Source organism: Silene latifolia, chromosome 1, assembly GCF_048544455.1.
Source record: "Silene latifolia isolate original U9 population chromosome 1, ASM4854445v1, whole genome shotgun sequence".
Taxonomy (NCBI): domain Eukaryota; kingdom Viridiplantae; phylum Streptophyta; class Magnoliopsida; order Caryophyllales; family Caryophyllaceae; genus Silene; species Silene latifolia.
In genome coordinates, this window is record NC_133526.1 from 103,646,372 (window position 1) to 103,718,460 (window position 72,089).

General features: G+C 36.5%; 1 protein-coding gene and 3 long non-coding RNA genes across 6 annotated transcripts; 2 read left to right on the forward strand and 2 right to left on the reverse strand.

Annotated features, from left to right (window-relative positions):
- Positions 1 to 18,602: 18,602 nt before the first annotated feature.
- On the forward strand, positions 18,603 to 27,651 carry LOC141651940 (transcription factor MYB92-like). Its single transcript, XM_074459631.1, has 3 exons — positions 18,603 to 18,868; positions 18,978 to 19,706; positions 27,570 to 27,651. Exons 1-3 carry the CDS (start codon positions 18,603 to 18,605, stop codon positions 27,649 to 27,651), a joined length of 1,077 nt encoding a protein of 358 aa, XP_074315732.1.
- A 624-nt stretch (positions 27,652 to 28,275) lies between these two features.
- On the reverse strand, positions 28,276 to 31,721 carry LOC141608303 (uncharacterized). 3 transcript variants are annotated; one of them, XR_012526982.1, is made up of 5 exons: positions 31,411 to 31,721; positions 31,056 to 31,196; positions 30,054 to 30,140; positions 28,703 to 28,746; positions 28,276 to 28,606 (listed from the first exon to the last, which is right to left on the reverse strand). It is a non-coding gene; the product is annotated as an uncharacterized LOC141608303 (long non-coding RNA). The 3 variants fall into 3 exon arrangements; XR_012526981.1 differs by lacking the exon at positions 28,703 to 28,746 and adding an exon at positions 28,801 to 28,857; XR_012526980.1 differs by lacking the exon at positions 28,703 to 28,746 and having other exon boundaries at positions 31,411 to 31,720.
- A 324-nt stretch (positions 31,722 to 32,045) lies between these two features.
- On the forward strand, positions 32,046 to 33,429 carry LOC141599723 (uncharacterized). Its single transcript, XR_012523919.1, has 2 exons — positions 32,046 to 32,264; positions 33,099 to 33,429. It is a non-coding gene; the product is annotated as an uncharacterized LOC141599723 (long non-coding RNA).
- Positions 33,430 to 38,724: 5,295 nt separating this feature from the next.
- Positions 38,725 to 44,052, reverse strand: LOC141599781 (uncharacterized). The gene is made up of 7 exons (XR_012523960.1): positions 43,868 to 44,052; positions 43,145 to 43,267; positions 41,843 to 42,009; positions 41,536 to 41,654; positions 39,821 to 40,033; positions 39,521 to 39,643; positions 38,725 to 39,047 (listed from the first exon to the last, which is right to left on the reverse strand). It is a non-coding gene; the product is annotated as an uncharacterized LOC141599781 (long non-coding RNA).
- Between the last annotated feature and the right edge of the window lie 28,037 nt (positions 44,053 to 72,089).

Genomic DNA, 72,089 nt, shown 5'->3' on the forward strand with positions numbered 1-72,089 from the left:
TCCTCTTGTAGGTATGTCGTCATCATCACCCGTATCTTTGTCTTTATAGTTAGGGTTTGCTCGGTAGTGATAGATGGTTGTGTTGTGTGTATAGATGTTGCTTGATTGCTGGAAATTTTGTGTGTTGGCATGGAATGGTTGCAGTTTCTTAAAGGTAGGTTCGCCTACTCAGTTTCTGTGGATGGTCTAGTGTGTCGATTGTTGTGTCGTGGTTGTTGCGTTGTAGTTATGTTTGTGTGGCAGCGTATATGTGGTAATCGGTTGGTGTATACAGTTTGTTGGTTGTTGTTGTATTGCAGCTGTCTGTGATTGTTTGTCTCTAATTCTCGAGGTGCGTCCTCGGCTGAGTGGAGTCACTTGCGGAAGTGGCTTCACGCCCTAGTTTCGCCTTCCGTGGAACCCGCCACGGGAGGGGATGTGCACATTAATGGGACAGGGTTATCGATCGGTATGATGAGCGGGGATTTGGTGGGTACGGCTGCGATCCCCCACTGGCAGGGCTGGTCCAGTGGACAGTCGGTGACGGAGATTGATTGGAGTGGGTGTGATTGTGTGTGTGACTGGTTATGCTGTGTTGTGTTGATAGATGTTGTTGGTTTCGTCATGTCTTATCTCAGTACTGACCTTGTGTGGTTGTCTTGTTGTTTTATGTGTCTGTCGTGATCCCTTATGGTGAGCAGTCAGTCCTAGCAGGTGTTGATGTCGTTGATAGGTGGAGTCCTGGCGGGATGAGTCCTCACGAGTTTTGGTAGAGATAGTGTGTAGCTGACGAGTTGTATCTTTATTTTGTTAAGTTGGTTGTAACACTTGTAATATAACTATAATTGTTCTTTTATCTACTTTTGATGATTACTTACCTCGGGAAACCGAGATGGTAATGCCCTTATGTGCCAAGGAAGGCCTAGTTAAGGCTCCTCGGAATATGGGGGTGTTATAATAATTCTCTTCATCCCTTTTTAATTATTGTTAATCATCTTCATTTATTCATCATGTTTCACTTTGTTTGTATGATTGACAACCTTGCTAGCATGTTCAACATGATAATGAGTGAGTAGTTTCCTTAGCTAGGGTTAATGGGTAATTAGGGGAAACCAACATGGGGAATGATTCATGCTTAATTTAATATGTTTTCATAGTTTATTTGCTTGCTTGTTGTGATCTCAACTTATGCACATGTTATGTTTGATGAAATGTGAGCCTATGAATCCTTGCATTTTTTACCCATCACCTATCTTTTCAATGAGACTTGTAAGACATAAACCAACTCGAGTCTCATTAGACCATGCATATTGTTGAGTAGGGAAGATTAAGTCGACTTGTAGGTGTTGTACAATCTAATTGATTCGGCTCCAAGACCCAAACCTTCCTAGGATTGTAAGATATAAACCAACTCGATCCTATCACAATAATAATTGCTTGCTTATAATTTGAGAATATGTTTGTATGATCAATTCCCATGAATCCCCTATGAACTCATGACACCCTAGTGCTTTTAATCAATTATTTACATCTCATTTTAGTCATCTTGCTTGTTTACTTTTATTGTTATTTAGTTTAGTGATCTTCTTATCTCAACCCAAATTGTGACACCCCTAGACACCACTACTTGCAATCGAAAATCCTACATCAATACCCGTCCCTTGGATCCGACCTTTATTTGCCTCTTTACTAATAGTAGAGTTGTTTGTAAAGTTATAAATATTGTTTTGGTCTAGGTGCTCCTAACGACAAGTAACCGAAATCTAAGCTCAAAGCGGACCGACCAGTAATTCGAACCAAAATATTTCTCGAAGTATTCGATATACTATGGTTAAGACATCAAAGCACGAAAGGTACACAATCCTCAACTTCATGATCTTACGTTCCTCAAGTAAACACAATCAACCCACAATGCGATTGTGCAATAACATTCCTTATTGACAAGGTTACCACTAATCGACCCAAATAAAGTTAAGTTATAGCAGCTAAAGTTCAAAGGTTACAACCTTACATCAGAACTCAGCGATCTAAATGCATAAGAATTAAAACTGAGATCAATCTAGGTTAACCAATAAGTATACATGGTTACTATTAACGCCTTAATCACATCTAGTCCAAAATATGCAAGATACCTATAATCCAAAGCCAACATTTAAGCCAAAACTCTAACTTCATTAACTACTAGTCGTTGATGTGACCATAATTTAAGCACATTTAGTCCCCGAATTAGCCTTGTTCCCATGCTTTTTAGTGCATATTTGGGTCATTTATTGTCTTTAGTCCTTTGTTTTGCATATTCTTTGAGGTTTTATGTCCTTGGTAGGAAAGGAGTGCAAACCTTGCATTTTCATGGCAAAATGAAGCTAAATTGATTGAATTCAATGACCAAGCATCAAGAAGAGACAAGATTATAAGGCCTTTGTACATACTATAGTAGATGGGCAATGATGAGAAAAGATCCTTACATCCCCGAGGAAATCCTCAAGGATTCTATGGAGAAAAATGAAGAAAAGAAGAAGGAAAGAAGCTGTAAGACAATCCGGGCGGATTGTCCACAAGACGCCCGTCCAGCACCCACAATCCGAGCGTCTTCCCTCTGTGGACGCCCGTCCAAAACACCCAGAATCCGCCCGTCTTCCCCAGCTGGACGCCCGTCCAGAATCACCCAAATCCGCCCGTCCCGTGCCCTGGACGCCTGGATTCCCTAACAGCCTTTTCGTCTTCTACGAGCTTAATGGAAGGATGCGCATATTTTTCTAAGACCGGCGAAAAGGAGACCGGAGTCTCCCTAGAGACCGGTGATTCCTCAAGGACTTAATCGTCATTTAAGCCCTTAGTTAACCCTAATTTATGTACCTAATCCCCACTATAAATACCCCATTAGTCTAATTAGAAGAGCATGTTCTTCTTAGCAATCTTCCAACATTTAATCAAGTTTTAATACAAGTTTCATTTCCTTAAATCTCTCTTTTGTTCATCCTTTATTTTGGGTAATTGAAGATTATTTGGGTTATTATTGGGAGATTGACAACCTTCCAATCAAGCATCAAGTACTTCTATTATTCTTTGCTTTATTATTGGAATCATTAGTAGGTATAATTCTCTTAATCCCTTTTTAATTATTGTTAATTATCTTCATTTATTCATCATGTTTCACTTTGTTGGTATGATTGACAACCTTGCTAGCATGTTCAACATGATAATGAGTGAGTAGTTTCCTTAGCTAGGGTTAATGGGTAATTAGGGGAAACCAACATGGGGAATGATTCATGCTTAGTTTAATATGTTTTCATAGTTTATTTGCTTGCTTGTTGTGATCTCAACTTATGCACATGTTATGTTTGATGAAATGTGAGCCTATGAATCCTTGCATTTTTTACCCATCACCTATCTTTTCAATGATACTTGTAAGACATAAACCAACTCGAGCCTCATTAGACCATGCATATTGTTGAGTAGGGAAGATTAAGTCGACTTATAGGTGTTGTACAATCTAATCGATTCGGCTCCGGGACCCAAACTTTCCTAGGATTGTAAGATATAAACCAACTCGATCCATCACAACAATAATTGCTTGCTTATAATTTGAGAATATGTTTGTATGATCAATTCCCATGAATCCCCTATGACCCCATGACACCCTAGTACCTTTTATCAATTGTTTACATCCCTTTTTAATCATCTTGCTTGTTTACTTTCATTGCTATTTAGTTTAGTGATCTTCTACTTCAAACCCCAAATTGTGACACCCTTAGACACCACTAGTTGCAATAGAAAATCTCATCTCAATTCTCGTCCCTTGGGATCCGACCTTTACTTGCCTCTTTACTAATTGTAGAGTTGTTTGTGAAGTTATAAATTGTTTTTTGGTCTAGGTGCTCCTAACGACAGGTACTGAAAACTAAACCCTCAAATGGGAACACGACCACTCGCCATTCAAGCTAATCCATAAGTAAAAACTTTTACAAGATTAGGCATTCACGGTAAAACTCATTACCCTCAAACCAAAAGTAACAAAGCTCCACTAAACCTCAAACGCACTTGACTTCCATCACAATTCACAAAGAAATAGTCAGTTTGACCAATGAATCTCAAGAGAATAAATAACAAAAGAGGAAGGATCGCGAATAAGGATTCTTTCACCAGAATAAGAGATGACTATTTGTAAGAGTGAAATAAGAGAAACCTTAATCGCAGAATAACAAGATCTGAGATCAAAGAAGGAATTTTCAGGCTTCTAAAGTTGCAACAGGGCTCATTAGATCACTCCATCTTCTTACTCAGAAATAAACACATTAATCTTGGGCACTCCATCTAACGGATCAACAATGTAATGATCTCTTGGTCTACTGCACGATTAGGAAACTTGAGTCTACTCTTGGTCATCTGGTCTGCAGTTTGAGCAAAACTGAATCTAGGCTGGAAAACATTGTTGTACTTTCCTTTCAGCATCAAGTCCTCGTCCTTCATCTTCTTCGTCGGGGAAACAAGACATATATTCAATGCTAGCCATTGAGTTACACAAACACATAAGCTAGCAAACAAGTCCTTATTGATTTCTACCCATCACTCACTAAATCATTTATTTATCAAATCATTTATTAGGCATTTTCCTAAAGATCAATGTGTGAGTGTTGGGAGCAGTGATGCTCTGATACCAACTGTAATCCCCTATAAAATCTAGTGCAAAACAGTGGCGAAAACATTGTCAAATGTGAGTAAATACACAGAGATAAAAGTTCTAACTGGTATAAATTGAGAATATATAAAATTCTCAAGGATAAATTAAATGGTTAAGTCTAAACAAATGCCAGTATTATAAAAAGGGCGAAAATAAAGAAAACCTCCAAAAATGTTCAAGACTAAAACCATAAAAGAAACCAGAAAAACAAAGTAGGATCTGCAAACTACTCGCTAGCTCACACACACATCCCCAGCAAAGCTAACACCTATCATGTTATAAACATAACAGCCATAATCAGTGGGGAGCAACTCGAAGTTCTCCCAGCCATATTGTAACACCCGCGAATTTTCCATTTTGACATTTAAAAATTTATTAAACCGTTTGATTACTTTATTTTATATTTTTGAAATATTCAATTTAATTAATTTTATTTCAAATACTATTTTTATAAAAGTAATATTTTAAAGCTCAATTTATATAAAAATACGTATTTTAGTCGGACGGTAATAATAGTGACAGTAATAAGAATAATTCCCGTCTTAATTTCCGTCTAGCTATAGACTGTCACATTTCCACTTGTGAGACTAATCTTTTCTCGGCCTATCCTATATCGACAACACACTCACCTACCCTCTTACACTCTACCTTTAAATAATACTTTTATATTATTATATATTATTATTATTATTACTATATTATTATTATTACTATATTATTGTTGTTGTTGATGTCGTGTCCCACCCTTCCTCATTCCTACTCCCTCCTTCGTCCTTTTCTTCTTCCCTGCACAAAAACAAAACAGCAACAACAACGAAACCAACAGAGCCCGTACACCCTTTCCGTCACCTTCAAGCTCAGATCCCTCCCCCATTTCTCAACCTCTTCCTCTAATTTTTACACCATCCTCTTCCTCTTTCCTTCCTCATTCTTTAAAGGTAAGAAAGTTTCGGTTTTGGTTAAATTTCGAACATGGCATCTTTTGACAACTCGACTCCTTGACTCATACAACTCGCTTTTTCTCTTTTTAGTCGAAGACCCGAGAGCAGCTCGTACTTAGGGACGTTTTTGCTCTGAAATTCGTGAGGTTAAAGGTAACGGTGATAGGTTACTCGACAAAGGTCGAAATTTCCGTCTTATGGGTCGTTTTGTATGTTCCTTTTTTTTTATTAAAGATCGGTTCTTTACTTGTCTCATGTGTATGGTAATTTTCGTCTTAATTTTTGGTGTTTGAAACGGGTTGTCTTGGGTTCGAATTCCGTTATGAACTCTGTTTTTCTTGATCTCGGGTTATGGCTCACTTGGACCGTGTTTGTGGCTGGTTGGGTTCTGTCTTGAGACGGGTAGGGCAGTCATTCAGGTCGGTTGTTGAGTTGTTTTGTACTTAAAAACTTTCGTCTTAAACCCGTCGCAAATGGGGTCCTGGTTTAGCTCGACTCTAGTCTGTCTTTTTGCGGGAAAATGGAGTCGTATGGGACGTTTGGTGCTCTGTTTTGGGAAGGGACATGAGAGGCCGTGTTGGGTTGTTCCATGTAGTTTAGTCGCCCGTCTTTGGCTCGGTTTTATATGGGTTGTGGTTGGCTCGATTTTGGACAGAATTATCGAGTTTGCTTAACATGGATTTTTGGTGGTTGTTTAGGTTGTTTGTCACGGTTTTGGGTGGCTCTTTAGACAGGTTTTGGTAGCGGGTTGCGGGTTGAATGGTGGCTGTTTTGGGATGTCAAGGGTGGTTAAGGTAGTTGCGTAAGTGGTGTTTTTGAGGTCGTGTTAGAGGGTCGTAGGAGTTGGCCCGGCCGTGGCCTACTGTTGGCCTGGCCGTGGCCTGCTATTGGCCTGATGTGGCTTGGCAGTGGCCTGCTGTGGCCTAGCAGTGGCCTGCTATGGCCTGGTAACAGCTTGGCAGTGGCCTGGCCATGGCCTAGGCAGTGGCCTAGCTAGCTACGGGTTGAGGCCGCGTGTGGTTTTTTGTGAGGTCGAGTTTGAGGTTGCAATAATAGCTTTTGAGCCATGTCTATGAATTGTTGGGCTTCACATGATTATATGTTTTAATTTTACATGAGCATTAAGCTGGGTCTAACATATCTTATTTGTTGGGCTTAATGTGATTTAATTGTTGGGCTCCTTATAATTTGTTTATTGGGCTCATAAATGAGTCACTTGGACTTGGTCACATTTTATCCCGTATATTTCATATAAAGTAAATTATTCATTATTACTTGTTATATTTTATTTAACCGGCATGTTAAATTATGAAGTGGAATATTTATTAATTTGATACAAGTACGAGATATTTATTATAAGTACTGGTAAGAGTCATATTCTTAATAATGCCTTGTATTGTTCTGTCGTGAGAGTCTTGGTCCTATCGGATACTAGAGGTGAGCTATAAGCCCTGTATTTGCGATATGATCGTCGGGATTGATGTTCCCATCCGTACTTATGGTGAGATGCAAGCCATAAGTATGAATGTGACATTAGTGATTCTGTGATATGTGACATTCTATCGTGTTTATATTTGCATGATTATTCTTACTCTTATTGTGACTCAAGTGTGACGTTTTACATTGTGTGATGACTTGACATTCCTTATTTACCCTTTCGGACCTTTGGTTACGGATATGTGTGCCATGTTTCCAGATTGGGTTATCCTTCCGCCTCTTCGGACCTTTGGTTACGGACTGTGTGCCATGTTTCCGATTTGGGGTTACTCAACCTTTGGTTACGGTTTGTCTGCCATGTTTCGAGTCTTGGATGCGGATAGGTCACCGCATGTCGAATCGGGTGATGTCCATCCCGAGAGTCTGGATCCACGTTTAGACTATGACCGTATTATGATCGTCGTCCTACCAGGAGGTTGGAGTCTAGGATGTTGTCTTGTGTGTGGGATCTCGGACATGCTTTAAAGGTAGCCTCTGAGTCGGATACTCCGTCTACACTTTGTGTTGGTCTTACACTTGTGAGTCGTGTCAATATGAGTGGGTTGACTTGATTATTCTATTTCCTTGATTGCATGTTTATTCTAATGTAGCATGCCTATTCCATTAAGAAAGTATTATGCCTATCTCATCATGATTATCAGTTATATCCCCTTGTTCTTCATTGTTCATATATGATGCATGATGAATATGTTTAATTAAGTGGTTATTTACTTGCATTTCGACATATTGTGGCTGGGAGGACCTTGAGTTACTCCCCACTGAATGTGGCGTTCATGTTTACATGAATGACAGGTGGTGAAGATGCTTACGTGGGGGAGACATGTGGGCTAGCGAGAACTAAACCCTTGGACCTTAGTTTGCTAGTTTAGAAACCCCTTATTTGTTTATTCGTGGGATATCTTTTCCCCGCTTTCTAGACTTCGGTTGTAATAACCTAAGTTGGCCTATTGTTGTATTTGTTTCATTTCAATTTTGGCACCCGCGTGTTAATCTTTAACTAGTAATAAAAAAGTTTTTAAAATCTCATTAATTTCCGCTTTAATTTATTAGTTATATTTTTCGCGTTATCGTGGGGTGTCACACATATCACATGATATAAATATTGTAGAAGCAGATAATATATCAAAAATAGATTGAAATATCAAAACATATGTAACGAAATTAAGTTACCAAACTCACGCTTAAAATAAACGCGCTGCATGCTTAAAAGCAAAATTCCTCAAATGACAGAACGGAAATAATATAGTTCAGGCTAGATTTTCACTTTAGCTATACTCCTTGATATCGCAGCATCTATACTAGTTTCGGAAACCCAGTGTCACGCAAAGATGACCAATTCCAAGTTCGCTCACTAGACACCAAACTATAATAGGAGACGACTTACCATGCAGTGCGAAGTCCTAGTCTAAATACATGTACATGACTCTATGACAATCTGTACTTCCCACAAGGGTACCCAATCATATAACTGTATCAGAACCCATATGCCTTAGTTCATTATTCTTTGCCATTCCTTTAATTATTCCAAACTGAAAAATATCCCAAAGATAGTCTCTTATTCAAAGTATATAATTTCAAAGGTTCGTCAGTGAACTACAATTTTATTTCTTCAAAACAAGAAACTTAGACTTCACTTTCAAAAGTATAAAATAAATTCAGGGTTACGAATAAGTAAAGTTACTGTACTAAAACTTGAAATAAGCCAAAGATTTAATGTACTTTAGTAAGATATATATTATTGGGCTATAACAAGACAAACTCTTAAAATCAGATTTTAAAAAAAGGATAGCAGTACTATAAAATTTATAATTAAATACAGAAAAACTAAAATGACCCAAGGCCAATTTTTTTGGTTTCCAGTAGCTCTTAGCTACAACTTTCATTTTATAATCAACTTCAGAAAATAAAAGCAACAGAGGTCTAAAAATTCATTTCTAAAAGCTGTCAGAAATCGACACCAATAATGTTTCAGTTCATAAAATGACTTTAAGAAAATATTTTAAGGAAAATTAAAATTCTAAACATAACTAGACATTCTAAAGTTTATGTAGGAATACAATTAGCCACTAGATCATAAGGGAAAGTTAGTTTACGAATTATTTTTTTTGACTGATGACAGATTCGCAGTTTACAGACGAACTGTTCATAAATAATTTATTCTGAACAAACCGTAAATCATACGGTTATAAACTATTATATAGATATTCTTGACTTAAAATAAATAGGAGTCTTGTTTTTAAGTTTTCGGGTTTGAGCATTTTAAACACACGAAATGTATTTTACAAACAGACTGACAGATATGACAGATTTTACAACGGTTTTCACCAAAACTTATAAAATACTTATAAAATCGAAATTAAGGTTTCAAGACCGAAAATTTTATACGCACCTCAATATATAGTGTCTCAGCCACATACTAAAATTTCGTGAATTAATATTATGATTTATTGTTTTAAATCTAATTAAAATAGTTCAGCATCGCTATAATCGCAAAAACCGTATTAACACTATAAAATCCGAAATAAATACTACAACTCCAAAACAATTGCCACAAAAATTAATGGTATCTTAAAATCAACTACTCCCTCCATTCAACTCCACTTTACAAGTTCCTTTTATTACGTTTGCCAACGCAGCTTTTACACGATAAATATCATTAGCTGTGTATTTGCAAAAATTATAAAAGTTAGATATTTTTAATGTACTTTTAAAGACGAATCAAATAAGATCCCACATGAATATATTTTCACTTATGTATCGAGAAAAAATTGAAGTTGAATGTCCGCTTGTGAATAGTGCGTAAAATAGAAAGTTGCAAAGTGGAGTTGAATGGAGGGAGTATTAATTCCAAAAAAATAATTTACACCAGATTAAAGTATAAAAACGAAAATATTAAAACCCTAATATCCAAAACAATAGATTAAAGCATAAAAATTAATATATCAACCAAATAAATTCCCAATTGACAAAATAAAATTTAGCATAGTCAAAAATCATATGTAAACTTCATAGAACCAGGTTATCATAATTTCGAAAAATATATATTAACATAAATTCTCATAAAAATTCCTAGTACATGCAACTACAACAATTTAAATCGTGTAATATCGAGTAACGTCGAAGTTACCTTAATTGTCAAGATCCGAATCCACAAAATGCTACTTTTCAAAAGTGTCTTCTAAAAGCCTACAAAATAATATAAATATATGGTGAAAACCCTTATAAAATGTTAATAAAAAGGCCAATAGAAAGAGTAATTAACTTACCCTTAAGATAAGATGATTAATGGATGAATTAGATTAATAAATGATGAATATTTATGGTGGTTTGGTTGATTAGAATCATGGAAAACACAAAGGAATGGACTAGGTTATTTTTCTTATTTTGTGAGTGATAAATGACTTAATGATTGTGGACATAAAGGAGAGTGTTTAAGAGGGAATGAATAAATAAAATAATCAATAAATTTCCTTGAAAAGCTCTAGAAAAACCAGTCACATGAGAGGATGAGTTAAAAAAAATATCTTCTCATCTATAAAATATTGTTAAAAGGCTAGCCTAAAAATGCCACGTAGACAATGCCACATGGGATGAAAAAAAAGCCGCGTACACAATAATAATGTGACTTGTTAAACGAATATGACATGGATTATCAATATTTAAAATATTATTAAAAGAATAGCCTAAAAATGCCACATAGACAATGCTACATGGGATGAAAAAAAGTCGCGTACACAACAGTAATATGACTTGACAAACGAATATGACATGGATTATCATTTTATTATTGTATTACATTAATTTAATTCATTTATTTCCTTTAAAAATTCATCCATATTCCATTAGCTTTAAACTTAATTAACTAAAAAAAACTAAAATAAAAAAATACGCATTAAATACTTCCTCCATTCAACTCCACTCTACCTATTTCACCTTTGTACACTATTCACAATTGTGTGTTCAATTTCGATTTTCTTTCGATACATAAGTGAAAATATATTCATGTGGGATCTTGTTTGATTCGTCTTTACATGTATATTAAAAATATCTAACTTTTATATTTTTTGCAAATACGTAGCTAACGATATTTAACGCGTAAAACACGCGTTGGCAAACGTGGAAAAAGAAAGTGGTAGAGTGGAGTTGAATGGAGGAAGTATAAGTTAATAATTTCAAGATATCTTTATAATAACATAAAAAGCCTAGATTGAGTAGTTAGTAGAATGACACGTGGCGCGCAACTTTTACATGTTAGATCAATTTTTTATTTTTAATTTAAAAAAAAATATAAAAAATGAAAATGAAAAGGCAAGTAGTAATCAATAGACTAATTATTCCTCTTATTTAAACACTTTCATTTACCATGCATTATTCCACTTAATAATCATTATTTAGTGCTAATCTTTTTATATTCTACCGTTATGGAAAAAAATCACTTGTAAAAGAAAATAAATTGATAATATTCTAGCATATTCCTTGCAAAAACAAATTAATGAAAAATTAATGAAAGGTAACATAAAAAGCCTAGATTGAGTAGTTACTAGAATAATACGTAACAAGCTAGATTTACATGTTTGATCAATTTTTTATTTTTTATTTTAAAAAAAAGTAAAAATAGAAAATGAAAAGGCAAAGTAGTAATCAATAAACTAATTACTCATCTTATTTAAACACTTTCATTTATCATGCATGATTCCACTTAATAATCATAATTTAGTGCTAATCTTTTATATTCTACCATTTTGAAAACATTTCACCTATAAAAGAAAATAAATTGATAAAAATTCTAGCACATTCCTAGCAAAAAAAATAATGAAAAAGTTTTTTTATTTTTACCTAATAATTTTATTTGATTTATTTTTCAACAATTCTCATATCTTTACTTCGTAGTGTGTAGGAATCAAATGGACAAGAAATAAAGAGATAAGAGAGAAGTAGAAGAAAAGTGGAGAATTCGAAAAGCATTTGTATTATATAGTTTGTTTTAGGCATTGTCGAATATAAAGATACTTGAGATCGTCGACGATTGAATATAATCATCAGCGAATGGTGGTGAAACTTTGGTGAAGGAAATCATCAGCGAATTATTGACAGAAGAAGGCTGTTACTGACGGATTTTGCCCGTCAGTTTCTCGCGTTTTCGTAGTATTATAACTTGACTAAATTGTAACTATAGTTTTTTTAATCTCTTTTCAATAGTGATAGATTGTTTTGTGGATATTTTTAATATATTCATCATTGTTAATGTGTAATAAATTTATTAAGATTGATATTAACAACAAATTACAAATATGACTAGGCAAGTTAGTGTAAATATAGTATTCTCTATATATATTTAATTAAGTTGGTTAGATAGGTAAATCTATATTTTTCTTATGATTTGAATACTAATGAGATGAGATATGATACATCTGATTTTGTTGTCTTATTGTTGCTTTGATGATAAGATGGCAAAAGTACATTGTATATATCGATTTGCGATAATTTGTTTATATTTATTCTCTTAGTACAATTACTTACATTTTATCCCAAAACAACATAATACTAATGAGTAGAATATCTTTTTTTACTTTTACTTTTCAATGTGAGAATGGATGTTTTATCTATTTACCCACCTTATTTAAATTATTTTTATTTGATTAAACGTTACAATAGTTAAGAGAAAATGAGTGAAGAATATTTTGAATCTTAAATATCATCATTATTTCCAAACTAAAAAAAAGAGGTATTTAAACTATGTTTAATACTACTTATTATTTTTTATAAATAATACGGAGTTTCATCATTTTAATAGTGTTGACTAACAAAAATATCAAATTTGACGTTGAACAAAAATGATACCATTTGGTTACAAAAGTAATGAGAATGAGAATAACAAAATAATAGGTTACAATAAAAAAAACAATACTAAAGATAGACGTAAAATCGTAAATAACTGAATATAAAGCTACTACAAAAACTAGTGTAAAAAATGTACGCCAAGAAATTAATGAAATGTTAGAGCTTAACTCTTACACTTTCACAATAGGTTATCTCCTATTGAATGAACCACACCCCATCCTTTCAAATTCCCTATCATAATATTGCAATAGTTAGAACCCTACACAAATGCTTTGTGTGTCTTTCCATCTTTTCTAACTTTTAATTCTTTCATTAATTTGTCATAAATTCAAATTCATCATCCTCTTTAAAAGCTCAATCTTTTACTTTTATAAAATAAGAGTATATTAGTATGAGATATCGTGGAAACTCTCATGTGTCAACTTTATTTTTGTTAGCGATTCATAGAAACGATTCATTTTTTAGCTCAATAAAACATATCTAAAATATGAACGGCTAAAATAATTATAGAGATAGACCACGAATTAAAAATGGAAAAATCATCAAAAAAACTAAAGGGAAAAATGCATGAATGATCCTTAAACCGAACCCGTGAATTTCACGGGTCACAAAACTAGTTTTGTTATAAAATAATTAGAAGTGGAATAAGAATAATTATCTTAAAGACATAAATTAAAGGAAATAAAACAAGTTTATAAATAACTTGTCTAAAACTAAAATACACCGTCCAAATGACCATATGAGCCAAAATTGATTTTCAAATTTGTTTATAAAATTTCAATTAAATAAAAAGTCTGTCCAAAGAAATTGGACTAAAATCGACTAAAAACGAAATTTATCAAAGGTTTAAACCAAAATCGATAAATTAAAGAATTAAAACTAAATTTCTAAATAAAAATAAAATATATGAGATTAGAAATTAATAAGAATAAAGGAGTTCAAAAGAAGTAAATTCATAAATCCAACGAATTAACTCGGAATAGATTTATAATACGAATTAAATGAACAGATAAAACGAAGCTGAAATAATTAGAATTAACAATAAATCTTGAGAACAAAAGAATATTCGTGTTACAAAATAATTCAAGAATTCAAAGGGAGAAAAATGAATTACTTGGGAATAAATTCCGAGTCATACAAATGAAATCGTAATCGGAAATAAAATACGGTTACGAAATTAAATTAGAAAAATGACAGGTGTTACATTCATAATACAATATCACAATTACATACTCTCTCTCTCTAACATCTCTCTATAACAAACTATTCAGTTATAACAAAATCCCTCTTACAAGCTTCTGTATTCATCAATGGAAGGATCCTAGTTTCACAAGTTCCAAGTCGGTTTTGGGTTTAAAAATTTGTGTCATTTTCCAAAAACGTTTCAACTACATTATTTTAATATAAACCCGTATTTTTCCATCTAGAAACTTTTATAATAGGTACATAGTACTATTTTGTAAAAAGTGTTATTATTATTGTTAATTTTTTTTTTAAAATATATGATTATCCTCAAATCTATGTGCAAGAGCCTGGGTAACACGAGATGACGCCGTCTCATTTTATACTTGGACAGTTTATTTCATTTTCTACTAAGGCAACACTGTACATTTTATACCTTAATACCCTTTGGACTTAAGAGTGGATAATACACATGCTCTCTCATATTTTTTTACTGAAATCTCATTTGTGAGGATTGGAGGCTATCATAAATTGAACTTGGCATCTCGAATAATGAGACTCTAATACCATTCAAGACGACTATCTCAACCAAATGGTTTAGTTAATGGTTGAAACCTAATTTACTAATTAACGTTATATCTTAATACCTTTTGAGTGTACTTGGGTGCCATTCAATAATTTGGTCCACTTAATTATCCTAGTACATACTGGCTGCTGAATGATTAGCCCTAATAATAAGAATTTAACAATGATAATTAATACTAGTGTATGCATGTTTCCAATAATATCGTCTTAATGCTTGAATTATTGCCCTAAATCAAACTAGTATTTGAATCGGGGTTGGACATATGCGTGGACTTATCTAAGGGTCTCTGAAATTAAATGATGCATGTTGCAATAATAAAAACACCCCCCTAAAAGCAGGATCGTTTTGGTAAAAGAAGATGAACCATGCAAACCAAACTAGTTGGTGTCTCATCTTTTATTTATTTAAAAAAAAAAAGGTTTTGTCCAATACCAAACAAATTAACGGATCATTCATGACTACTAAGATATTCAACCTAGTGTTTAGGTAAAAGACAAACATGATGACTTCTTGGGTGATGAATTAGAATTAGGGAGATTGTAGGAAGCAACATGGATGATTAGTAATTACAAAATGACAATTATAAGGTCAAATTTTTATAATTCTATTAGTGAATCATTAATAAACTAAGAAGATATCGAATTTTATTACTAGATGTTATTAGAAATCTCTCTTTTTAACCTGCAATATATTCCCTAGTTGTTTTTTTTATTCTGATACCACGTTAAACCTTTCTTATTCATATTTTTCATATATAGGTATACTCCCTCCTATCGTTAATTCCAAAATAAGAGGCTAACAAGGTTATAGAGCTCCCTACTTGACAAGTCTAAGTAAAATAAAGTTGTAGGCTGAAATCTAGTAGTGTATGTGCCTAATCCATGATTTCCGTTATGTGCAACGATTTATATAGTTACGCTAAAAGCCTCTCAGTTTCTGGATATGGTGGTCCAACGATGTACGTACTATTATTTATACGTGCTACTCCCAAAGCGTCTTGCTTATGATGGGCTAATCCCGTCATAAGTTGAAGACCTCTCACAAAAAGGGAGAGGGGACAAGGCGGGGCACCCCTTATGTGTTTCCCTACTCATCTCTCATGGGTATTTTGTGAGAGAAAATGGTATCCGTCACAAGTTTGTGACGAATATCGCCGTCTTCAATGAGATTTTGTACCTTTTCTATATGCGTATATTCAGTGAGGAATCTACTAGCCTGAAGCATCACATCTGTAATGATTTTTCATAGTTTTGTATGTGATTTAAATAGTCAAGTCACAAGTGTGGTAGAAACATTATTATCATCATCTAGTGTTGTTCTTGATGGTTTAATTATACTATACAACATTATTACACAATAAGTCTCACTTTTTATCCCAAAAATAATGATAACATTTTATCAAAAAATAATAATATTTTTTCGTAAAATAGCTACATTTGATCCGTCTTATTTCAGATGTGAAATAGCTTGTCTGAAATAAGAATTTGCGTTACAATATACCTTGATCTCATGCAAAAGATCGAATGCTATTCTTGTCTACTTCTTAGAAATAATAATACTCCATCCTATTCACTATTTTTTTCCCTATTTCCTTAAACGGATTATTCGGGTTTTCTTCCTCTTTCTTATTTTGGAAACTTTTACTCTTATTTTATCCATCCTTCTCTCCTATCATCAAACTCCACCTAACTTTTACTCTTATTTTATTCATCATTCTCTCCTATCACAAAACCCCACCTTACTCACAATTCCTTATTTAATTCCTAATTATTCATTCCTCTCTCCAATTCACAAACCTCACCATCTTCCTTTATTCATTCTTTAATCATCTCCTAAAATCTTGTGCCCACATCAAAGGGGAAGAAAACTCCGACTAGCTATATGCCTATGCCTTTTATATACTTATATAAATTTGGGAGAAATGAAAAATAAACAATATTGTTTTACTTAACATTAGACGTGGCAGTTATTGACATGATTAGAAAACACGACACGTACCCGACAAAAAGTTAGTTGGCTAGGTTTAAGACGTTGTGACTCATTTAAATACGGACACGACACGAAAATTAAATGGGTCAGGTTAGGGTTGAGTACTTTTTACACGAACCCGGTCCGAATAACCCATTCATTTAAAAGTGGCATATATATTTGGGTTGAATCAATAATATAATCAAACATCTTAAAAATAAGCAATTTTATTCGTCATTTTTGAGATAATAGGGTTATAAAACTCAGTTTATTTTATTAGTTTATTGGGTTAACTGGGTTAAAAATGACTTAATAAAAACTAAATGGGTTAAACAGGTCGGATTGGGTTATAGAGAAATTAAATGGGTTAGGTTAGGGTTGAGACAAATAACCTCTTTATGTAATTAGGTTGGGTTAGGATTGGGGTAGTGGTGATCCATTTATAGTTTGACGCAAAAACCACTACGACACGACCTTCTGTTTGCCATGTCTACTTAGCATAGGCATCCATTTTATAAAGTGCCTTCATTTAAGTTGAATTGTCAAGAAAAATTACTTGGCCACTTTTAGTAATATGGTTTTTCTAATGTGTACTAGAAGGGCAAATTTTAAGAAGCCATATTAATAAAACATATATTTTATGAAGTATTTGTCTACTTAAGAGATTTTTGTATGGCGAAACTGGGATGATAAATAAATAGGAAGCTTCAACGAGTACATTAAGGGGGCGAGGTACGTAGGGGATAAAACTACAATAGCACAATCTATTTTACAAAGAGATTTAATAAAGCTTGGCCATCTATGCCAACGATAATTTACGTCACTTGAAGATCGATTATGGAGCGAGAAGCGAGCAAGAGATCATCGATCATGTTTGTTAATCTCCCTTCAAAGAAGATCTTCAAAGACGGAAAGGTTTTTAGAAATTCCCTACACTCCATGACGATGTTAGTAAGAGGGCACACAGGAGTGATATTATTAGAGCAAATGAAATTCACAACCACTTTACAATATGAGCAAATAATAAAAGTACCCTTGATTTACTGGACTACTTTTACAATATACAGAGTATAAGATTACTTAGATATTAATTAAATTTAAAAAATAAATTTGTATTTCTCAATAATTGTAAAATTCAATACATACAACCTAATCAAGCCTTATCAATTTTCACTTTTGTTACATGAGGAAATTCATCAAGCTAGTAGTAAAGCTTTATAAGATTAGAAATGAAAAAGAAATTTGATACCTTAAACCGCTACAGCCAAGAGGTAATGAGGTGTCAAGAAAACAATGATAGAGAGAAGTGTTTTTAATCAACCCTTTCAAAAGTATGACAATTGCAATACCTAATCCTGATTATGCTCTCATTCAATTGGTCACTTTGTATTAAAAATCCTTGATACTAACCTTCTATACCCTTCATATCTAGGTTACTTTCCCAATTATCTTTCCTTGCCTTCTTTTTAGGAATTAATCCCTTAATATAATTACTCTCTTCGTTTTGATCAATTATTGACATTTAATTTTGGCACAACGATCAAGGTAAGAGGAGAGGGTCAATTACTAAATGACAAGTGCACAAAATTGTGTGTGAATGATCAAATTGCTCATCAAGTTCATTCTTAAAATAGAAAGGATAACAATTGACTGAGACATCCTAAAATGAAATAGGACAACAAATAATCGGGAGAGATGGAGTACTGTTTTTCTCCTAATTATTAAAAGAAACCTAAATTGAACATGATATTATCATTTGAAAATCATACACCTTCCCCACCCAAATTACGCCTATATAATACCCTTAGTCCCACCAAGAACATCAACTAATTGACACTCTCCTGCTCCCTCTCCCTTTTTTTCCTTCATCAACTAACTTCAAAATTAAGAAACACAATTAGCATCCTTAACTGTAATCAAATCAAATATGGGAAGATCACCGTGTTGCGACGATGTTAGTGGGTTGAAGAAGGGTCCTTGGACTCCGGAAGAGGATGAGTTACTTACCTCTTACATCGAAAAGCATGGCCTTGGAAGCTGGAGAGCTCTTCCAAAGGCGGCTGGATTGAACAGGTGTGGTAAGAGTTGTAGATTAAGATGGACTAATTACTTGAGGCCGGATATTAAGCGTGGACGCTTCACTGAGGAAGAAGAGGACATGATCATCAAACTTCATTCTGTTCTTGGAAACAAGTAAGTTTCTAGTATTATCATATGAAATCTGTTATAACAAAACTAGATGTTAATGTGGTGTGCTTACTTTTTTTAATTAAGTTCCTTACAATTGTGTCACTTTTTTTAGGTGGTCAAGAATCGCAGCACATCTTCCCGGAAGAACAGATAACGAGATCAAGAATTATTGGAACACCCATCTACGCAAAAAGCTACTACAAATGGGAATTGATCCAGTCACTCATAAGCCAAGGACTGACCTTAATATACTTGCTAATCTCTCACAACTCTTTACTACCACCCCACAAAATTTGGGTCCTATAATGAACCCTTGGGATATCAATAATTCCCTTAGATTACAACCAAATGTAGCAGAATTAGCCAAACTCCAAGTGTTACAAAACATCTTCCAAATCCTAAACACTAGTAATAATAATAATAATAACAACTCCCTTCCAAATAACATGGTCCAAACAACTATGCCATTAAATTTGGGAATGATCCCAAATATGAATGCACTAGGGAATATCAATGGCAACAATAGTTGTTCAACCTCACAAGGATATAACCACGTCCCCTACGACGTCCTCAACCCAAGTCATGTAACAAGTGAGAAATATGATAGTACACTAGAATCATTTCCAAGCTTGGATACCTATAATAACTACAATAATGATAAGAGTAGTTTGTCTAGCTCTTATGAAACCCTAGATGAAAACAAGCTTCCTTCATTGATTGAGAGTAACACAAACTCTACTAATGGATCATCGGCTTATACTCCGGTCAACGGCGACTTTTTTGAAGGTTTGGAAAAGCTTCTAGATGACGGAAACAGTGACTTGTGGAAAGAATTCATAAAGTAAGTGTGGATTACTTGTTACATAATTAATTACAAACTTGTTTTTCTTTCTTTTTCCATGGAAAATTTTAACGGTGTCTTACAAAGTCAATGTGAAAATATAGTATATACACTTCTAGCATGACTAATTACGTACTCCCTTCGTTCAGGTCAATTGTTGTCATTTAGTTTTGGCACAAAGATCAAGAAAAAAAGGAGGGAAACAATTGTTAGATGACAAATGGACAAATTGAGTGTGAATGATCAACTTGCTCATCAAATGCATTACTAAAATAAAAAATACAACAATTAACTGAGACACCCCAAAATAGAATATAATAACAAATGACCGGGACGGAGGGAGTACTTGTTATGACTAATGTACTAATATACTCCATACAACCCGTTTATTTGTTTATCTTTTTCTCTCTTCGAGAAGTATTTTAATCAAAGATAAATAAATAACTAAGAGGGAGATATACATCCTATTACTAGCCTATCTAATTTGTTGACAACTAAGTAATTAAGGGATCGAAAAGCAAATTAATTTGTGTAATGAAAATGTAATGTGGTTTATGGTATATGGAGTATATAACAATTCTTATACTAATAATTATTTTGCTTTCTTTGGTGCAGCTAAATTATTATATTCTCGGTCGATTGTACGTATAACGTATCCATGCAAGTTTCATGCACAGCCACACCTTAAAGAGTATTGAAGAAAGAAAACATACGGAGTTACATGAATTGAAATTAATTTTTCATTCTTTTGTCTTTTGTCCTTTTTTTTTGTGTAAATTAAGGGGGTGATTGAGTATTATACTAGTAAAAAAAAATACAGTAGTACAAAGCTCTTCATAAAGCTTCAAATATTTCATTACTTAATTTGGGGGCTCGGTAATACATACGTAAATTGTAAGTTTATACTAAACACATAAGACTATAAGAGTATAGCTAGCTTTAGTTATGTTTTGTTCCATATACTCTAAATGTATTTTTGTTATATACTACTTTTCATTTATGTAGAGATAAGTTCCATAATATTTCCTCAATAATTCTCGTGAACTGTGACATATTCCGTTTTTTTCCTACTCAATAAAATTGCCTGATATTTCAATTTTTAAAATGTTATTATTAGTAAAATCATCATAATTTATTGGTGACTCGACATAAAATAAATTACTTGACGTTGTAGTATACTAATAAAAGCTGCTACTAGTAGTAGTATTATGTGTAAGTTAACTAGTTAAGTGGTGTGGAATGCGTAAAGAAGTTGTCCCATAACTACTTTACATGGATGGAGTTGATAAGGGTTAGCTGACATTTAAACTAACATCTTTGGACTTCTGTATCTTACGGAATAAATTAATTATTCAAAACTGTTTTCCATGAATAACAAATCTCTTTCTCCATTTTTAGGGATTAAGGGATATGTAAGTTCGTTGACTTAAATACTTATTCTCTTCATTATAATTAAACAGGCTGACCACTTCACTTCCATTTTCTTAACTATGGCTGACTTATTTGGGTTATAACTACACCATGCATGGACCGTACCTTACTTGTTATTCTCTCCCACAATTACTCCCTCCGTCCCGGTCATTTATTGTCCTTTGATTTTGACACAAAGACCAAGGATAAAAAAGAGGGTCGATTACTAATGACATGTTGTTAATCGAAAGAAACAGAGGAAGGAAGAGTAGTTTTTGTGTATTGCTCATTGGCCAAATAATAGGCAAAAATATAGTACAAATTAGGTGCACTAAATCAGGAAAACCATATCACAAATGATACGGTGAATATTATGCAGCTAAACAAATAAGACCTAAAATATTGGTGATATTATCCGCAAATATCGTGATAATAATATCGCGTCTAACACTCCCCTCAAACTGGAGCGTGGAAGTCAAGAATGCCCAGTTTGCGAAGAAGGTAATTAAATTGACGATCTCCCAAAGGCTTGGTGAATATGTCGGCAATCTGTTCAGTAGTAGAGACATGTGACGGAATAACAAGACCTTCTGTAATGGCATCCTGGACAAAATGGCAATCAATTTCGATATGTTTCGTTCGCTCGTGAAAAACGGGATTTTGAGCTAAATGCAACGCGGACTGACTATCACAAAACAACCGCATAGGAGAGGATATGTCGACACCCAAGCTTGCAAGGAGACCTTTGAGCCATTTGAGCTCACAAACGACCGCTGCCATTGACCTGTATTCGGCTTCAGCTGAAGAAAGTGAAACTGTATGCTGCTTTTTTGTCTTCCAAGAGACGGGGGAATCTCCTAGAAAAACAATCCAACCTGTGACGGACCGACGGGTTAAGGGACATCTACCCCAGTCGGAGTCACACCAACCGGACACCGTAAGTTGGCTATCAGACCGCAATAATACACCTTGGCCAGGGCTAGTTTTCAAATATCGAACCACTCGCAAGGCGGCCTCCATATGAGCCTCACGCGGTTGTTGAAGGAATTGAGAAAGCACATGTACATAAAAGGCCAAATCTGGCTGGATCACAGCTAAATAGACAAGACGACCAACCAATTAATCGTCTATAACTCTCAGGAGCCGGCAAGAAGGGACTATCATTGGTAGCAAGGTTATGATTAATCTCCATTGGTGTAAGAGCAGGCTTGGAACCAAGTAGACCCGTCTCGCTAATAATATAGAGAGTGTATTTTCTTAGGGTGAGAAAAATTTCCTCAGTACTTCTAGCAACTTCAATACCAAGGAAATACTTCAAAGGACCCAAATCTTTCATCTTAAAGCAACGACTTAAATAGCTCTTAAAAGCGCACCACCTTCATCTGTTTAGAAAATTGAGTCTGTACCATCGACAGAAAATGCATTAATAGACTTGTGACTTCTGTTTTAGCAAGTAATAGATACACCCAGACAGAACGGGAGCGATCATCCACAATTGTTAGAAAAAAAATTCTTATTGGGTGTGAATGATCAAATTGCTCATCAAGTTCATTCTTAAAACAGAAAAGACAATAAATGACTGAGACACCCCAAAATAGAAAAGGACAACAAATGACCGGAACAGAGGAAGTATTTGTCAAACTTATACTTGTAAAAGAGAAAAAAAAAATAGATAATGTATGGAATGTATTCATATTTTAATGTTTCCATGCATAAATAATACAAATCCAAAATATAGGATACCGGGTATATAAGAAACCCTAAGAATAAAAACCCTATACAATAACCCTAATTTTCCTTTAACATATACTCAAGCAATACTCCTTCCATACCAGAAATGGTAACACTTACCTAATACGGCCGTACCACAACAATGGTAACATTTCTTATTTAACCCACAACATTACCAAGTTATCCTCATACCCTTTTAATATTTACACAAAATGTCATTACAAACCCCGCCTATCAACCCACAACTAAACCCACAATTACATACCCACCTATTTTTTTTTCTCTCTTTACCCCTGCTTGTACCCTCTTTTTTTTTAAAACCCCATTATTTACCATGTTACCATTGATTTGGTATGGAGGGAGTATGAATTTTGTGAAAATTTGAACACGAAATTGCATTAATTCAATTTAATTATATTCATTCGGCTTCTTAGACTAATTTATAGTTCCATTTGCATTATTACAAAAAATTCAACTACAGAAGTATACAGTAATTAGGGCTGAGCAAAAAATCCGATTATCCAAACGATCCGATATCCGATCTGAATCCGATCCGAATTTTTGGATATCCGATCCGAAAGTTAAGTTTGGTTTGGATATTTGATCCGAAATCTTTGGTTTTGGTTTGGATATGGATAGTAGAATCAAAACATTTGGATATCCGATCCGATCCGAAACTATAGTTTTCTAGTATAATTTCGAGAGAATAAAATTTTATTTGGTACAACAACTTAATTAATATTTAAAATATTAGAGAAATATCTAAGTGGTACTTAAATTTTATGTCGAGAATAGTGGAGTAAGAATATTAAAGAAAATCATCATGTAAGACTATGAATATAATCGTATTTCAAACTTAATTTGAAAGTAAATACAAAAGTATGGATATCCGATGGATATTTGCATCCGATCCGATTATTTTGGATATCCGAACATTGCATATCCGAAACATTTGGTTTGGATATTGGATATCTATCTTCAGGATTTCTAATATGAATATCCGATCCGAACTAACACTTTGGATCGAATACCCGATCCGTACTCTGCCCTGACCCCTAACAGTAATGTAAGCCGTCTGATATTAGAAAATAGCTTGTGGGAATGACCAAGTCTAAACTTGGAAACCTAGATAAAAACATATCTACGTCAATAACGACCCTTAATACAGGAAATGTCTACATAAGGTGCTCTTATACTACATAGTCTCCACTGCAACCGACCAATTAAATTACTTCCTAAACAATTACTACCTCCATTCAACTCCACTCTACCTATTTCATTTTTGAACACTATTTACGAGTGAGTATTCAATTTCAATTTTCTCTCGATACGTAAGTGAAAATATATTCATGTGGGATCTTGTTTGATTAAATCTTTACGAAAGACATTAAAAATATCTAACTTTTATATTTTTTCCAAATACGTAGCTAACGATATTTAGCGCGTAAAACACGCGTTGGCAAACGTGAAAAAAGAAAGTGGTAGAGTGGAGTTGAATGGAGAAAGTACTTTCTTCGATCGTCCATTAGTTAAAACTTTTGTCATATTGGTTAGTTGTCTACTAATATGACAATTTGAGATTAGATAAACACATACTCCTTCCGTCCCAATCATCTGTTTAACACCTCATAAAGAATATAAAAGCCAAACAGATGATTGGGGGGGGGGGGGCGAAAGAGTATATCTTATATATATATATATATATATATATATATATATATATATTTAGAATCCGGTGAGAACGAACACTCGGTGAGAACGGTGAGAACATACTAATTTAGAACTCTTATCCACACGGATGACCCCCCAGCTACTCCTACTCTTTTTTCGTATAGTCCTACACATCCACTACCCCTTCCCTGCAATTTGTTTTCCAACTTTCCATTTCCACCTATTAAATGACGCCGGCGCCGGAGCTTCCACCACCACTGCCGACGACGAACCATCAACGAACACACAACTCCAGCGACACCATTTAATACCACGAGCCCCTAAAATTTCCGAATATCGAACCCCAAATCTGCATTCTCCTTCTACTGTTTTCGAGTACTACCTCGTCGAGACGTCGATCACCATATCTCCACAATCCTCTCCGTCGATCAACTCATCTTCATCGATGAACTGCTCAATTTCGCTACATCAGCCTGTAATACTCACCGGAATTTAAAGAGGACTGCAATAAGAACCAGGAAATGTGGGAGTCTTACTTGTGATAGCGTGCGCCGGTGATTTCGCCAGCGTTGGGAAAGGTTAGCGAGGATCGAGGAAAGCAAAAAAAGAGAAGGAAAACGCGGGCAAGGGTACAAGGCTAGTCATCGGTATTCGACAGTGGGGTACGAAAGTTCCCGACGGTGCGCCTGTCACGTTTACTTTTTCCTTCTAATCATCGCCACAAAATTGATTTTTGAGCTACAAAATCAATTTGAGCTATTTGAAATTGGTGTATCTGGGTTCTATATTGATGTATCTCAAACCAATTTTTGTGTACCTCGAAATTAATTTTGTGTATCTATGTTAGATACATTAAAACAATGATTAGATACATAAAAAATTAGTGTAGATGCATCAAAATAGACGGGAAATCAACGAAGGAGAGGAGCTGAGGTAGGTGTCGCCGGTGACTTGTCGCGTGCTGTTCACCAATTCGACCAGAGATTCCCCAAAGCCTAACCTAATACAATCCCATAAAACATCAATTCGCGAATTTTCCCATGGATCTGCACCATTCGAGTATTCATAATTGAATCAGCGACCTTGTCGGTGGAATTCTGGCTAAATTTCAGCTGAAAAACAAGAAATACGAAACTCTGAACTTACCTATTTAAGAATTGGAAAAGGGAAATAGTTTAGAGGAAAATAAAAGGCATAAGTTAGTCGGTGTAATGGAGTTGTGTTCATTTTTGAAATGATGGAAGAAGGTGATTGCTACTTTAGTGATTAAAAATGGTGATTTAAATGAAATTGGCGATTGAATTGAATCACACTTGTTTTGGTTAATAAAAAAATGGTGATTGGAGTTTCAGAAAACGAAGGAAGCAGGTAGGGATGTCAATGGATCGGGTTCGGGTCGGGTGAAGCCTCATCCGTCATTTTAAAATCTCATCCAACCCGTCCGTCATCCGTGAAACATATCATCCGTCATCCATCCATCCATCATCCATGGATGAAACGGGTGGATCGGGTGATAAACGGGTGTTGTGTATTTATATATTTCAATTTTAACAAAATGATGATTTTTTTTTTCTCAACAAAAATAAAGTTAGATAAGTAATTTAGTTTAACTTTCTAGTGGGTAGGTTCACAAAATATTTATATGAGAGTAGAAAAATATGAAAATTTAAATATTTTATATCTTAATAATGTGTTATATGTAAAAAAAATTAAATAAAAAATAATAAAATCGGATGATGGATGGATGGCGGGTGGATGGCGGGTGGAATTTCTTCATCCAACCCATCCGTCATCCATCATCCGTTTCATCCGTCATCCATCCATCATCCATTTAAATCGGGTTTTCATCCATCTTTTAGGATCGGGTGGATCGGGTTTTAATGGATGCGGGTGAAATTGACATCCCTAAGCAGGTGGGCTTGGTGGAATTAATTAATGAATTTAATTAAAGATCAAAATCAGCCGTACGTTTTAGTTTAATCTAACGGAGGAGGGTCGTGTTCACCGTTCTCACCGAGTGATCGTTCTCACCGGATCCCACCTCTATATATGAGTCTTGAGTCCAAATAAGGACCATAGGATCTGTAAGATGGAGCGCTCAGATTGTGCCACGTATACAACTTAATAAAAATAGCAAGACCGAACAAGTCTCCTTTTTTCTTCATTTCCGTGTCTCAGCTCTATCGCCCTCTCCCTCTCTCTTTGAAAAAAATCCCTAAATCAAAGAACCCTTGAAAAATCAAAAAAATTGGAAGGAAAAACTGATAATTCCGTTGGTTTTAATCAAATCAACAACTTTCATTTAATCGATCAATGATGAAGATTAAGATTTGATGAACAACCACAAGTGTTTTCGGAACAAAATCAAAATATGGTAAAGCTTTCATATATCATGTTTATTTGCATTTGTAATGAATTATTTTAGATAAAGTATGTCTCGATCTCTTTATTCAATTGAAGGTAGGAAAAATATGCATTGCTACCAATTCATCATTCACTTATGCAATCAAGGTAGGATTCTATTCATTATTTGCCTTTTTAATTGATTTTCATCTTTCACTTTATGCTCGATCCCGAAGATATTTGTTATTTATTTGTCTGCGTGTTCTTTTTAACGGTCTTAATCCTTCAAATTTTTCATTTGATTTCTGTATATGTCCATGATTTATGGTATATAAAGTCGATTTCATCATTCTGTTAATGTTGAGTTGTGGACAGTTATTTGTGGTTATTGCAACACAAATTAGCTCGTATTGTAACATATATTTTACTGTTATTGTTATTGTAATAAGTGGTGTTGGTAACACATTTTTTGATATTGTAACACAAATTAGCTATTATTGTAACACTTATTTGTGGTTATTGTAACACAATTATCATCTTTGTTGACTATAATTATATGACGTATAACTATTATTGTAATACATATTAGCGCTTATTGTAACATATAATAGTTCTAATTGTAACACATATCATCTGTAGCATATATTGAATTGTAGCCCGGGCTATGGGTATTATGCCTGATGCTGCTACTGTTTATACTGATGGTAGGACTAGTGTTAGGGCTTTGTGGAATCTCGGGCTGTCTAATGTCTCCACTGCTGCTGCCAGGTTTGCTATTGCTATGTGTTGATCTTTTTGCAATGTTATCTGACTGTCTTGGTTTGAAAATTTTGCAATGTGATTGTGTTAATTGCTTATCGTAGTATGGTGATGGTGTAACATGCATATGCAAATTGGATTGCTATTTAAAAAGTATCTGACTGTCAAAAAAACATCAGTCTTGCTTCAAATTTAAGAAGCTAACATACTAAGTATTTGTTTAAGGCTATTAGCTCAATGGTAGAGCAATGTACAATCTAGTACAAAGATGTGGGTTCGAGTCCCACATAGCCTAATTCTTTGTTATTTATACTGTGACTTTATAAAATAAAATAGCTAGTGTTACTTTATCATAAAATTATTGTTACTACATAAAAAAAAAACTAATGTTACTTTATAAAATAACTAGGGTTATGAGATAGAAAAAATAGTGTAACCGGATTGCTCATCATCCTTAGTTTTGCATGCTCGAGTATATGATGATGATTGTCGCTTTGCTCATCCTTATGCTATTGCATTGCTTGCGTCTCCGATTTTCAAATTAGTTAGGCTATATGGGACTCGAACCCATATCTTTGTGCAAAATTTTCACACCGCTCTTCCAATTGAGCTAATAGCCTTTAAAATGTTAATTATTGCTTGTTTAAAGAATGGATCAACCGAGGACAAAAACTTGGTTCTTATCATATACTGAATGTCCTTTTAAGGGGATTTGAGACGAAAATCTAATATCTAGAACATAGGATTGCACATCAAAGGCTAAAAATTAAAATCATATTGTAGTCAATATGGCAGGTCTCTTGCGGCAGACACCATCTTTACTTACCCTGCATATAATCACATTGGTTATCATTAGCAAGTTGCCATGTAACAGCATGTCTCTAACTTCAGGCACTGTAGCTTACAAAGACGCTTCTCTTTATATGTGAAGTTAGCTCTTTGCTCTCCCGCTTGATTTGTTTATAGGCGTCAATTTTGTCCATTTCCTGCACAACATTGCAGTGTTGTTGAAAAAGGCTAGGCAGCGCTTTTAGGTTGCTTGCTCATCATTAAGTAGAGTTACAGAGTGATCAAGTGTGTACCATGATCCAAACACCAAGCTTAGGCCTAGTTACACCATTACTGGCTGTGATAATAGAAAAAAAAATTCAAACTGAAATAAAAAAAAACACTGTAATACCAGTACGCATACTATTCTCGCTTTCCTCTTACTCAATTATGCCATCACATTGAATCACTGTCCAGTTGAAACTAATTAAAAGTAAGAAATATTGACTAGGAAAAAAATAAGTTAATAGAATGCTAACCTCTTTGTTAGCCCCTCATCCCAGTTAAACTGATTAAAACCACTATTGATTGCAACACACGAAAGTGTCATTGTCGAAATCAGGTAATTAGGTAGCTACTCCAGCAGGATAGTAACAACAAATAGCCCTAACTCAATTGACAACCATCAGTGATCTCAACAATATAGGATCACTAACATATACTCCGTACAATGACAAAACTTAATGACTTAAGGGTAAAATTTAAGTCATGAGCCAACTCAATCGAAAAAATTAACCTAGAATTGAACTTTATATCGAAATCATAGTAACTCAACAAGAGAACTCTAGTAAATGACAAAATTACGTAGTGTTACTCCAAAGAATAACTAGTGTTACTTTTTAAAATACGTAGTGTTACTCTTGAGAATAACTAGTGTTACCTAACGAAACAATCAGTGTTACTTCTTATAATAACTAGTGTTACGATAAAGAATAACTAGTGTTACTTTTTTAAATAAGCAGTGTTATCCAATAAAACAACTAGTATGACATCTTATAATAACTAGTGTTACAATAAAGAATAACGAGTGTTACTTTTTAAAATAAGTGTTACCCAAAAAAACAACTAGTGTTACTTCTTATAAAAACTAGTGTTACATAAAAAATAACTAGTGTTACTTTTTAAAATAAACAATGTTACCCAACCAAACAACTAGTGTTACTTCTTATAATAACTAGTGTTACGAGAAAGAATAACCAGTGTTACTTTTTAAAATAAGCAGTGTTACCCAACAAAACAACAAGTGATACTTCTTATAATAACTAGTGTTACGATAAAAAATAATTAGTGTTACTTCTTATAATAACTAGTGTTACTCTAAAAAAAACTTGTGCTACGATAAAGAATAATTAGTGTTACTTCTTATAATAATTAGTGGTATTAAAGAGTTGTGTTGTGAGTGTTTGGTGTGTTCATAGGTGAGTGAACCACTGATCACTGTGTTTGCATTACGAATGATACGGAAAAGAGATGATTGACAAAAGGAGTATTAATAAAAAAACACTAAGAACTAGCACTTCTGAACTTGACAAATAAAGATGAACATTACGACTATGATACGGAAATAACAGCATTTGTATCTATAATTTCTTCATCACTGCATACCTGACAAAGGTTGCCGTCCATGAGTTCACCAGCTGCTATTTGTCTTTCAAACTCTACAAGCAGCCCATCCTCTGTCGCTAGTTACCTCTGCCACATGATCATAGAAGATGATCTTTAGGTTCAACATGATTCTAGATATCATAGATATATAAGGCTGACAGTAGCAGATCTATTACAGGACCCCAGGATTCTCAGAAATAGGAGAAGTAAACTCCGGCATAACAACAAAGAATCAAATAGATTAAACCTTGAATAAACACAGATCACCAACGACGTGCTACTTGTTATTCACACCCAAAAAAATAGACATGGTAAAACTAAAACAACATCTGCACTTCAAAGGTGGATGCCAAACAAATTAAATCTGAGGAAAAACAATGTCAATACATGGTGCAGAGTATGAAGTTGAAATCAAGCATAAACTTAAAATAAAGAGAAAACCACTACAATCGAGAATCAAAAATTACATCAGTGATTAACATAGCTTCAAATCGTCAATTGGCTATAAAGATACATAATAACAATAAAACGTATGACGAAAGAACAAAAATTCTGGAAACAATTATTGATTGTAACACAACTAAACCAAAATGTAACACAGTTACATCATCATCATCATAACACAATTAAGTTGTCATTATAACAATAGTAAGCCATTATTGATTGTAAAAAACTGTCATTGTAGCACAGTTAAACCATTAATGTAACACAGTTAAACCATTATTGTCACAAGTTACACACTCACACTCACACTGTTATAATAACACACTTATACCATCATAGTAACATAGTCATGGTCATTCCATCATGTGAACACAATTCCACTTATCCAATAGCAAAATTAAAATGCCGAGAGAAATATAAACTACAATAATGAAGTCGACAATACTTACAAATCATTGAATACAAGGCAAGTGAACGAAATTATAATCGCAGATCACATAATTTTATAGATTTATTGAAATAAAACACGAATTGATCAGAAAACCTGCAATTTCACACCTTATTTCGTTTGATTTTGTGATAAATCGACCATTTTCTAGCGTTCTTCCTTGAAACGTTGTTTTCTTGATCTTCTGTTGGAATCAATCGATCAAGCAGAACGATGAATAAAGCACACTTGAATTGAAACTTTAAATTAGACTGAATCACAAGAAAATAGATAAGAATTAAGCACAGTTGAATTAAAATCAAATAACACAGTTAATATCATCAAATACTTCGGAATGGAATAAAATCGTTTTTTTAAAACAAATATGACCACCAAAATCGAAGATGATTGAGACAAATTAGGACAAACAAATTTAAAGTAAGACATGAAAATAAATATTCATAGATCGACGAGATTGAAGATTACCTGAGTAGAATTATAGGCATATATCGCAAATCAAAAAGAGAATAAAAGAGATCGCAAAAGAAATTGCTGAATTGTTAAACACGATGAAGTTAGGGTTTGGCGACTCCTCATTAATTGATCCGAAAAACTGTAAAGAAGCTCGAAAATATACAAAGTAAAATCAAGATGACGAAGTTGGTTGAGAGATGACGAACAGATTGAAGCTGAACTTTTAATTGAACGATGACGAAGTTGGTTAAGGGACAATGAACTTGTTGTTCACGGGATAAAATTGAAAAAGAAAAGAAGAAAGAGAAAACAATGACAGGGAGCAGCAGGACTAATTAGCCTTTACATAACAAATGACAATCTTACCCTTAATGAGACGCATGAAATCTTGATCATTAGATCTATTTGATCTGACGGCTTAGATTTGGACACAGGACTCATTTAACAAGGGTGGACTCCCTTGATCCTATATATAGAGTGAGCATCCGGTGAGTCCAACATCTTAGGTGAGTACGTCTCGTAAATGAGGACCATTAGATCTAAAGATCCAACAGCTCTCATTAAGCCACGTTGCCCCTAACAATTTGTCAGATTATAAAAAGCAAACTAGTTGTCATCTAAGCCTCATAATAATAATAAAATTTCTCTCTCTACAAACCTAACCCCTCTCTCTACTAACTGAAGGATTGCAAAATGTGGAATCTTTGTATATCAAAAATTTACACAATTTCCTCTCTTTTATTAAAAACCTCCAAAATCAACGGAAATATTCAGTAAAAATTTCACAAAATCCTTAAAAATTAACTCAAATTGTTCAAGTCGTTCAATGACGATTCTAGTACTTCTGTTTTTCACACAGTGAAGAGGTACAAATCGATGATCTTTGCCTTTTTTATATAATTTTGTTGTGATTGATGTTATCGCATGTTAATGTTGATGTTGTTGTTGTTTTTGATTGATATGAACAAATTGTTAATTAATTTTTTTTGTTGTGTTTAATGTTATCACATAAATTCAAATTTAATTTGTAAGTTGTTATTGCCGTTTTTGAATTATATGAATAAAATGTTTAATTTGATTGTTGATGTTCTAGATCTAGGGTTAATATTTTGCTCGAATTTAATAATTCATTTTTCGCCAAAAAATTAGGTTTAATTTGTTTGTTGTTGTTGTTGTTGTTCTAGATCTAGAATTATATTAATAAAAAGTCAATTGATTATATGTTCGCTTTTTCGAACTTAGAAATTGAGAAATTAATTCTCGTTTCATATTGTTGTTGTTGTTGTTGTTGTTGTTGTTGTTGTTTGTGCGAAAAATTAGGGATAAGACATGATAAAATTTAGTGATAATGTTCGTTTTATTTTGTACTTGTTAAATTGCGATTTATTAAATTCTTTTGTAACATACTCGCCACCTATTACTGTAACATTGTTACTGTAACATTAATACTGTTATAATTTTACTGTAATACTGTAACATTATTACGGTAATATTGTTACTGTAATATTATTACTGCATGCCATGATGTTGTAATTTTACTGTTGAACTGAACTTGAAATATTGTTATAACATCGTATATTTGATCACTAAATTTACTGTAACATTATTACTCACAAATATTGTTGATCACTAATAGTGGACCACCGGCTTTTTCATATATTTTTATTATTAATGATCCAATGCTTTATTTTGGATGTCAGAAAATTTGAAGAAGAACGTTTGAGAAATCAAGTTACACAAAAAAAAAGTCACCAAAAAAAAGGTTTGAGAAATCAGTCATGAAGATAGGCGTGAAGAAAAAACAACGTTATTAAAGTTGAAATACTAGTAGAGACTTTTAACATTATGTGTGATTATGATGTATACTTGTTGTAGGCTTTTCACATGCATTTGAGCATATCAGGATGGATCAGTATTCACTTGCCTTTTATTATTGTAATAATTAAAGTTTGATCTTTTAACATTGTATCCGTGTTAATTACTTTGATGAATGAATGATGTTACAGTAACACAATTATTGTATCATTGTTACTTTGTTGTGTAAATGATGTTACAATAACACCGTCACTTTGAAAATGAAAAAAAAAAAACCTTTATCATTACACTTCAGAACTACTTTATACACCATCTTATATAATAAATGAACTAATAAATAATTATTCTTGTAAAATTGTTGTCATGTTATTTTAATGAATCAATGTTTTTACAGTAACACTGTTACAGTAATATTAATCTAAATTGATGAATTTAATGTAGCGAAGATGTTACAGACTTACAGTAACATTATGTTACTTTGATGAATGACTGATGTTACTGTAACACTATTACTGTGACTGGCAGAATTAGGATTGGTTATTGTATCGGAATTAGGAGGAACACACAAAGTTCTCTAATAAAATAAAGTAACAAAGTGGTGTTGACCATACAATAAACAACATTAGCCTATATGGTTTGTTTGAAAAGTTAACAATACAATCTTAAAGTAATAGGCTATATGGGATTCGAACCCATATCTTTGTGTGGACAATGGGCCACGGGGGCGCTTGGGAAACAAGCGTTTGCATTTTGTGGAGTCGCCACCAATTTTTATGGGAAATTGGAACCGTTCGAGTACCTCATGTCATGTCAAGATACAAAGTAAAGACATGAACACCAAGAACTCGTTACCCTTAGCATTCTATGTCTAGAATGACTCTCGTGGATACCAATGAACACGGATGTTCACAGAGATCTGGAGTAAGGGGTGAGGGTACGTATTAGGAAGCTCTTTTGATCGAACACCTAATCCCGCCCGCCTCGATAGCGGCCTCTACTAATGATTAGGGACATCATCTATACTCGATATATCGTCGATTATATGCATGCAATGCAACATCCAAGTTTTAATCCTAACATGTGAGAATTAACTAAGTCGGTGAACACGTAATTTAACATACAATTAATGTCAAAGTAGGAATTAAGATCATTTGGGGGAAAAGCCCCAAATTTTTGACATTTTAGGTGCAGAAATGAGGTATCTACACTTTGTACAAGTTTTGCACATTGCTCTCCCATTTGAGCTAATAGCCTTTAAACTAACTCTCAAACTTTCAATTGAAATGAATAACAATAAAGGTATCCTCCTCCTACTAGCTTAAAGTTGACATTGATATAGTAATACCCATTATTCATACGGAGCTAGCCTCTTTTTCATATGGCATAGATGCAAACATTGAAGCAACAATCACTTCTGTAATGGTCGTCGATAATAAATGATGACATTATAATGAAAGAACTTCTCAAAAGAAGGTGCTAAATTAACATAATACAATAATAAAGATATTATAACACAGTTTCACTATTACTGTAACACACTTACAGTATTATATAGTAACATTGTTTAACAATTATTTCAAGTCCAGTTCTGTCATGCAGTTTTATTGTTACAGTAACACTATTACAGTAACATGTGTCGATTGTTTTACGACGCAAAAACTAATTTAATCTCCATAGATACCCCAAGTTTCGTGAAAAAAAATGCAGAAATTAATTTTACTATGTCACATCCCTAATTTTTTGACAAACACTAAGAACACATATAATAGACAATAAATAATATAAAGATAATGTTATAATACGAAATAATTCATAAAATCACACATAATCATATGAATCAATAACAAAAGTTAACAAAGCACAAATAAATGAAAAATTATCAGTTTAATCATGTCATACCCCTGACTTTATCAGAAATAATATAAATACAAATATAATCGACATTAATAACATGAACAATTAACAATAATAATATGAAACACATGCAAGAAGTGGATCTGATCTGACAAATTGTTTATCCGATTTATATTTAAGAAAAATTAGCTAAACTAAATAATGATGGAGGATGTAGAAATTCAATCAACAAAAATTCAAAGTTAAACATCAATTATAGAAATTCAAAATTCAATAACAAGATCGAATTACTGTAATAGAATAAGAATTTCAAAAGTAAATAGAAGGCCTAGAACTAACCCGGAATCGGAATATGCGATCTCAATTAAAGGATCTGAAAAGCGAGTTTGATTGATTTTTCAATTGGTTGATTCCTGAATTGCAAAATAACACTAGGTTGAATAATTTGGGAGAATCTATGTTACAGGAAAACGGAAATTTGAAAGAGAGTGAAATTTAAGAAGATTTGAGTGATTATAATAAGGTTTGAATTATTTGGGGGAGATTGTGTTACTGGATAAAAAGGAAAGGAGGGAGAGCGTCGTTCATTTAGAGAGAGAGTGAAAGAAGAGAGAAAAAGTTATAATGAATTATGGGGTGTTAGATTGAGTTATTTGGTTTATATACCTGATCTACAATTAAATCTCAGCCCTTGATTGTTAATAAAATCTAATGGTGGAGATTCGCAGGACGGACTCACCTAAGATATGTGGACTCACCGTGCGCTTTTATATATATATATATATATATATATATATATATATATATATATATATATATATATATATATATATATATATATATATATATATAGGGTTGAGATCCCATGAGAACCATCTTTACATGAGAACCATGAGAACCTCGCGTTCAGAACTATTGTACCAAAGGTTCAGAACCTTTATATACCAGGTTCAGAACTTTTGTACCAAAGGTTCAGCCATTTAAGAGAGTACGGTAATCACTGCCATTTCTAATTCAAGTACACACGTGATATCCGCTTAATGTTTTTGTCTCACGGAACCCGATTTTCACAAATGGTGCTTTTAAATATAATGAAATGGTTATAAGCTACCACTTACAAAGACGATAATACCCCCGGCAACTCCAGAAGGTTGAGAATCAATGATGCTGATCAAATGACGACATTATCAAAAGGCAAACTATTGATCTTGCTATATATAAGATCTACGCCTTCAAACTGTTGGCCTTCAAGCAAAGGACGTTATTTAGTATCCAAAATATGGTAGTAATTATCGACAAAAGCCTTTCATATTGCCTCATATTCCGCCATTTTCTCGGCTATAGTTTCATTTGTTTCCTTCACTACTTGGTAACTTGCGGTGGTCTTGGCCTACACTAGGCTCGACGGAAGGAGGAGGGAGCAAGGGTGGTGGCTGTGGTGAGACGCGAAGAGGATATCAGTGAGAAAAGGGGAAAACAGGGGAGAATAAGGACGTGGTGGTTGATGGTGGTGATTGGCGGCGAATGGTGAGTACCAGGTTGTTCACGGTGGTGAATAGAGTTTGGTTTACGGTGTCGATTTTATGATCGACGGTAATGATGGAGGTAGTTTAGCTTTTTGGGTTGTTTGTATTTGTTGTTAGTCGATGGTGATGGTGATTTATGCGGAAACGGTGGTCGAAGTGGAGGGAGAATACTGCGTGGTTCTTCGTTCACAGTAGCTGCGGCGGTGGCGGGTAGTAGGCTATTGCGGCGAATGGGGGTGATGGTGGTAATCGGGAATGGTGGCGATTGGTATAGGCGTGAATGGTGGTGAGAATTTAGTGTGGTATAACTATGGTGGTGATAAGGGAGTTTTTAGGTTCTGAACATTTGGTATTAAAGTTCTGAACATGGGGTTCTCATGGTTCTCATGGGAAGAGGGTTCTCATAGGATCCTAAATATATATATATATATATATATATATATATATATATATATATATATATATATATATATATATATATATATATAGAGAGGCCGGATCCGGTGAGGCACCTCATTATGGCGAGGCGGCCGGTCTCACCAAATTCCTCATTATGGTGAGGCAAGATCCGGTGAGTCCACCTATATATTTGAGTCCATGAGTCCATAAAACAATATCACGCACTATACAATACAATATCACGAATTTTTTTTTTCGAATTTTTTTTTTTTCAAATTTTTTTTTTCAAATTTTTTTTTTCGAATTTTTTTTTTTCAAATTTTTTTTTTCGAAAAAGTTTTTTTTTTTTTTTTTTTTTTTTTTTTTTTTTGTGAATCTCATACTTATTTTGTGAATCTCATACCTTATTCAGTGAATCTTTAAGGCTTGTTTTGTGAAACTTGATCATCATAATTGGTTAAAATCACCTATTTCGCTCTTTTCTTTATTAGGTGAATCTCAGACTTTGTTTTGTGAATCTCAGACCTTGTTCAGTGAATCTTAGAACTTGTTTTGTGAAACTTGGTTATCATAAGTGGTTAAAATCACGTTTTTTCCTCTTTTCCTTATTTTGTGAATCTCATACCTTAGTCAGTGAATCTCAAGACTTGTTTTGTGAAACTTGATCATCATAAGTGGTTAAAAATCACCTATTTTGCCCTTTTCTTTATTAGGTGAATCTCAGACTTTGTTTTGTGAATCTCAGACCTTGTTCGGTGAATCTTAGAGCTTATTTTGTGAAACATGGTCATCATAAGTGGTTAAAATCACGTTTTTTGCTCTTTTCCTTATTTGGTGAATCTCAGACCTTATTTTGTGAATCTCATACTTTATTCAGTGAATCTTAAGGTTTGTTTTGTGAAACTTGATCATCATAAGTGGTTTAAATCACCTATTTTGCTCTTTTCTTTATTAGGTGAATCTCAGACTTTGTTTTGTGAATCTCAGACCTTGTTTAGTGAATCTTAGAGCTTGTTTTGTGAAACTTGGTCATCATAAGTGGTTAAAATCACGTTTCTTGCTCTTTTCCTTATTTGGTGAATCTCAGACCTTATTTTGTGAATCTCATACTTTATTCAGTGAATCTTAAGGTTTGTTTTGTGAAACTTGATCATCATAAGTTGTTAAAATCATCTATTTTGCTCTTTTCTTTATTAGGTGAATCTCAGACTTTGTTTTGTGAATCTCAGACCTTGTTTAGTGAATCTTAGAGCTTGTTTTGTGAAACTTGGTCATCATAAGTGGTTAAAATCACGTTTCTTGCTCTTTTCCTTATTTGGTGAATCTCAAGCCTTATTTTGTGAATCTCATACCTTATTCAGTGAATCTTAAGGCTTGTTTTGTGAAACTTGATCATCATAAGTGGTTAAAATCATCTATTTTGCTCTTTTCTTTATTAGGTGAATCTGAGACTTTGTTTTGTGAATCTCAGAGCTTGTTCAGTGAATCGTAGAGCTTGTTTTGTGAAACTTGGTCATCATAAGTGGTTAAAATCACGTTTTTTTGCACATCTGAGTACGGATTTCGCTAACTCATCCTCAATGTTAATGTATTTAAGTTTAATACACTAGATTCTTAAATTAACTAGGCTATATGAGATTCGAACTCATACCTTTGTGCAAGATTTGTACATTGCTCTCCCATTTGAGCTAATAGCCTTTAAGATATACGAGTACATAGCAAAGATTAAATAAGGGGAACCTTAAGCTAATAGCCTTTAGATATGCAACAATGAAAAGTCTTTGCCAAGCTTAACATCCCGGTTTAAGGAGTTTCTTACAAGAATGATGAAAACAATTCTTCTGGAAAATGTACATTAAGATTGCAAGGGCTAAGCCAACACCCCCTAAAATTTTCAATGTGACGCAAGTTGTAAACTTGAAGACAATAAAGGGGTCAACTATCTCTGAGACGTTGGTTCAGTTCTACCCACTAGCCGGAAGGATTGAAGGAAACTCGTCAATCAACTGCAACGATGAAGGGGCCGAGTTTTACGAAGCTGATGTTTTAGCTAGCCTGGCAGAAGTTATAGCAAATCCAGATTCACAAAATAGGTGATTTCGACCATTTTATGACCAAATTTCACAATATTACTTTCTAGTTTCACAAAACAAGCTATAAGATTCACAAAATAAGGTATATGATTCACAAAATAATAAAAAGAGGAAAATAGGCGATTTTGACCATTTATGACCAAGTTTCACAATATAAGGCCTAGGATTCACGAAACAAGGTCTATGATTCACAAAATAATAAAAAGAGCAAAATAGGTGATTTCGCCCATTTTGTGACCAAATTTCGCAATATTAGGCCTTATATTGTGAAACTAACTCTTTATTTTGTGAAACTGACTCTTTATTTTGTGAATTTAGGACATGATTTTGTGAATCTCATTCAAAATCAATGTTAAAGAATAACCACACCAGCCACACTCATTTTTCACCATCATCGAAATGTAAGGACTAGGTGAAGATAAGACCAAGGATTACCTCTTGTGCCTCCATAGTGAGGTTGTGTCCCCCAAAATTGATCACGCAACCTGTTGACTTGTGCTCTAATAATAGGTTCAGTGTGCGCCCATAGCCTTGGCTTGCGGATCCTCAGCCTATTACCTGTTGAGGAAGAAAAGACTAAAGAGCATTGCCTTCAAAGAATGACTGTTAAACAAAAGCATATATAAGTATAATAGGGTCGCATGTGATTTATACATCTGCACAATGGATTCCTCGTAATAACAAAAATGAATTTTTTATATTCTGTCTAATTATGTTTTGAATAGTGATCCTTACCCGTAGCAGGGTTTTTTTTAGGACTCGAGTTCATTACTTCCTTTGTTTTGTCCACTTCAGGTGTCTCATCTTGGGGTCTCGTAATTTCAGGTATGCTATCACCTGCATTGTTCACGTCTTCATCGTCAACATCTGAAATTTTTGGACCTCTCGTACATCTTCTCTTTGACGCAACATGTTTTATCCTAATTACACCCTGACCCTTCTGACTTCCTATAGAAAACAAAATCAAATTAAAAGAGGAGTTATGATCTAAACTGCTAATTTTCACTGACAGAGTAATATCCATAAAAATTTATCGACACAACATATATATGATACATACTATAGGAAAAACCACAGACGGAGTCAAAAGGTCATTTTGGACGCTCACGGGTTTCAAATGAGTATCAAATTAAGTGGCTAACAAAAACAGAAACATAAGAAATCTTGACAAAATCCAACTATTAATGCTCCTTCATTCCTGACAGGAAATAAAGGCGATACAGCACCAAGTTCACAGTCACTAAAGACTCAGATGCTCCTTCATTCCTGACATGGGATAAGTGACCATATCACTGATAGTCATTGACAGCTCATGGGGAGTACAATAGCACCTGGATAACCATTGGAACAATTGGAGGCATCTTCCTAGTAGTTTCCTTATTTTTATTTACATGTTCTTCAAGGCATATTAGTATAAATATGGCCACCCTTGTAAGAGGAAAAACTACGAATGAACTTGTGAATGAAATCTCAGTGGAATCTTTCCCTTCTCATTAACCCAAGTGTAATATTGCACCTCAGTTAATGAATTTTGAGCAGCCTATCAATTTTATTAATTGAACAGTTGCTTATTTATCCTTGTTTCAGCCTTAATTTCCATTTTTAGTTGCTTTAGTCTCATCAGTAATACATGGTAAAGTTACATAAATTTAGATCTTTGAATGTGACAAAAATTGAATACACTTCAACTTCACTTTGGCCTCTTATCGATTAGACACTCCTCTTAGTATGATATGATGACCCTTGACACGATACAACAGTTCCAACATTTCATATAGGCTGAAAACATGTTTATTTTGCTGTCACAAAACAGCCCCGTTCGACACAAGCCTAATGCGAAACTTACAGCTCAACTATGTAACACTGATTTACTATTATTAAACCACTAAGGACAGATTCTCCAAAAACTCCTCAACGGCTACCCAACAAAGTTCAACAATTTGATGGCACAAAAGTCCACCATGAAATTTTAAGTTCAGTTTTTGGGAGAAACGAAAGTCATGTGGTATTTCAAATGCTAATGATGGTATTAGTGAACCCTCCCCATTTGTCAGTAACAATTCAGAATATAACTCAGATCATTTTTCTTAATTTACTAGACATTAGAAAAAGATTGAAATGTTAATGCAAAAATGAATGAAACAATCTGAAAATATATTTGAAATATGAAGTTATGCACAGGAATCTAGACACTTGGAGAATATATGACCAATATGCAAGTTGGTAAACTACACAGGAAACTCCAGTCATTGAAGATATACACAAAAGGCCGAGGCTAAGTTTACAGCAGTTCAGTATGAAAAAACATGATCCGTATTGATTTAGATACGACATTTCAAGAACTACTTTAGAGCACTCAAGACAAGAAAAAGGAAAAAAAAAAAAAAAAAGTCTACTAAGCAAATGAGGAAAAACAAGAAGAACAAAGTGATGACTTTGTTTAGGCTTACCAGACGACAAGAAAGTCCAATAAGTCCAAATTGTTCTCAATGTATTCCACACAGCAATATCTGTCCCCCACTTCTTGTTTTAGTATCACAGACCAACATAAGACGAGATCTTTTCTTGCCTGCACCAAATACTCAGGGTCAGTGACCAATTAAGTGGACGGCTATTACAGTTTTAAACTTGGTTCGGTGTTCGATTTAGGTCGAGGAGCAAGTTCGAGTTCATGGACTATGTTCTAGTAAGGACAATTCGGTTTGAGGATCAATGGATGGAGCTCAGAGCCATGCAACTATGGCTAAACTGATTTACCTGCCAACCAAATACGAGTAGCTTTGTGAACTAGAAGGGGGATAACATCATCTTTGCATATTTCAATTGTGAGCTGGAGAATCTGGTCGGGGCTTGGCTCAGCTTCACCATCTCCACAGAGAATGACCTTCATTGTTTGAAAAGTTCCTATCGACTTCTTCGAGTGCCTATACCACAACCAATACAAGCAATGAGAAGATGTACTTCTATCTCATTTATATTGCCCCCATTTTCCCTTTGGTCCATCCCAGAAAAATTGGCGTCGTCGTTCTATGTCTAGTAAATTAAAACCTAACTTATTCTGTCCCTAATTAAGTAACATGATGGCAAAGCTAACCTATATTCTTTTTAAGTCGTGGGATAGAGATGATACTTCCACTAATTCCTGAATAGGGGACAACAAAAATGGTATGGAGAGGGATCACTGCTATAGTGAACGCCATTTTAATATTTCCGTAGTACACCAAAGTTAATGTTGTTAATGGCCCACTTTTGTCACACATGCTCTTGAGCATTGGCCGGAACTCATTCACCGAAAAAAAATGCGATGTCAAGATGAGTTCGGCATAAACAATAGCTTGCTACTACATAAGACATTTCGAGATGCAACCACAAATTTGAGCTGAGACTGACAATTAAAGAGCCTGCTCAGTGTTCGTGATCCAGATGCAGGGCTTGTACTCTCTTTTATGTTGTCTACCTATCTTAATGTTTCATGGTTTGTTTAAATATTTTAAATTCTCTATACTCTCAACATTGAACTTCCTACACCATCTAAATTTCCAGTAAGAAATTTTGACAAATTCATGTCCGTCTTTAGATGACCATAGAGCTTGAAAGCTTCCTCTTTTCTGATTTATTATCTATAGTCATTAGTCAACCATTTTCAAATTTGCAAGTTAGAAACTTAACAACAAAAGCCGTCACAAAATACTCCCTGTTTAAGCAATGCCATTTACTCCCTACATATTCTCTCTTTCATATCTCACGTCAGGTGATCAATTAGTCGGACTCAACTAATGTACAAGCCAACCATATAAATCTTAAGAACTGCAAACTAAACTCATAAGCTAAGTTTTGAATAGACCATCCAAAAAACAAAGAGAAAGTGCGCATTATATTTCAATATCAATAGTTCAATACAAATAGTCATAAAATCCCATCAAAAGAGATGGGCTACACAACATCATTCAACAAGCTACATTATATTTCAATATATAAAATGAAAATATACAACAAGATGCTGATCTAATGGCGGTGAACAAGCGAGACGTGAAATAACAGGCTTGTTCAGGGAATGACCTTTAACTTCACAAAAATGCACATTGATTTCTCAGAGATTCCCAACAAATGATGATACCCAGGATAACCATCAAGAAACATAATCTCATGTAATTGTCTGAATTTCCCTGGATCTTCTCCCTTCTGCATCCACAACCAACGCAAATAAAAGTTAAATAAAGACAAGTAACAGATGAATATAAAAAACAAGAAACGGAGAAAGGGAGAAAGGCAGTCAAACATCAATCACAAACATAATTTTATCCTAGGATCAAGTTCCTATTACAATGGCTAGTAATATGCACATTAAAAGTCGAGAGGTCATTTAACAAAAGAATGAGGTACAAATCAATACGAAAAAAAATGAATGGAAGGGCGCCATAATCGATAAAACTCAAAAGCGGTTATTATTTACATTGAAACTAACATATACACTAGGCTAACAACAATACTACCGTAGTTGAGCTTGAATTTTACGAATTAATTAGGTCGATTGAAAGTTAGTGTGAAAAATATGGAGTGAAAGGTCAGCGATAATGGCGAATACGAGATTAATCGAAAAGACGGAATGAACGAAGATTTCCACTCAAATCGATCAAAACCTCCCTGAACAAGAACGAAAATCAGTAATCAAACTACTTGATTGAGAATTTAACAAAGTAAATAAATTGATCGAAAATTATTGTGAAGAATGAGGAATAAAATCGGGATGAATCGAAATAAAAAGTAGGTGATTGAAATTACCTAACTTCCGGATGTTAATGGAGGTCAAAAAGCTTAGTGATAATGGCGGAGGGAAGCTCAGGGATAAAATGGCGTCGAAATCTGAGTGAATGGCGAAGACAGAGCTCTGAAAAATGGCGAAGACGGAGCTCTGGAGAATGGCGAAAACGGTGCTCAGATGAAGACGAGATAGAGAGAGAGAGGGTGAGTAAATGATTTTGTTTTTGAGAAAAGGTGCGATTAGTTAGGAATTATCAGGGACACGTGTCAATATCTGGTGTCTCGTAATTTTTAGATCTAACGATTTAGAATGGAGTGCAATTTCCTACCTCACTAGAAGGGTCTCACACGATGATTGATCTCTCTATATATATATATATATATAGAAATAGGATCTCGTGCGAACTTACGAACTAAATATAAAACCAAGATAACTTCCCTGATTAAAACAAAAGCCCACACTCAATCTCACAAAAACTTGCAAACGACAAAACCCAATTACCAAACCCAACTTCCCTGACATCCCCCTCCTCTGACATCTACGACCACCACAACTGACGCCTTACTGCAGTCGAGTTTCCGACCACCGTACCAAGATCCCTCCAGTGATTTTGTCGGCATCATCTGCCTCTTTCTCCATCGATCGACCTTCTACAATTATTGATGCTGATTAAATCGGAAATTCAGACTTCTTGTCCAGTGTGTCGAAGAAAACCCAATATTTCAAATTTAGTGAAACATTGCAAAGGAAAAAGAATTGTGAAGCACAATTAATTGATAAAGAATAGTGTTGAATCCGTTGCAGTGAACGAGTGCAGTAAGCTAATATGAAAGATTGGAGGATATGTAATGAATTTAAAGCCTATAACACCAAAGCTGAGATACAACGCCGCCGTGCACCACCATCGTCTGTGATCCCGTCGCCGACATATTATCAGGCCGCACACCATCGAGTTCAAGTGTTCCTAATGGCAACTAGTATCCTAGACGAGTGCTCCATATTTGTTTTGTTTAATGCACATTTTTTTTACTTTCAAATGGTTGTCTTTTTTCGGTGTAGCGGTAATGGCAGTGTCAATTGCTAGTTTTTATGAACGACGACCAATATGAACTTTGATATTGTGGGAAATTTTCTGTGTGTGATGGTATTGGGTGGTGAGGGTGATGCTATGTACTGTGATATTGATTGCTTATGTACATCCTAAATCACATGTAATGTATTAGGGTGCTGCCAAAGTAGCAGGAATTCAAAAACCAGAAGAATACAATGCTCATGATGTCAGATCTCGGGAAAATCTATTAATTACCAAGGGAGTAAAGGTGGTCATGGACCCACTGTTACTTGGATTTGTCTGACACTCTGACATGATCATATACCCTTTGTTTCTTACTCATGAGATCAGGACGAAGGGACGTGTACGACTGACAGTCGACTGTCGGACTCTGCTGTTTCCAAGACTGTGATCTATGGTACTGGTTTTCTTGGTGAATAATGAATATGTGTCCTTTTGAAGGAATATGAGAAGCATTTGTTGTAACTGCGAAAACTAGGATGAGACAGTCGTGCTGAATCGCTAAAGTTGTAGGTTGACGATTGAGCATTAGACAGTAAATTCTAATTTCCTGAGAGCAAATTGGAAGTGTAGTTTAATTAGATCACATTATATGAATAAGAAGCCTATAATAACCAAATACTATCATTCTAAACTTTCACACACACACAATTTTTTTGCCCTTCTTCTGATCACAATATCACAGTCCATATCATTATATTAATCGTCGATGAAGTCGCTGCTCCCCAGGGGTTTAGAAGTGGTTGATGGTATTGGGTGGTGAGGGTGATGGTGGTCATGGGTTCAGTGGTTGGTGATGGTGGTAGGGTAACTCGTCTGCTGCTATTCGGCGGTGATGGTTGTTTTACACTAATATTATGTGCAAGTGAAAACAAACTTTTAAAAAGCGGTTATAGAAAACCCGTTTTACACAAATTCTTGTGCTTCATCCGAGTGGCTTTTTTCTGTTTTGCATTTTTATGTTATTTATCATTATATTACTGCAATTTGTATAATATAATGGTGCATTACAGTGTAATTTGCGAGTTTTTGAAAGCTTGATGAGATCCATTTTATTCCTCTATTGGTTTTTTGATTCATATTGTTTGGGTATTTTCCATGATTATTTGAATCACACATAAAGTTACAGAAAAAATCTTCTTTACTTGCTAGAGGTAGTGCAAAAAGCAACATATTGACTACCTGATTTTGTTAGTTATTGAAAATATTAGTGTTGATCGAATCTATTTTTTTATGCAAATGTGAATCTACTAACTAATTAATCTTGATTTAGTGTTATAATTCTTAATGCTTAGTATGAGGAGGGGGTGAACACGTCTACTCTAAGTCCGTTTTACATTTAGAATACCATTTTCCCTCTTTTGATTTCGTTAAGTTTCTAGATACAAACCTTTGACATGCTAGACATATTCGTTTAAATCGCTAGATACATACCTCGAGCAAGCTAGATACACTCGTTTAAGTAGCTAGATACATATCTTTAGGTAGCTAGATACATTCCTTTAAGTTGCTAGATACATACCTCTAACAAGCTAGATACACTCCTTTAAATTGTTAGATACATAAATTTAGCTAGTTAGATACATTCATTTAAGTTACTAGATAGATTCGTTTAAATTGCTAGATACATACCTCTAGCTAGCTAGATACACTCCTTTAAATTTATAAATACATACATTTAGGTAGCTAGATACACTCCTTTAAGTTGCTAGATATATACCTTTAGCTAGCTAGATACACCCATTTAAGTTATTAGATACATACCTTTAACTTGCTAGATACACTTCGCATAGCTATGTAAGTTTCTCCCAAAGACTGTTTGCGTAATAAGGGAAATGGTATAGGGTTATTGTTATGTGTTTGTTAGTAATGTTTTTGTATTTGTTTGCTTTTAGATACATTTTTTTTTTGTCTCCAGATACGTTTTTAAAACTCTATGGACATACGTCGTCACCTTATTAGATACACATTATACTCTGCATGTTTTCAATGTTACCAACTTTAACGTTTATTCTACTTTACTTAATTTAACGCTTACCCTCCAATAAATAGACTACTCTCTAAGTTGCAGTTAAAAAAAAGATCAATTCTTTATAGAACTATGTTTATGTGCGGTACTAAAAGCATCTTCCTAACTTGATTTTCAAATGTCAATCTAGATCCAGAATTAGCAACATAACACATTAACACCCATCCCATCAAGATTGTTAGTCATCATATAAACGAGTTGGCCATTGAATATTTGTGTATATGTGTTTTCGAATATCGTGGGCCACATTAATCAGTATATGTTGAGTTTATGGATTCAAGTACCTAAGAGGGGGAGGGGGTGAATTAGGTACGATTTAAAAATTTTAACTTCAGCTTTATTAATTTAAAGTGAGTTGTAGAATGATAAGAGACATGAGAATACTTCGAATAATATAGAGAGATTAAACGAGTATTAAAATGAATGTTTGATGAAGTATGAAAGTAACAACTGTTCTGACTGTAGCTATTTTGTCTCAGTTTATGGAGTACAGACTGCAGACCAAATGTGACAGTATATGGAACTGTTACTTCGAAAGTTAAGCAAAGCAAACGAAAGAAAGAGCAGCGGAATAAAACAAAGAAAATCAAACACGAGATTTTTGAATTGGTTCGGCAAGAACTCAAGTGCCTACGTCCAATCTACTTTTTATTGATTAATTTTAGTGATCTACTCCGACTACTAAAAAACCCGTACAATAAAAAGACAACAACCTACTCCGGTTGTGACACAAGTTCAAGAACTACTCCGTTCTAGAACAAGCCAACTCGCAACCTACTCCGGTTGCCAAAGAGTTGAAGACTACTCCGTCCTAAACTCTACACACAAACTTAGAATGTTATAAGGATCAAGTTTTCACTAGCTTATTCTTAAAAAGAATTGAGATGGACAACTTTTACAAGATCAACAATTCATAAGTGAGAGAGTCTAGTATGTTAAAGTAACAGTAGCCATGATTGTAACACTTGAAGACTTTTAAAAGCTTTGCAAAGTAAAGACTCGGTTTTTAAGCTTTGAAAAACAATTTGCAAACTTAGATTAAATCTCAGAAAAAGTCTTGGAGTTTTGAGAGGATGAGGCACGCCTTTTATAGAGAGGATGAGCAAGGGGGTTGTTAGGGTTTTGAGGGTCAAAGACCATCACATGTGATGAGTCTCAACAACTTCCCAAACTTGCACAAAAGAGGGTTCTTATTCAAAAGGCAAAGGAGAGAAAGAGTGTTTGAAATTATCCAAAAGAGATCATACAATTTCAGAAAACAAAGAAGGGAAAACAAGTCACATGATGACAGGTTTTCACAAAAATGGCAAAAAGCAATCTCTATTTTATGAAAGACAAAAGGGTCAAATTTACACAAAGAGGAAACAATTTAAAATGATAATTATTCAAACCACTTTTTCTAGAAGGCCAAATCCTTGTAAAAATCTGAAAGTTATCTTTCAAAATATAAGACACGTAAATGGCTTTTGAAAGATAAGAAAGTGTTCAAGTGTTACGAATTGAGGCAACAGTCCAGGCTGCTGTTACTTGTGAAAGTAACAGTGGTCTTGACTGTTTCTATTACTTTAAGATACTTTACTTTCTAACTTGTACATTAGATGACGCCTAGGACTCAATACAATTGGGTGATCAGTGATTCAACACTTCGTAATCCAAGCTTGATTTAACCATAAATCCTGAAAAGGTAAACTAAGAAGGCACACATTAAATGGGCATGTTATCATCAATCAAAGGAACCCAACAAATTCCCCCTTTGATGATGACAAACCCTAAAACGAATGTAAGCAATGTAAACACCTTAATCCAAGATTTTAATCAAGCAAGATCATATGAGAGAAGGGACTATATTACCTTATAGAGCAAGAACTTAGATCAAACTTACCATGGCAAGTTTACATTGCCCCAAAACAAGAGCAAAAGTTGTGAAGGTTAGGCCTAGTTTATGGGTTAACCAATATGAAAAGAGATTAAGAGCATGAGTTTACCTTTTCCCCCTCTTGACATCATCAAAAAAGGGCAGGGATGTCAAAAGCATTCAAGAGCAAACACACATAAGAAAACACAAAAAGACACACATAAGCGTGACAAGATAACAAGGTCAACACAAACATACGGTTTAACATAGTCTAACCATAGTTCACCACGGCTAAAAGTAGTTTAACATACACCACAGAGCAAAATATTAAGAGTGAAAAAAGTTTAAAAAGGGCGCAACAAGGTGGGATAAAAGCAAGGTAAGGATAATATTGGAAGGGGAGTTTGTTTAAGGGGAGGAGGCTTGGTCACCATCCGACTCTTCACCCAAGGGATCCTCGTCCAACGGGTCAGCTACACCATCGTCACCGTGCTCCTTGGTTGAGACAAGAGTGGAAATGATATCCACTTCTCCACGAATCATGTCCACGGTGGAGGCAAGAGCCGAGATAGCCACATCCTTTTGAAGCGCATCTTGCTTCACCCAAGCACTCAAATCCGCAATGGCTTGAAAGACTTCACTCAAACTACCCGTGCCAACATGACTAGAAGACCCACCCTCCGGATCCGTTTTGATTTTCACCGAAATAAGTTCATCATTTTCAACCTTAATCAACATTTTTCCCATTTGCCCGTCACTCATCGTGTCACACATATCCAAAGATCCCACACTAGAGCTAATAAGGACTCCTTGTGCCTTAAGCACCACCGACAACCACATACCATAGGGAAGATGAAGGACACTTTTTTAGGGTTTTCGGAGTTTAGCCGAGATGAGGGCAAAGCGTTTGAACATTAGCCCAATTAGATTGACCTTTTTGTGAGTGGCTATGTGATAGATGAGGTATTGTTGAGCTATGGATAATTTACCCCGATCACTCGAAGGGTAAAGGGAGCGACATAGTATGTTGAAAATTAGGCGAAGAGAAGGGGGTATAGTGATGTTACTCACGGGTCCACATGTTACAACTTTGGGATACACGACTTTTGCAACAGATAAAGGGGAGGCATATGGTAAGGGAACCCAAGACTCGGCTGGGAGATTGTCATAACCTCCGGGTGGAATATTTAGAGCAGTGGCAAAATCAGATTGAAAGAGTTTAAGAGGTTTACCATTTACTTTAGCCGTGAGGAAATCACCGGACTTGTCTACATGCACAGTCACGAAAAACTGAACCACTTCACTTAAAAACACAGGTTCACGTATTTCCAGAAGATTTTCCTAACCTTGAGCAGCAATCATATCTCGGACAGAATGAAAAGCAGGAGATTCGTACCAAGATTGATGATAAACTCGAGGGGAGTGAATAGCTTTGGGGTTCATCAATTTTTCACAGTTTTTGTAGATGGAGGTAGGGAGATCCAAGTTTTCAAGTTGTTGCCAAACACTAGCCATATCCCATTTGGAAATCAAGGATACAGAATCTGAAGGAGAGAGGTATACCAATTTTTTCTTTGAAGGTTTTGATTTTTTGGAAGGGGGTTCAAGAGACGGTTCAACAGGAGGATTGATTGTTGCGGTTTCAACTTCACTTTGTTCGACACTTTCAGAAATAGGGGGTAACGACGATGAAGTGGCTTTATCCTTTCTTTTATTTACTTTCTTTGACGGAGTCGGAGTGGGATCGGCAGACATAGTCGGATTCTCAGTTGTACTAGCCGGAGTTTCTTCATTTTCATCGATATCCACATTCACAGTTTCGATGGAGGAGCTTGAGACCGCAGTATTCTTTTTGCGACCACCTCGGGTTCAACGCCCAACCATGGTGGAGATTGTAACGTCGTCAGATGGGACCGTAGTTGGGGGAATAGTGGCGAGAGGTGTTGGATGAGGGCTTACTGGTTCTGGGTTAGGGGTAGGTGATGGATTTGTGGATGGGTTTTGATGTCGAGGAAAGGCATGGGAGTCTTTTTGAGTTGGCATAGTTTGTGAGGTGGGTGGTTGGTCTGATGTGATGGATGGGGTAGTCATTTTTACGGTTTTGATGGGTATAGTGGTATTAAACGAGGTTTTGACCATGGTGGGTAAAAGGAGGGTTTAATGGGTAGGTGAGATGGAGGGAGTGGAAGGTGAAGGTTTTGTGGGTTAAGGGAGTTTGGGCGGTGGGTTAAGGGAGTAAATGGCCCAAACAATAAATGAGGCAAGTGGAGGTGGTTGGCCCAATTAATTAAATTGATCACTCAAAATAAAAAGCAAGATAGCATAATATAAACGTAAATTTAGATATGAGGTTGAGTGATTATCGACTCACGAATATGGTGTCAATTTTCGGTCTAAAAATGACACGAATGCACTTAGAACACTTAAAAACATATGTCCATTTTAGTTTAATCAATTAGAGAAATTAGCAAGACTCACACTAGAAATTACAAGCAATTAATTAACCCAATTTCTAGTCTAAATTTCTCAAAATATTCTCTTGCAAGTGTCTTAGTAAAAATGTCGGCAATTTGATTTTCGGTTTTGCAAAAGATAAGTCTAACATGTCCTTTCTCCACATGATCACGAATGAAATGGTGACGAATATCAATATGTTTGGTTTTAGAGTGTTGAATAGGATTTTTGGAAATATTTATTGCACTCGTATTATCACACATTATGGGAACGGAGTCAAAAATAATACCAAAATCCAAGAGTTGTTGTCTTACCCAAAGTAATTGAGAACAACAATGTGCGGCACTAACATACTCACTTTCGGCCGTTGAAAGAGTAACCGTGTTTTGTTTCTTTGAGCCCCAAGAAATCAAGCAAGGACCCAAGAATGTTGCAATTCCGGAGGTGCTCTTTCTATCGACCGTGCACCCCGCATAGTCCGCATCCGAAAAGCCTATGAGATCAAAAGGACAATGTAAGGGATACCATAAGTAGAGATATTGTGTTCCAATCAAATACCGAAGAATTCGTTTAACGGCTTTAAAATGGGATTCTTTGGGATTTGCTTGGAACCTAGCACATAAACAAACACTAAAGAGAATGTCGGGACGACTTGCGGTCAAGTAGAGAAGTGAGCCTATCATACCTCTATACACCTTTTCACTAACATTCTTACCGAGTTCATCTTTGTCCAATTTGGACCCGGCTACCATAGGTGTATCATGAGACCTACCATTTGTCATCTCAAATTTCTTAAGCATTTCCTTAATGTACTTTTGTTGATGAATCATGATTCCATCCTTTGATTGTTTAATTTGGAGCCCAAGGAAAAATCCTAGCTCACCCATCATGCTCATTTCAAACTCCGATTTCATTAGTTCCGAAAAATATAAGTAAAGGAGTTCATTTGTTGCACCAAATATAATGTCATCAACATATACTTGTACAACCAACAGTTAAATCTGATTTGTGACTTTAAGAACAATGTTTTGTCAACGGAGCCTCTTTTAAAACCATTTTCAATAAGAAATTTAGACAATCTATCATACCAACACCTAGGTGCTTGTTTTAAACCATAAAGAGCTTTGTCTAATTTGAAAACATGGTTAGGAAAATCATTGTTCTCAAAACCCAGTGGTTGCTCTACAAAGACATCTTCTTCCAAATATCCATTTAAGAAAGCGGTTTTAACATCCATTTGGAAGAGTTTAATGCCTTTGTGAGCCGCAAAAGCTATAAGTAATCATATGGCTTCAAGTCTAGCTACCGGTGCATAGGTCTCATCATAGTCAATACCTTATTGTTGGTTATAGCCTTGCACCACTAGTCTAGCCTTGTTCCTTACAATTTCTCCCGAGTCATCAAGCTTATTGCGAAAGACCCACCTAGTACCAATGACGGTACGATTAGGCGGTCTAGGGACTAAGTGCCATACCTCGTTTCTCTTGAATTGATTGAGTTCTTCTTGCATGACAAGCAACCAATCTGCATCACTCAGAGCGATTGTTACATTTGAGGGTTCAATTTGAGAAAGGAAGGCATTGTGGGCACAATATTCGTTGAGATGAGCGAGATTGTTGAGGGATGATCTTGTTCGAACTCCCGAGTTGAGATCGCTTGTGAGATTAGAGAGTGGATGAGAGCTTTGATATTTCCACTTCTTTGGAACAATGCTTTCTTGTTCCCCCTCAACAGCATCGGTCACAGTGACTGTTTCTTTTTGCTTGGAGCGATCTTCATCAGCACTGTTTAGGGTTGAATCAGTTCTGGAGGTGGAGGCAACAGTCGTTGGGTCTGTTGCATCCAGAGAGGAAACAACAACAGGTGTGCTACGTGTTCCCTCTGAGCTGCCGACTTCCCTTGAAGGTAACAATCCTTGTGTCTGTTGCGAATCAGCGTTGGGAGCTTCTACTTCCTCGAACACGAAGTCCTTTCGAACAAGACCAATCTCAAACTCATCATCATCATCATCATCATCATCATCTTCCACGTTTTGTACCTGTCCAAGCACACTAGATTCATCAAAAATGACATGGATGCTTTCTTCAATCAACATGGTTCATTTATTGTAAACTTTATAGGCCTTGCTATGATCGGAGTAGCCAATAAATACTCCTTCATCACTACGTGGATCGAACTTACTGTAGATACCTCATTTCTGCACCCCTCGCAAACCACCCGGTGATGATTGGGCCGCATGTTTGGTACGCGGAACGATTTGTGACAGTTCGTAAGTTTATCGTCAAGTGATTGCTCAAACACTAATGTCTACCTCTTAGTTGTCATCTACGTGCCGATACGGTCGTTTTGACAGTAATTAGAGTACATTTGGAGTCCTGGCCTAAAACCGTCTTTCATTTTCGATAACCGATAAATCCAAATCCCGAGAATGTTCTGGAATGTTCCGGATATTTCTATTCCATATTTTATTTATATTTCACAATCTTTTAATCTTTGGTAAACAATTTCCCGTAATATTCATACAAAATATGAAGGAAAACCAAATTATACTATTATTCCATAATTTAAACACGGAAATCTTTCTTCCGCAGGAGGAAACCACCTGGGAACAGACGCAGCAGGTGCTGCACCTCTTCCAAGAGACGCAGTGCCTGCTGCGCCTCTTCCCAGGTCCTTTTCTGCGTATTTTTCGTATCTTTTTCATATCTTTTCAAGATTCACTTCCAAAGTCTCTCCGAAAACCCTATTCCTTCACGTGATTAGTATAAATAGAAGCCTTCGCTCCTTATATTTCTCACGCGAGTGTCCGCCCTTCTCTTCTCCCTTTGCATTCTAGACCTTTGTTCTTACTTTTTGGCATCTACGTGCTTGAACATTCGACCACGTTAGCTCGGATCCTTCTGAGTACCAGCCTCGTTTGCATGACCGACCAATTTGACCAACTCCACATCAATCAACTTAATTAATCTAATCGTTTTCCTCTTACGAGGGCACTTTCGTCTACATTTGAGTCGAGCATCACTAATCGTAAACTTAGTTCATCTCGTTTCGTCAAACATGTAAGTCTGAGGGTGTAAATTTCTCTTTTATTATTGTTATTTACCTTTTTGTATCACTAATGTAAGGTTTATGACGAAAATACTTATTAAAACCGATTTCTAAAACCTCGTTTCAAACCCCTTTTTACGGATTTCCAGAAGACAAACCGTCGAGAAAGGACGCAGCAACTGCTGCGCCTCTTCAAAGGAGCGCAGTGCTTGCCGCGCCTCTTCGTGAGGCTGCCGCAGTTCCTGCTTCCTTTCTTCTTCCTTCGTCCTCTGTAATTCGTCAACTTTTATTCGTTTTCATTTGTTTTTGTTAATTCTTTGATATAATAGCATAATAATTTCACATGTATATTGTTCATCATTAACACGTTTAATTCGTCAATAAATCCGACTTAAATCCTTTATAATCTCTTATTTGCGGGTTTTCGTCATTAAACTCAATCCGGGTTGTAGAAATTCAATTCGTTCATATTGGGTTTCTGGAATTCGATCTTTGATATATATTCATCCATTGTTCGTCATTAATTTGTCATCAATTCGTCATGTTTAGTCTATTTTGTTCACCTATATCACTAATCAATCGTTCATTCATGTAAATAATTCATCTTGATTCCGTCTCATCCATGTTTTGTTGCTTTTATCACTCGTTCATGTGTAATTAATCGATTAAATCACTTCCATCCGAGTAAATATCATAATTAATCCTTAAATTAACCAATTAATATTAACGATTTGCAGTTCCGGCTTCACAGCCAGAACTCACCCTTGGAACAGACGCAGCAACTGCTGCGCCTCTTCCAAAGGGCGCAGTCCTGCTGCGCCTGTTCCAGGTTGATTTCTGTCTCTGAACTTCCGTTCTGCCTGGACTTAGTTTAATTAGCTTACGTATAATTAAATATTATCCGTATTATCGCCTACTGATTTGTTCGTTAATTCTTTTATTCTTTCTTTTTCCCAAATTATCCGTTTTAAAGGTATTTTTGACATGAATCAATGAACCCAATGTAATTATTGTAATTTTCCTTTATTATATTTATCATTTTATTTTTTATCTTTGTATGCTTTCACATGTAATTGAACATAAATCCTACTTTGACCCAATTGCATGATTAAATTACGTGTTTACCAACTTAGCCTAGTTCTCACATGTTAGGATTAAAACTTGGATGTTGCATTGCATGCATATAATCGACGATATATCGAGTATAGACGATGTCCCTAATCATTAATAGAGGCCGCTATAGAGGCGGGCGGGATTAGGTGTTCGATCAAAAGAGCTTCCTAATACGTACCCTCACCCCTTACTCCAGATCTCTGTGAACATCCGTGTTCATTGGCATCCACGAGAGTCATTCTAGACATAGAATGCTAAGGGTAACGAGTTCTTGGTGTTCATGTCACTACTTTGTGTCTTGACATGACACGAGGTATTCGAATGGTTTCCAATTTTCCACAATAAATTGGTGGCGACTCCACAAAATGCAAACGCTTGTTCTTTCCCAAGCGCCCCCGTGGGCCCATTGTCCACAGTTTGGCGACTCCGCTGGGGATAATACAATTATGTGTAGCCAAAAGGGTGAAACTTGAACAAGGTTAGAGAATAGTTTGTACAAGACAATTGTCGGTTTTCATAACTCGGTCTTCATAGATCGTTTCATTCGGCCTTCCTAGGCCCAACCCAACCCATTCGACCAATCGTCCCGTCTAAACGGTCCTAATTCTTATTTGGGCCTAAGGATGGATAGCGATTGACGTCATCCATACCATGATGCTTACTCTTGTTTGTATCAAGGACCTTCACTACTTGAGGAAATGGACTAGGAATCGGCCTTACTCTTGTTCGGTACGAGCCTCTCCACAGACTTCGGGTTTGATTGTTCGGTATGGCAACCCACCCTTTAAACCAAAACCCTTTTAAATGCACTCAGCATCCCGTTATAATGCTTGTATAAATGTTTGTACCTTACGTGATCACCATTTCTAAACGAAACCATGACGATTTTTGAAAAATCAAAATCCTTTTTAAATGAAAATTTCGAAAAGGCCGTTGACTAGCGCAAAACCAAGTCAAAACTCCGTCCGTTTGTCGAGTCAAATTTCGGGCCCAAGCCCATTTCAAAACCTCACTTCGAGTCCACTCCTACAACTACACTATAGTTGACTAGGATACACATTTTCAAACCTTTGTCTTTTCTTCAAAGCTCACTTAACACAAGTGGCACACACCCACTTCACGAGTCAAAACATTTCTTCTGTTAGCAAGTGTGTTAGAATGGTCGATCGTGTTTTGATTCGTCATCGATCTCTTATCCAGTTTTCAAGATGCCTAAAACAAGTGACGTGAACTTCAACCAACTTCAAGATGGTAATGATCGAATCCTAGCCGCGTTAGCTCAAATCCAAGTTACCCAAGACCAAGTGTATGATCGCCTTGACACCATCGAGGGTCGAATCTACGCCGTAGAGGGGAGGTTGCCTCCTCAAGAAAGTGAAGTAGTGGGTGACTTCGCGAGTGACCTCAAGGACGAAAACCCTCCCATGGGAATGACTGCAGCTGAGAAAAGACTCCAATACTTAGAGGAGCAATTGATGTATCTTAAAGGGGATGACATTTATAGGGAGAATAATCGCAAGTATGAGGTCGTAAATTCCAAATTGCCAACCAACTTCAACATGACGGATATCCCTAAATTCAAGGGGCACGAAAACCCTTTGAACCACATCCGTGCTTTTAAGGATTATATGTCTATCAAAGGCATCAAACCCGAGATGTTCTTAAGGATCTTTCCTTCATCTCTTGACACCATCCCAAAGCAATGGTTCTACTCTTTAGAACACAAGAAGATCGCTACTTGGGAAGATGCCGCGATTGAGTTTGCTAAGCAATATGCGGATAATGCCGAGATCCAAGTTAACATGCGCACTCTAGAGGTTCTTACCCAAAATGACAAAGAAGGATTCACCGACTTATTAAGTAGGTGGAGGAATACTAGTACCCAACTAGTTGAACGCCCGGATGAGGCTACCCTTGTGGAGAAGTTCGTGGACAATCTCAAACCCATCTATTCCAATCATTTGAGATACCAAAACATCAAAACTTTCAAGGACTTAACCGTACTAGGAACAAGGATTGAAGGTGACATCCGTAAAGGGCTCTTGTCCAAAACGGTAGGTCGAGGATATCAAGGCTCAACAAGTCGTTCATACGGCTCCACTAGCAAGACCGATGAGGTTAACCTTCTCGAGCCATCCAAGAAAACTACCCCACCAAGGAAATTCACAAATCTTGGGGACACTTACTCCAACGCTCTTAAGAGCTTAATGAAACAAGGCAAACTCCAACCCATAGGACCTACTCCCGAACCCGAAAAGAAATCCAAATTCTGGGACGAGAACTCGTACTGTGAATACCATAGGGGCAAGGGGCATGACACAGAAAAATGCTACAAATTGAAAAATGTGCTTCAAGACATGATTGAAGATGGTCGACTACCAATACCGCCGGGAGGTAAACCCAACAACACTCAGAACCCTCTTGGGATTCTAGTGATCACAAGTGAAGAATCTACCTTAGATTGTTCACACCTCATTTCTCCAATTGAAGATGAAGACCACGCGATCGAGAATGAAGGGTTCTATTCTACCATCTCCCCTACCATTTCCGACTTCATCACATGGGCAAGGAGTGTGGATAAGCAAGTTTGGGAATTGGAAAATGTGGTGACAACTTTACATGACCCCAACGCGACACCTAAAGAGCATGTGCCACTAACTTTCTCTCAAAATGCTACTATGCAAGAAATAGTCGCCGTGGTTGATAAACTAGTCGACCAAATTACACGATTAGAAGACGAGATCATGAGAATGTGGGAACTAGCTACAATCAATGAAGTATGGGCCGATGATGATGAAGACGAGTACCTCATTGAACATGATACCCGTTGTTGTGTGCACCAAAGATAAATTTATAATTCCTAACTACAACTATAGATAGCGGTAGCAGGGTCGAACCACAGAGAGGCAGATGTAATTATTAGTTGTCTAATTTCAGTCTAAGGTAACACGATTATGTGGGGGTTATTTTGAATTGGTCTATAACTAATGAGCAATAAACTAAAGAAATGTATAAAATCAAATATAAAAGGGGTACTAAGATGGTCGTTTCACTGTAGTTTCGGCAGCAGCATACTAAGTAGGTCTGAAATAAACACATGAGGCGGGAAAACAAGAGGTCCTCTCGGTCCACTCTCAACAAGTAGCGTCTTTCGACCTCGCTACGGGTCCCTAATATCACTAGTACTGACTCTCGTCCTGAAAAGTGACTAATAACCTAAACTTTACCTATCTTTCGATCTCAGCATAGTTTAGTCATTTTAACTGGTGGTCTAACAACTTTCCCTATCTTTCGATCTAATGGGTTAGTCATTTCCTAAGCATTCAACTAGTCGCGTGCACTCGATTCGTCAAATATGGAATTTAAATCAATTTAAACGAAGCAAAACCTCACATGGCCAGTCGATCGACCAGGGTGTGCGGTCGATCGACCATGGCGCGATTCTGGTCGTATCATTTTACTGCCGCCTAATCTACAGATTCCCTACATCCTAGCACGAGGTATTTAGCTACTCATGATATTGGTAAAAACAACAATAAAATTAACGAAATAGACTACTGAATTGATGCTTAAATTAACGGAACAAAAGATTAGCATAAAACGATAATTATGGCTTCGGGAAACTAATCTATCAATTCTAGCTACAAACGAAATAAAGCAATAAAACTGAAATAGTGAATAAAGGAATACCAGTAGAAGAATTGCAGGAAGAAAATCAAAAGCACGAACAAAAGGTATTGTATTGAATGATTCAACTCGAAAACCAAACCCTAATTAATGATAAACTAAAACTGGATGAAAGCTGAATGAAAACTGAATGCCTAAAGCTTAATGTCAGGTTACGTTATATAGAAATATAACGTAACATTATTCGCAAAACCTAATACACATTGGGCTTCCTTATTCTCGATCTTTTTGTTTGCGTCAGAGTAGCGGCTTGGTCGATCGACCACTATGACCGGTCGATCGACTTACTTGCAATGAACAGGAGCTACTGGAACTCGTGGACCGGTCGATCGACCAAGAGCAGCGGTCGATCGACTGAAGTAGCTGATAGTCCGCTTCTAAATTCTCGTGGATTTGTCTTTCGGGCCTCGAAATGCGCACCAAGCTCGTTCCTTGAGTAAATACTTCACGTCAAATGCAATGCAAGGTACTCGGGGACAGATTCGGCTTGATTTCTACTCATTTCAACATAAATCTGCAATATTACATAAAAATACGAAAGTAGACGAAATGGGACAAATAGTAGCATAAAACTACACAATTGAGCTCTGAAATGCGTGTAAAATGAGGTGTAAAACATCATATAAATGACACGCATCAAACTTCCCCTAACCAAACCATTGCTTGTCCCCAAGCAAGAACTAGACTCGATCCTAAAACCTATTGGAACGAGTTCAATCTCAGAGCGAAATGCAAACTGAATAGCCTAAACCAATTTAATGCAACAACCAACAATCAACTAGTAATAGGAATCATGCAAACGAGTTATGAAGCCGTCAAAAACTGCTGAACCGTCAACTATAGAGACTTATCAAATTGGACTCCCACGGGTCGCTCAAATCACTCAAATAAGCACAGGTGAATATTGTAAAGATAGAAAGACTTCATTTTGTAGTGACACTCACCTAACTACGACCTATAAGAACATGCCTGCAATCTAATATGAAAATAATTTCTACAACCGTACATATGCATTCCAACCAATCAAATGACCATGACACATGCCGAGGTAAATATGGATATGTGATGTATGGGTAAGAAGAGGCTAAGATAAATTTGGATAAAAACAGAGTTAAAAGCCAAGCTAGCAACTGAGGGAACCAAATTAGTAATAACATCCAACTTCTTGCTCAAAATTCAAATCAAAACGGTGCTAATAGCAAGCAAAAATCTCACAATCTCCATAATAATTAATCAACTCCCCATAAGATAGAAGTGCAACATGGGAGCAAAAATCGCCATATAATAAAGACTTTGAATATGCGAATTGATTCTTTTCTTCTTTTTCTCGGACTCCAGTCGATCGACCAATGAGGCCAGTCGACCGACCGTCCTCTACAGCACGCATCTTTTTTTTTTCTTCTTCCTTTGTTTCTTTTCTTTTTTCAATTCTATTTTTTTTCAATTTCATTTTTTTTCTTTCTTTCGTCCCCCCTTCATTCTTTCCCAACTTCATCTCAAAATGAGCATATGCCACTAAAAACGTAGTAACAATCCCAAAAACATAAACTACTAGCTTGACAAGGGCAGGCTAAGTGTAGGATGTAGTTAGCGGGACAAAAAGGCTATTTTTGGCAGTGTGGAGCTTATGGGTAAAATGAATAAAGGAAAACCTCTACCATATGAGTCAACAAACCACAAACCGAATGCATACAGGTATTAAGCAGATTAAGTTCATATTGATGCACATTTATGTAACATGTCTCATAAGGAGTACTACTCACAATCCTAGATGAACTGGTCATAAATGTCACCAGTTATAGGCTCTAAATCTCAGAAAATGATGTAGTTTGCCAAAAGTCAAAGTCAAGTCTCAAGTTCAGCACGAAATTTAATGAAAACTCGTAGATTATGCAAATGATTCTACTAATAACATGTCAATTAGCAAGGCTTAGGCAAAAACAGACGAAAATGCAATGCCATCATTGAAATACTACCGTTCCGACTCGACCTACATGCTAAAATAAATGTGCATTTTATTGAGATTTTTTGAAAATTTTCAAATTTTTTTTTTGAATTTTCTGTATATATAGGGGAAAATAAACAACAATGCAAGACAATAATGTAGACGTGAATGCAAGCAAATGAAATGCAACGCAAAACCCTTCCCCAAACCAAATCGCACAATGTCCCCATTGTGCAAAATCATGTAATGAAATAAAAGAGAAATGGGAATTTGCATTAAATAAATAAATAAGACATGAAATAAGGACTCGGAAACTCACAAAACTTTAAGCGCAACAAAAGGAAACCTCCTCAAACCAGCGTGAGCTAGGAGGTTTCAGTAGCCAGCAGTGCTACCAAGAAGTACCTGAAAAGATAAACAAAAGATACCGCGCGTAAAACGAGAAAACAATTTTGGGACGGTAAAATTATGTGCAAAGTTAAGAAAATGGAGGATATCAGAAATAAATCAGCGAATATAGTGGAGAGAAAACTCCCTCAATTCCGCAAAACGACCCAACACAGCAGGGGAAAGGTCGTGAAACAGGTACAGCAGCGTTGGGCGGTCGATCGACCACATCACCCAGTCGATCGACCAGGATGTCAGGAACAGAAGTTCGTGGAACTGTGCAGCCAGTCGATCGACCATACAGACCAGTCGATCGACTAGAATAGCTGCTGCAACTTTCTGATTTCTTCGAATTAGCTCACTAACTTGAGCTTGGTCTATATACCTGTAAAAGCAAATAATAACGCGCCCAAAATTGCGCAAAACCCAAAGTAATAGCCTAAAGTATATAAAATCCTAAGCAAACTTATTAAAATGCGAAGTCTCGCGCACACGAAAAACGGTAAATAGTCTTAAAAAACAATAAAATAAATGGTTTATAAAGCATTCGATCAACTAGTAGTTGATCAAGAACGGCCACGGGATGGCCCACTTGGTTGGCTTCTGGCTACAAGAAGTAGCCTCAACAGTGCTCATCTTCTCAGCTGCACTCTTCTCAACTCCGACATCCGCTAAACTCAACGGATCATCAGCCTCAGCATCTCCCCAATTAATAACCTCTTCTGGCTCATCAAAGTCCAAGTCGGACTCCCTCACTTTGACCGGCTCATCTTCAAGCTCCTCATCAGTGCCATAGCTAAGACATCCTAGGCCGCCTCTTGAAACGACTGCTCCCTCACAAAGAGCAACATGCGGCTCTTCCTTCCCCAAACCAGCTCCTGCAATGTCTAAAACAGAAGAATCGTCCTCCACTTTGCTCCCAATCTGGGGCGGAGGTGTTATAATAGGAATAGGTGTAGAGACAGGCATATCAGAAAGCACAAAATATGATTTCTTTTCAGAAACCGTATTACAAGTGATAGGCCACATGGGGTCTTTCTTCTTAGCTGTCTGGGCAAAGACAATAGAATGCTTTCCAACTTTAAAGGTCAGAGTCCCTGAACCAACATCTATAACTGCACCAGCAGTGTGCAGAAATGGTCTACCCAAAATGATAGGAATGTGGGCATCCTCAGGCATGTCTAGTACAATGAAGTCAACAGGAAAAAGAACTTTCCTATCTCGCACAGAATGTCCTCTAAGACTCCTATTGGCTGGACCGCAGAACGATCAGACATCTGTACTGTCATATCGGTGACTGTAAACCTAGTCAATTTCAATTTCCTAGCTAGACTCAAAGGCATAACGCTAATGCTAGCTCCTAGGTCACATAATGCCTTCTCAATAGTAAAGGTGCCAATACTACATGGGACTGAGAAGCTACCTGGGTCTACTAGCTTATGGGGTGCAGTGTGAGTCAAATAGGAGCATGACTCCTCAGTGAGTGCGACAGTATGCACAGTTTCAAGTGACTTCTTTTTAGATAAAAGTTGCTTCATAAATTTCATGTAAGCATGCACTTGATTAACTAACTCAAGAAAAGGAACTTGTACGTTTAAGCTACGAATAACATTTTCAAATTTATTAAACGATACCTGTTCCTTCGTCGGCACCAATCTCTCTGGATAAGGGGCTGTAAGAAGTAACTTAGCCCTCTCCTCTAAATCTCTCATGCCGGCATCGGTGGACTTAGGCAGAAAGTCCACAACCTTATCTTTGTTGAAGCTTGAACCCTCTTCAGACCGTCTCAAAAATGAACCATTAATCGTCGTCGGGGGACCGACCCATCAGCATTTGGGTCTTGCCCCAATATTTTCGGAGTAGTCATACCCCGAAATTAGTGGTCCCTCAAGTTATCGGGCATCGGAGGACGAAAAGAATCACTTTCAGCAGCGCTGTCAGTCGATCGACCATGCATGTCAGTCGATCGACTGACTTCTACAGGAACAGTAGCTGCTGTATGTCGCGGACTGGTCGATCGACTGACATACCTGCTGATCGTCTTTTTCTTTCCACTGTTCGTTCCAGCTTTCTTCTGACTCGGTTCCGCCTCATCTTTTCCAGTAGCATTCTCAACCATAGCGGGCCCATCAAGGGTAGACCCACTCCTCAAAGTAATGGCATTAAGGGTCTCCTTTTGGTCCGTCTGCATCGGCAAATGCCCCGGAGCTCGAGTTGTATTCTTGCTAGCCAATTGGGCAATTTGGCTCTCCAACATCTTCATCCCGGCCTCTCTAGCTTAAGACTCCTTCAGCAACAAATTCTTCAACTCGGTAAATTCGGAACCTTGGGATTGCTGCTGCTGCTGAGGAACATATGGAGGCTTTTGGAACTGTTGTTGCTTATGAGGGGGCACATAATTCTGCTGCTGCTGCTGCTGCTGCTGTGGAGGTTGAGTCGGATTCAAGACATTTTGGCTGCTCCACCTCAAGTTAGGATGGACATTCGGCTCATAGTAGGTGTTTGTCTGCCTATAATGTTGAAAGGCAGCACAAGACTCAAAGGGACTAGGACAATTGTCTGAAACATGTCCCTCAGCTCCACATCTTTTACAGATGAAAGGACCGTTTGAAACGGCATTTACATGATAGATCCCTCCTTTTGAAGCTCCTCCCAACTCATACTTATCAAACCTTGCCGTGAGAGCCTCTAACGCAGCTACAGAATGGGATTCAGCCGCTCTCCTTTGATTTCCCCTGGAATTCCCATACTCAGCTTTATGGGTGGCCAAGTCATCAATAATTTTCCACCCCTTAGTCTCTCCCATATTCTCTTGGAATCTGCCACTAGCTGCCGCATCCAGGATAGCCCTCTGATCGTCATAGAGTCCATTATAAAACTGATTGCATAGGCTCCACTTCTCAAACCCATGATGCGGAATGGTTCGCACCAGCTTTTTGAAACGGACCCACGCCTCATGAAAGTTCTCGTCAGGACCCTGTTTAAAGCTCGTGATCTGAGCTCTAATGGCATTTGTCTTCGAGGCAGAAAAATACTTCTTGTAGAATGCTAAGGCCAGAGAATTCTAGTCAGTGATCCCATTAGCAGCTCGATCCAGGTCTCTGTACCACTCCCTTGCAGCATCACGAAGAGAGAATATAAACATTGTCTCCTTCACCTGGTCCTGGGTCACACCGGTAGGTGGGGGTATAGAGCAGCAATAGTCAATAAATATCTCCATATGCTTGGCTGCATCTTCATTTGCAGCTCCCTCGAACTGGTTCCTCTCAACCAAATTGATATAAGAAGGCTTCGGTTCGAATTTTCTATCTGCTCCCGGTAATTCGAATCCCTTATATAAATTCGCAGCTGTCGGCTCCGAGTGACTGGCTATAGTTGCTTCTTCAGCCATCTCTGGAAAATTTGGAGAAGTGACAGTCTCAGCTGAGGAAGTAGAAACAGGAGATGAATGTGGATCCTCCTCAAACAGCTCGTTCTCGTAGTAACTAGACAGAGTACTCATCTCTTCCTCTGTCGGCAATACTCTAGATGATCGTCTCAATTCACGCAAGGTCTTCTCAATCTCAGGATTGAACGGTAGTAATTCACCACCCTGTGACCTGCACATAAGAAGAAACTACAAAAAGAATATGAGAATAGTTGAAGGAACGAATGTCCCTTAAACTAAGAAACAGACTAAAATAAAACAACTAAAAATTAGAACAATTGCCTCCCCGGCAACGGCGCCAAAATTTGATGCCTGTCGTTGTGTGCACCAAAGATAAATTTATAATTCCTAACTACAACTATAGATAGCGGTAGCAGGGTCGAACCACAGAAAGGCAGATGTAATTATTAGTTGTCTAAATTCAGTCTAAGGTAACGATTATGTGGGGGTTATTTTGAATTGGTCTATAACTAATGAGCAATAAACTAAAGAAATGTATAAAATCAAATATAAAAGGGGTAATAAGATGGTCGGTTCACTGTAGTTTCGGCAGCAGCATACTAAGTAGGTCTGAAATAAACACATGAGGCGGGAAAACAAGAGGTCCTCTCGGTCCACTCTCAACAAGTAGCGTCTTTCGACCTCGCTACGGGTCCCTAATATCACTAGTACTGACTCTCGTCCTGAAAAGTGACTAATAACCTAAACTTTACCTATCTTTCGATCTCAGCATAGTTTAGTCATTTTAATTGGTGGTCTAACAACTTTCCCTATCTTTCGATCTAATGGGTCAGTCCTTTCCTAAGCATTCAACTAGTCGCGTGCACTCGATTCGTCAAATATGGAATTTAAATCAATTAAAACGAAGCAAAACCTCACGTGGCCAGTCGATCGACCAGGGTGTGCGGTCGATCGACCATGGCGCGATTCAGGTCGTATCATTCTACTGCCGCCTAATCTACAGATTCCCTACATCCTAGCACGAGGTATTTAGCTACTCATGATATTGGTAAAAACAACAATAAAATTAACGACATAGACTACTGAATTCATGCTTAAATTAACGGAACAAAAGATTAGCATAAAACGATAATTATGGCTTCGGGAAACTAATCTATCAATTCTAGCTACAAACGAAATAAAGCAATAAAACTGAAATAGTGAATAAAGGAATACCAGTAGAAGAATTGCAGGAAGAAAATCAAATGCACGAACGAAAGGTATTGTATTGAATGATTCAACTCGAAAACCAAACCCTAATTAATGATAAACTAAAACTTGATGAAAGCTGAATGAAAACTGAATGCCTAAAGCTTAATGTCAGGTTACGTTATATAGAAATATAACGTAACATTATTCACAAAACCTAATACACATTGGGCTTCCTTATTCTCGATCTTTTTGTTTGCGTCAGAGTAGCGGCTTGGTCGATCGACCACTATGACCGGTCGATCGACTGACTTGCAATGAACAGGAGCTAATGGAACTCGTGGACCGGTCGATTGACCAAGAGCAGCGGTCGATCGACTGAAGTAGCTGATAGTCCGCTTCTAAATTCTCGCGAATTTGTCTTTCGGGCCTCGAAATGCGCACCAAGCTCGTTCCTTGAGTAAATACTTCACGTCAAATGCAATGCAAGGTACTCGGGGACGGATTCGGCTTGATTTCTACTCATTTCCGCATAAATCTGCAATATTACATAAAAATACGAAAGTAGACGAAATGGGACAAATAGTAGCATAAAACTACACAATTGAGCTCTGAAATGCGTGTAAAATGAGGTGTAAAGCATCATATAAATGACACGCATCAAACTTCCCCAAACCAAACCCTTGCTTGTCCCCAAGCAAGAACTAGACTCGATCCTAAAACCTATTGGAACGAGTTCAATCTTAGAGCGAAATGCAAACTGAATAGCTTAAACCAATTTAATGCAACAACCAACAATCAACTAGTAATATGAATCATGCAAATGAGTTATGAAGCCGTCAAAAACTGCTGAACCGTCAACTATAGAGACTTATCAAATTGGACTCCCACGGGTCGCTCAAATCACTCAAATAAGCACAGGTGAATAATGTAAAGATAGAAAGAATTCATTTTGTAGTGACACTCACCTAACTACGACCTATAAGAACATGCCTGCAATCTAATATGAAAATAATCTCTACAACCGTACATATGCATTCCAACCAATCAAATGACCATGACACATGCCGAGGTAAATATGGATATGTGAGGTATGGGTAAGAAGAGGCTATGATAAATTTGGATAAAAACAGAGTTAAAAGCCAAGCTAGCAACTGAGGGAACCAAATTAGTAATAACATCCAACTTCTTGCTCAAAATTCAAATCAAAACGGTGCTAATAGCAAGCAAAAATCTCACAATCTCCATAATAATTAATCAACTCCCCATAAGATAGAAGTGCAACATGGGAGCAAAAATCGCCATATAATAAAGACTTTGAATATGCGAATTGATTCTTTTCTTCTTTTTCTCGGACTCCAGTCGATCGACCAATGAGGCCAGTCGACCGACCGTCCTCTACAGCACACATCTCTTTTTTTTCTTCTTCCTTTGTTTCTTTTCTTTTTTCAATTCTATTTTTTTTTCAATTTCATTTTTTTTCTTTCTTTCCTCCCTCCTTCATTCTTTCCCAACTTCATCTCAAAATGAGCATATACCACTAAAAACGTAGTAACAATCCCAAAAACATAAACTACTAGCTTGACAAGGGCAGGCTAAGTGTAGGATGTAGTTAGCGGGACAAAAAGGCTATTTTTGGCAGTGTGGAGCTTATGGGTAAAATGAATAAAGGAAAACCTCTACCATATGAGTCAACAAACCACAAACCGAATGCATACATGTATTAAGCAGATTAAGTTCATATTTATGCACATTTATGTAACATGTCTCATAAGGAGTACTACTCACAATCCTAGATGAACTGGTCATGAATGTCACCAGTTATAGGCTCTAAATCTCAGAAAATGATGTAGTTTGCCAAAAGTCAAAGTCAAGTCTCAAGTTCAGCACGAAATTTAATGAAAACTCGTAGATTATGCAAATGATTCTACTAATAACATGTCAATTAGCAAGGCTTAGGCAAAAAAAAACGAAAATGCAATGTCATCATTGAAATACTACCGTTCCGACTCGACCTACATGCTAAAATAAATGTGCATTTTATTGAGATTTTTTGAAAATTTTCAATTTTTTTTTTGAATTTTCTGTATATATAGGGGAAAATAAACAACAATGCAAGACAATAATGTAGACGTGAATGCAAGCAAATGAAATGCAACGCAAAACCCTTCCCCAAACCAAATCGCACAATGTCCCCATTGTGCAAAATCATGTAATGAAATAAAAGAGAAATGGGAATTTGCGTTAAATAAATAAATAAGACATGAAATAAGGACTCGGAAACTCCCAAGACTTTAAGCGCAGCAAAAGGAAACCTCCCCAAATCAGCGTGAGCTAGGAGGTTTCAGTAGCCAGCAGTGCTACCAAGAAGTACCTGAAAAGACAAACAAAAGATACCGCGCGTAAAACGAGAAAACAATTTTGGGACGGTAAAATTATGTGCAAAGTTAAGAAAATGGAGGATATCAGAAATAAATCAGCGAATATAGTGGAGAGAAAACTCCCTCAATTCCACAAAACGACCCAACACAGCAGGGGAAAGGTCGTGAAACAGGTACAACAGCGTTGGGCGGTCGATCGACCACATCACCCAGTAGATTGACCAGGATGTCAGGAACAGAAGCTCCTGGAACTGTGTAGCCAGTCGATCGACCATACAGACCAGTCGATCGACTAGAATAGCTGCTGCAACTTTCTGATTTCTTCGAATTAGCTCACTAACTTGAGTTAATATGGTCTATATACCTGTAAAAGCAAATAATAACGCGCCCAAAATTGCGCAAAACCCAAAGTAATAGCCTAAAGTATATCAAATCCTAAGCAAACTTATTAAAATGCGAAGTCTCGCGCACACGAAAAACGGTAAATAGTCTTAAAAAACAATAAAATAAATGGTTTATAAAGCATTCGATCAACTAGTAGTTGATCAAGAACGGCCACGGGATGGCCCACTTGGTTGGCTTCTGGCTACAAGAAGTAGCCTCAACAGTGCTCATCTTCTCAGCTGCACTCTTCTCAACTCCGACATCCGCTAAACTCAACGGATCATCAGCCTCAGCATCTCCCCAATTAATAACCTCTTCTGGCTCATCAAAGTCCAAGTCGGACTCCCTCACTTTGACCGGCTCATCTTCAAGCTCCTCATCAGTGCCATAGCTAAGACATCCTAGGCCGCCTCTTGAAACGACTGGCTCCCTCACAGTTGGAGCAACATGCGGCTCTTCCTTCCCCAAACCAGCTCCTGCAATGTCTAAAACAGAAGAATCGTCCTCCACTTTGCTCCCAATCTAGAGCGGAGGTGTTATAATAGGAATAGGTGTAGAGATAGGCATATCAGAAAGCACAAAATATGATTTCTTTTCAGAAACCGTATTACAAGTGATAGGCCACATGGGGTCTTTCTTCTTAGCTGTCTGGGCAAAGACAATAGAATGCTTTCCCACTTTAAAGGTCAGAGTCCCTGAACCAACATCTATAACTGCACCAGCAGTGTGCAGAAATGGTCTACCCAAAATGATAGGAATGTGGGCATCCTCAGGCATGTCTAGTACAATGAAGTCAACAGGGAAAAAGAACTTTCCTATCTGCACAGGAATGTCCTCTAAGACTCCTATTGGCTGGACCGCAGAACGATCAGACATCTGTACTGTCATATCGGTGACTGCAAACCTAGTCAATTTCAATTTCCTAGCTAGACTCAAAGGCATAACACTAATGCTAGCTCCTAGGTCACATAATGCCTTCTCAATAGTAAAGGTGCCAATACTACATGGGACTGAGAAGCTACCTGGGTCTTCTAGCTTATGGGGTGCAGTGTGAGTCAAATAGGAGCATGACTCCTCAGTGAGTGCGACAGTATGCACAGTTTCAAGTGACTTCTTTTTAGATAAAAGTTGCTTCATAAATTTCATGTAAGCATGCACTTGATTAACTAACTCAAGAAAAGGAACTTGTACGTTTAAGCTACGAATAACATTTTCAAATTTATTAAACGATACCTGTTCCTTCGTCGGCACCAATCTCTCTGGATAAGGGGTTGTAAGAAGTAACTTAGCCCTCTCCTCTAAATCTCTCATGCCGCCATCGGTGGACTTAGGCAGAAAGTCCACAACCTTATCTTTGTTGAAGCTTGAACCCTCTTCAGACCGTCTCAAAAATGAACCATTAATCGTCGTCGGGGGACCGACCCATCAGCATTTGGGTCTTGCCCCAATATTTTCGGAGTAGTCATACCCCGAAACAAGTGGTCCTTCAAGTTATCGGGCATCGGAGGACGAAAAGAATCACTTTCAGCAGCGCTGTCAGTCGATCGACCATGCATGTCAGTCGATCGACTGACTTCTACAGGAACAGTAGCTGCTGTATGTCGCAGACTGGTCGATCGACCGGGTATGTCAGTCGATCGACTGACATACCTGCTGATCGTCTTTTTCTTTCCACTGTTCGTTCCAGCTTTCTTCTGACTCGGTTCCGCCTCATCTTTTCCAGTATCATTCTCGACCATAGCGGGCCCATCAAGGGTAGACCCACTCCTCAAAGTAATGGCATTAAGGGTCTTCTTTTGGTCTGTCTGCGTCGGCAAATGCCCCGGAGCTCGAGTTGTATTATTGCTAGCCAATTGGGCAATTTGGCTCTCCAACATCTTCATCCCAGCCTCTCTAGCTTGAGACTCCTTCAGCAACAAATTCTTCAACTCGGTAAATTCGGAACCTTGGGATTGCTGCTGCTGCTGAGGAACATAAGGAGGCTATTGGAACTGTTGTTGCTTATGAGGGGGCACATAATTCTGCTGCTGCTGCTGCTGCTGTGGAGGTTGAGTCGGATTCAAGACATTTTGGCTGCTCCACCTCAAGTTGGGATGGACATTCGACTCATAGTAGGTGTTTGTCTGCCTATAATGTTGAAAGGAAGCACAAGACTCAAAGGGACTAGGACAATTGTCTGAAACATGTCCCTCAGCTCCACATCTTTTACAGACGAAAGGACCGTCTGAAACAGCATTTACATGATAGATCCCTCCTTTTGAAGCTCCTCCCAAGTCATACTTATCAAACCTCGCCGTGAGAGCCTCTAACACAGCTACAGAAGGGGATTCAGCCGCTCTACTTTGATTTCCCCTGGAATTCCCATACTCAGCTTTATGGGTGGCCAAGTCATCAATAATTTTCCACCCCTTAGTCTCTCCCATATTCTCCTGGAATCTGCCACTAGCTGTCGCATCCAGGATAGCCCTCTGATCGTCATAGAGTCCATTATAAAACTGATTGCATAGGCTCCACTTCTCAAACCCATGATGCGGAATGGTTCGCACCAGATTTTGAAACGGACCCACGCCTCATGAAAGTTTTCGTCAGGACCCTATTTAAAGCTCGTGATCTGAGCTCTAATGGCACTTGTCTTCGAGGCAGAAAAATACTTCTTGTAGAATGCTAAGGCCAGAGAATTCCAGTCAGTGATTCCATTAGCAGCTCGATCCAGGTCTCTGTACCACTCCCTTGCAGCATCACGAAGAGAGAATATAAACATTGTCTCCTTCACCTGGTCTTGGGTCACACCGGTAGGTGGGGGTATAGGAGCAGCAATAGTCAATAAATATCTCCATATGTGTGGCTGCATCTTCATTTGCAGTTCCCCCGAACTGGTTCCTCTCAACCAAATTGATATAAGAAGGCTTCGGTTCGAATTTTCTATCTGCTCCCGGTAATTCGAATCCCTTATATAGATTCGCAGCTGTCGGCTCCGAGTGACTGGCTATAGTTGCTTCTTCAGCCATCTCTGGAAAATCGGGAGAAGTGACAGTCTCAGCTGAGGTAGTAGAAACAGGAGATGAATGTGGATCCTCCTCAAACAGCTCGTTCTCGTAGTAACTAGACAGAGTACTCATCTCTTCCTCTGTCGGCAATACTCTAGATGATCGTCTCAATTCACGCAAGGTCTTCTTAATCTCAGGATTGAACGGCAGTAATTCACCACCCTGTGACCTGCGCATAAGAAGAAACTACAAAAAGAATATGAGAATAGTTTAAGGAACGAATGTCCCTTAAACTAAGAAACAGACTAAAATAAAACAACTAAA

Coding starts and splice junctions, on each gene's coding strand:
- LOC141651940 (XM_074459631.1), top strand. CDS start 18,603: ATGGGAAGATCACCGTGTTGCGACGATGTTAGTGGGTTGAAGAAGGGT. Junction 18,869..18,977: donor CATTCTGTTCTTGGAAACAA/GTAAGTTTCTAG, acceptor CACTTTTTTTAG/GTGGTCAAGAATCGCAGCAC. Junction 19,707..27,569: donor TTGTGGAAAGAATTCATAAA/GTAAGTGTGGAT, acceptor TACTGATGGTAG/GACTAGTGTTAGGGCTTTGT.